The sequence below is a fragment of the Salmo salar genome, unplaced genomic scaffold (assembly GCF_905237065.1).
Source record: "Salmo salar unplaced genomic scaffold, Ssal_v3.1, whole genome shotgun sequence".
In the NCBI taxonomy this organism is placed as follows: Eukaryota; Metazoa; Chordata; class Actinopteri; order Salmoniformes; family Salmonidae; genus Salmo; species Salmo salar.
The window spans coordinates 1-68,919 of record NW_025550060.1 but is presented as its reverse complement, the minus strand read 5'-3'; the positions used below and the strand labels follow the sequence as shown (position 1 = coordinate 68,919).

At 42.2% G+C, this 68,919-nt stretch overlaps 2 protein-coding genes across 2 annotated transcripts; both read right to left on the bottom strand.

The window, feature by feature from the left end:
- Positions 1-45: 45 nt before the first annotated feature.
- Positions 46-5,643, bottom strand: LOC106582501 (guanylate-binding protein 3). The gene is made up of 5 exons (XM_045713643.1): positions 5,504-5,643; positions 4,677-4,871; positions 1,311-1,438; positions 1,021-1,130; positions 46-409 (listed from the first exon to the last, which is right to left on the bottom strand). The coding sequence occupies exons 2-5, from the start codon at positions 4,846-4,848 to the stop codon at positions 166-168; spliced, it is 654 nt and encodes a 217-aa protein (XP_045569599.1). The 5' UTR covers positions 4,849-4,871; positions 5,504-5,643; the 3' UTR covers positions 46-165.
- An 18,505-nt stretch (positions 5,644-24,148) lies between these two features.
- LOC106582502 (guanylate-binding protein 1) lies at positions 24,149-46,088 on the bottom strand. Its single transcript, XM_014165670.2, has 10 exons — positions 45,942-46,088; positions 45,105-45,299; positions 34,921-35,048; positions 34,654-34,763; positions 33,842-34,038; positions 30,215-30,457; positions 29,814-30,094; positions 28,033-28,245; positions 27,764-27,866; positions 24,149-25,848 (listed from the first exon to the last, which is right to left on the bottom strand). The coding sequence occupies exons 2-10, from the start codon at positions 45,274-45,276 to the stop codon at positions 25,406-25,408; spliced, it is 1,890 nt and encodes a 629-aa protein (XP_014021145.1). The 5' UTR covers positions 45,277-45,299; positions 45,942-46,088; the 3' UTR covers positions 24,149-25,405.
- Positions 46,089-68,919: the final 22,831 nt, after the last annotated feature.

Sequence of the window (68,919 nt, the reverse complement as noted above, 5' to 3'; positions counted from 1 at the left end):
GTCAGGCATGATTGTAGATCCTTCAACCGAAGTCGTGAGAGTGCGACTCCTTATAATATGTTGTACTCCTTCAGAGAACAGTAGTTATAGTCATAACGCTACGCTTTGCATCATACCGTGGTATATTGTCTGATATACACACAGCTGGAATGCTGTTTAAGTCAATCAGCAACTAGGTCTCAAACTACCTGGTTTATAATAATCAATATCACCTGTCTTGAGTTGCAGGGAATTCTCCAGATACTGGTCTGGAGTGATTTCTCCGCCGTCGATCTCGAGCTTTAGAGTGAAATCTCTGACGGTCCACACAAAATTAGGAAAGAACTGCATAAACTGTGTGCCCTCTCCTTCCTCCTCATTGTCAGTGGTAGACTTCACCTTGATCCTCTCTGTCAGCTCGTTCACATATCTATAGGACCGGTTGAGGATCGATACAGGAGTTCCCAAAGCTCATGTCAATGTCATGCACAGTTTGCGTACATGGACTTGAATTTCAGGGAAGTTACAAACAAGCAAAAAAACAAACAAAACAAGTAATTTTCAGTTTAGATTTAAATTGACACAGTAACGTCATTTGCTTGAAAGTCACAGACATTGCTTTTAGTCAACACCAGCTCTTCATGTTCACTAAAGCTAAGAATCAATCACGGGAACCGGCATCCTGAGATTTCTCAAGCCCTTTACCGTTTCCAGAGAAGTAAATTACTACGTAGTACTGATAAACACGACATATGCAACTTGCATATAGCATATTTAATTAAATGGAACATATTTAGTTGGTACATTATTAAAATTAAAATTCTCTACCATATCAATGATTAGGTCTAGCCTACAATTAAATAATGTTAAAAATATACATACAAATTCATGAAAATGTCCATCACAATTAGCAAGGCTACCACTAATATGGCTGAGAAGACTGTCAAAAGCCTAACAAACAAACTATCATATCAAATACCACAACAGATTATGTCCACAAGATGCCACAGAATGGAGCCAAATGTTGACCCAAAAGGATACTGAAGCTTCTCCACAGCATCATTGTCGATGGTCCCTCGACTGTTGTAGACCAGAGTACTGCTTAACAGAATGGCCAGGGAGAAGATCCAGGCATCATTCTTAGAATCCCCCTGAAACAAGTATGACGACATGTATTGGATCTCTGACTCAGTAATCATCTCATTTAAATGATGAGTGTGCAGATATGTGTTCACTGTGCTTGGTTAGTAATCTAAGAGGAATATGAATATGGAAGAGGAATATGAATATGAATGTGGATTGTAAAGAGATTGAACTTTGACCCCCCCCACCTTCTCCACGTCCCCCAGCCCCTCTGTATCCAGCAGCACCAGGGTGTGGTCTGTTTTTTCAGGGTGAGGGACACACCACATCCAGATGCCCTTAGTCTTGGACTGGATGGTGGCTCCAAGGGCAAAACCTAAATCAACAGAGATTATTGAGGACATTTACAGTATAAATATTAAACCAGCCTATAACACTGTTACAGAGCTGGACCAGAGCTACTGCAGACCAGAACTAGCTAGCTACTAGCTACGCCTTAGACCAGAGTTAGTTAGTACGGATGAGAACTAGTGCAGGCCAGAACTAGCTAACTACTAGCTACGCCGTGGACCAGAGTTAGTTAGTGCGGACCAGAATACAGTCTCTGCTACGCCCTGGACCAGAGTTAGTTAGTGCAGACCAGAGCTAGTGCAGACCAGCGCTAGCCAGCTACTAGCTACACCCTAGACTAGAGTTAGTTTGTGTGGACCAGAGTTGGTGCGGACCAGAACTAGCTAGCTACTAGCTATGCCCTGGACCAGAGTTAGTTAGTGCGGACCAGAACTAGCTAGCTACTAGCTATGCCCTGCACCAGAGTTAGTTAGTGCGGACCAGAACTAGCTAGCTACTAGCTACGCCCTGGACCAGAGTTAGTTAGTGCGGACCAGAACTAGCTAGCTACTAGCTACGCCCTAGATCAGAGTTAGTTAGTGCGGACCAGAACTAGTGTGGACCAGCGCTAGCTAGCTACTAGCTACGCCCTTGACCAGAGTTATTTAGTGCGGACCAGAACTAGTGTTGACCAGAACTAGCTAGCTACGCCCTAGACCAGAGTTAGTGCGGACCAGCGCTAGCTAGCTCCGAGCTCTTACTAGTGCTGGTCAACAGTATAGCGGGGGGAGGGTGGCGGGTGACTCTTAGCTTTAATTTAAGCGTATTTTCCTCCATATTAGGTGAACTGTTTAGAAATTGTTGCACCTTTTGTACATATTCCTTATTTTAGGGGACCAAAAATACTGGGACAAATTCACTTAGAAATGAATGGTAAATAATGTATTGTCATATTTGAGTCACTTTTGTTGTAAATAAGAATACGCATAGTTACGCAAAGTCCTGAATGAATCGTGAATAATGATGAGTGAGAAAGTTCATACCTCCAAGACATGCTAACCTCTCACCATTACAATAACAGTGGAGATTAGCATTATATATCATACCCCCAAGACATGCTAACCTCTCATCATTACAATAACAGGGGAGGTTAGCATTTTATATCATACCCCCAAGACATGCTAACCTCTCACCATTACAATAACAGTGGAGATTAGCATTTTATATCATACCCCCAAGACATGCTAACCTCTCACCATTAAAATAACAGGGGAGGTTAGCATTTTATATCATACCCCCAAGACATGCTAACCTCTCATCATTACAATAACAGGGGAGGTTAGCATTTTATATCATACCTCCAAGACATGCTAACCTCTCACCGTTACAATAACAGGGGAGGTTAGCATTTTATATCATACCTCTAAAACATGCTAACCTCTCACCATTACAATAACAGTGGAGATTAGCATTTTATATCATACCCCCAAGACATGCTAACCTCTCATCATTACAATAACAGTGGAGATTAGCATTTTATATCATACCCCCAAGACATGCTAACCTCTCACCATTACAATAACAGGGGAGGTGAGCATCTTTCTGTCACTGTACCAATACTTTGTTTGCTCACTGTACATATACTGTATATGAACATATACTGTACATATATTTTTGTAACTCAGTCAGGGTCTTAACTTACTATTGAGAGTCAGAAAAGCAGAATACACAAAGTGCAACTTCAAAATGCGTTGGTGCATCAGCAGTTTCCCTCTTGTTACTGTACGTCATTCACTCAATTAACCCATGTCAGCTTTTACTGTAGATTGCTAGGTAAGGTAGTCCAGACAGTTATCTAACCCTTAGCTTATCATCACCAATACTACTGCAAGCATGGCATGTGCTCAGGGCCCTGACCTCCAGGGGTTTCCCATTATTTGTTTCACTCTCACCTGCTCAATGGAAAGGGAAAGGGGGATACCTAGTCAGTTGTACAACTGAATGTATTCAACTGAAATGTGTCTTCCTTATTTAACCCAACCCCTCTGAATCAGAGAGGTGCAATCAACACCAAATGGACCCCAATTTAAGTTTAATTTAAGAACAATGTAGTTACACAGGATATACTTGTAATTAGCATGTAGCAACTTATTGTAAAATGAAACCCAGTAGTATGGTATTTTAAATTCTATACTAGTTACAATGTAAAATTTGCAGATAATAGGCTAATGAGGTGAAATTAGGAGACAACAGAACATTAAGTATAATATTACCATATATATTATATATAATATATATATATATTATTAGTAGTATTACTTTATAACAATCTTTAACAACCAAGTCTGTAATTACAATGTTGTTACATGGGACACACATGTATTTAAAATGTACTTACTCAGCAGCAAGCTATTTAATGTAAAGTGAGGTGACATTTTTAATTACTATGTAGTTACAATGTAACAACGTTTGCAGACAACAGACTAACTAGGAGAAATTAGAAGACAGGAGAACATTTTTCAGTTTGACTTCTCTTTAAAGGATTTCAAAGATGAGAAAGTAATTTCAGAAGTTAGCATATTTCATTATTTACCAAAAACAGCTGCAAATTCCAACAAAACAACATCATGTTTTTAAGTTCTAGTTCTTGCCTTGTCTAACAGCACTATCATTAATCTAATATGTTTTGTGGTTCAGAGTGCAGTATTTATTTACTTTCATAAGGGAGATGGAGAGGACAGGTTATGATTGTGACCATGGTGATTTCAATACTTTTGTTTAAATCTATCAAAAGTAGAGAACTTTTTAGACCGTGAGTGGTCTTGTTTCACAACATGTAATGAGGACATGAAGAAGGGGTCCTTATGGTAAAGCTGACCCTGCTCATTCCTGATTCATTTAGGATTTTTAGAAAGATCTGAGTTGACCAACATTCTGCACACGTTTTTAAGGAATCACAGTTTTGGGAGAAATATTCCTTGATATCACAGAGGGCTATTGTAAGGAACTACATGAGGTCATTTTTTCAGGTAATATTCATTTTTTACATTTTTGCAACAACTTTTTGGGAGAGTTTGAAATTGTGATCATTTCCTCATGACATTGGCATTTCTGTGCATGGAAATTAATAAAGTAAAAAAAATATTTTATATATATATATATATCTTTCTACGGTCATTACTGTGTAGCTACAGAGTTTTAGGGGAAACTTAATGTACAGTGTTACCAAAAAAGACTGATGATGTCCAAACCTGTTTGTAAAGAAAGATATATTTGTCTCTCACCACTTCTCTTCTGAGCCAGCTTGTTCATGAGGTAGGACTTGCCGGTGCGATACAGCCCGACCACAGACACAACTACGACTTTCTGTTTCAGTCCCATCAGGTAGTCGATGGCCTCTGGTTCTATGCAAAGCTCTCCGTCGGCGTTTTTAACGAGGCACATTGGGGAGTCCATGGTCAAGTGGCTTCACAAGATCGCTTCAAAGTAAATGGTTGATACAAGTTCATCATCATTAATACTTATTTTACCTCTATGATGCTATTCCTTGTCGTGTCAATAGCAAAATACAACACATTTTGTCATCATGAACCATTTTACTTCCAATAATGATCTGTAACAATAATAAATAGTAAATAGTTAGACAGCATCTTAAGGCGAAATTCTAATGCAGGGATCTCCTGCTCCAGTAGTGACTGGTTCTATAGGCTTGTATTGTAATCCAGCACTAACATGCCTGATTCAAAATATCAAGGTCCAGACTGAAGATCATCATTAGTTGATAATTTGACACAGGTTTGTTATTGCTATTTGTGTTTGTCTGCAAGAGTGACAATAAAACATGAGAACAATTCTACAGCCAAATCAGGGTGGAGCAGATGATATAGATAAACTCTGAAAAATATTGATGATGAAGGAACGCCTGGGGTGAGAAATTTTATAAATGTCTCTTCATATTTATACAACGATCAGAGTTTTTCAGTTTGGTAGTTTAGTGCAAACAATACGAAAGTGGTCGCTGAAATCATTTTAAAAGACATCACAGGCCAAGAGTTTGAATACCTATGCGCTTGGAAATCAGAAGAGACAGGAAGTCAGGCTTGATACTCACATATACTCGTAGTTTCGCTGAGAGTCAAGTATCCTCTGCAATGATGGCAAAAGCACTAAGCTGCAGGCTATTTAAAGTCTGCAGACACTGAAAGTGAAAGTAGCATCCTATCTGATGAACACTTTCATGACCTAAGTACGACAAGAATCCATCATAACAGGAACTGCTGTGGGAAAGTACCCCAGATTTCAAGGGCCTTGTAGTAATGGGGGGGTGCAGACATTTTTTTTTACACCGTGCAACAGTACACTATTTTTGTGAGAAAATAAACCGTTTTTTTTTCTCCCAAAATATGAGTTATTTATGAATATATTTTGTTATTTATTTTGACTTTTCAGCACCCTCGGCAACCCTACTTCCCACGGCAATGGTCCTAAGGTACTATGCCTTCTAACAAAAGGGTTTATCAAGAAAAAAGTCCTAAAGGATTCATTCAAGGCAGAAAGGAGATGGAGCACTCAACAAAAAAATGCAGAGATTAATTTCTTATTTGCTCAGTTTTAATCCATTGTTTGTGTCAAGAGAGGAGAGGTGAATAGTCTATAGTGCTAGTAAAACTAGAGTATAGACAGTAGGGGAAAAAGACCTGCGGTTATATCCATGGGGCGCAAACGTTCATTAAATATTGTCCGGTTGTAGGGTGGATGGGTGGCGGTCTGGTTGAATAAAGAGAAAATAACCCAGTAAAAATCCATAAATAAATCATCATTCTTGTGTAATTTATATCGGTTTTCTCTTTCATTATTTTTATCTATCTGGCATTAGTGTTTCAGCCTACATTTTAGGGCCTAATTTTACTCGCACCAAATAGCCTACAAGCCATTCCCCAAATGCTTTTGTGAATGATTGATACGAGTTAATCCTCATTAATTAAATAATATTATATGTTTGAGTATTACATATTAAATGCCCAAAATAAATCGTAACTCTCTATTTCTTGTGCCAATTGCAAAATACAAGGCCTGGTGTTCACTATCAATGTCTTAACTTATTGGAGGCTTTTATTCCAACCAAGCACTAACACACTATTCAAGTATTTATTAAAGGACGACTGCACTTCCTAATTTGGCCTCGTTTTTCACCAATGCTCATTAACAAATGCTAGCGGCCATGACTGAAGCCAAACAAGAGTTGTCTTGGGGTGTGTTATGTTTGCCCATCATACCCAGGCAGGTACTGTTGTATGTCCTTCCTGAGTCACAGTAGCATCATAGCCAGTTCCTCAAAATAGTAACTTCCTCAAAATAATCAGAATGAATCTAAGATCAATCAAAAAATCTGTAATTCATTTATACTTTTTTAGAGCAGAAATCTTAGTTGCGCAATTTTACATCTAGCTAAGGTTTTCGGGGCACTATTTCTCAAGTAAAATTATTTGCATGAAAAACTAGTCAGTGCACTGCATACAGTCTATGGAGTCAGGAAGTCTAGCCGTGCGCTCAGGACTGCTTTATGAGAAAAATAACATGTCTCCATCATAGTTATTAAAGAGGCACATTGGGGAATCCATCGTCAAAATCCATGGTCAGTCAGGAGGCTGAGGAAATTTGGCTTGGCCCCTAAGACCCTCACAAACTTTTACAGATGCACAATTCAGAGCATCCTGTCGGGCTGTATCACCGGCTGGTACTGCAACTGCACCGCCCGCAACCGCCCACCGGGGGCACACTGCCTGCCCTCCAGGACACCTACAGCACTCGATGTCACAGGAAGGCCAAAAAGATCATCAAGGACATCAACCACCCGAGCCACAGCCAGTTCACCCTGTTATCATCCAGAAGCCGAGGTCAGTACAGGTGAGACTGAAAAGCAGCTTCAATCTCAATGCCATCAGACTGTTAAATAGCCATCGCTAGCCGGCTACCACCCGGTTACTCAACCCTGCACCTTAGAGGCTGCTGTCCTATATACATAGACATGGAATCACTGGCTACTTTAATAATGGAACACTAGTCACTTTAATCATGTTTACATACTGCTTTACTCATCTCATACGTTTGTACTGTATTCTATTCTACTGTATTTTAGTAAATGCCACTGAAGGGGGGTCCCAAAGACCCTCTCCATTATGTTTTTCTGCAGGCCTTATAATAAGATACTGTTGCTACGTGTCTAAAGCTCTGCAACTATACGTTGCACAAGATATCTTTATTAGTCTTTGTGGTTAAGCCCTGGTTGTTATGAGAGTGTGCTTGCAGGCTAGGTCTGAGTCAGACTGAAACTAGATATAGAGAAGTACCAACTGTCTTGTTTTGACATTTTGATCTTGTGTGGCAGTTGACAATGCTAATGAATTCAGAGAAGCTACTGTACTAGGTTGCCTTACAAGGTAACCTCAGCTTATTGATACACACATACATTGACGTAGGTGATCATACCAATAGGGAGTGATCACATGTATAAAATCAGCTGTGTCTTAAGGTGGGGTGCAGAACTTACTCTCAAACATGCGTGCTGTGTTTCCGTTGTCAACTTCTGTCTGCAATTGCATTAATAAAGGTTTAATTGATTTACTTAAAGAATATATTGTCTGATTGCACCAATAAGCCAATGATTGACAAGGAACAAGGAACCTACGCCGACACCACTCCGACATTGCTTGTCCTAATATTTATGCATTTCTTAATTATATTTATTGTGCAACCGGGTCCTGGACTTCCCAACGGGCCGCCCCAGGCGGAGAAGGTAGGAAACAACACCTCCGCTTCACTGATCCTCAACACATGCACCCCACAAGGGTGAGTGCTCAGTCCCCTCCTGTACTCCCTGTTCACCCATGATTGCGTGGCCATGCAAGCCTCCAACTCAATCATCAAGTTTGCAGAAAACACAACAGTAGTAGGCCTGATTACCAACATTGACTAGACAGCGTACAGGGAGGAAGTGAGGGCCCTGGCGGAGTGGTGCCAAGAAAATAACCTCTCCCTCAACGTCAAAACACGAAGGAGCTGATAATGGACTTCAGGGAACAGCAGAGGGAGCACGCCCCATTTAGATCGACGGGACCGCAGTGGAGAAGGTGGAAAGCTTCAAGTTCCACTGCGTACACATCACTGACAATCTGAAATGTTCCACCCATACAGACAGTGTGGTGAAGAAGGCACAACAGTGCCTCTTTAACCTCAGGATGCTGAAGAAATTTTGGTTATGGCCCCTAAGACCATCACAAACTTTTACAGATGCACAATTGAGAGCATCCTGACGAGTTGTATCACTGCCTTGTACGGCAACTACACCGCCCGCAGGGTTCTGCAGAGGGTGGTGCAGTCTGCCCAACACATCACCAGAGGCACACTACCTGCCCTCCAGGACACCTACAGCACCCGATGTCACAGGAAGGCCAAAAAGATCATCAAGGACAACAACCACCCGAGCCACTGCCTGTTCACACCACTATCATCCAGAAGGCGAAGTCAGTACAGGTGCATCAAAGATGGGACCGAGAGACTGAAAAACAGCTTCTATCTCAAGGCCATAAGACTGTTAAATAGCCATCACTCTCTCTCTTTTTCTCTCCCTCTCTCTTTCTTTCCCCCTCCACCTTTCACAGAGAAGCTCGTCATATGGATATGACTTTGTTCCTGCCTTCTCTGGGCACTACGCCCTCTACGATGGTGAGTGACTTCAACCTTTAAAACTACCTCAAGCTGCGGACACATTTCTTTAGGTTGTTGGGTTGTAATTTGAAACACCAAAAGTTAATGTTTGTATGTAGGAGGAATGTAAATTATGGGGTCAATGGAGGGTGGATAAGAAGTACGGGCCTGGAAAATGACTAAGTAAGGGAAAAGGCAATCACGTGGTTGATAAGGGTGGATAGCTGTGGATTAGTGAGGAATGTGGGCCGAGATCAGGTCACATGAAGGCAGAAGGAACAGTTTCATTTCACACATCACTTAACTTCCTGCCTACAGTAGCAACAGAAAATGTAATGTTTAGACAAAAGGAGGAGACGCCAGCTAAAGGGGGTAAAAATACTGGTGCTGGTGGGAACATGTTTTTGTCTATGCAGCTTTTGGAGCCATTGAGTGAATAAACTTGGTTTGAGCTAGTTGTCCATTTAGTTTTTCAATCTGCTTGTCAGAACCTAACAAGGTTTTACGTGATGTCACTGTATTTGAGGTGTGTTTAATTTAACACGCATGTATTCTGACCTTCAGTTCAACAGAGATGCATGTATATATATATATATATATATATATATATATTTAGTTTGATTTCATCCCTTTCACCGTCTCTCCTTCCTTCTATCATCTGTAGACAGACTCAGTCCACTAACACATCTCACCAGGTCTTTGCTGAGCTGGAGGCTGTCTGTTATCAGACTAGAGGTAAGGTTTTTCATTCCATTCAGACACAATCACATTTACATTTACATTTAAGTCATTTAGCAGACGCTCTTATCCAGAGCGACTTACAAATTGGTGCATTCACCTTATAATATCCAGTGGAACAACCACTTTACAAAAGTGCATCTAAATCTTTTAAGGGGGGGGGTTAGAAGGATTACTTTATCCTATCCCAGGTATTCCTTGAAGAGGTGGGGTTTCAGGTGTCTCCGGAAGGTGGTGATTGACTCCGCTGTCCTGGCGTCGTGAGGGAGCTTGTTCCACCATTGGGGTGCCAGAGCAGCGAACAGTTTTGACTGGGCTGAGCGGGAACTGTGCTTCCTCAGAGGTAGGGAGGCGAGCAGGCCAGAGGTGGATGAACGGAGTGCCCTTGTTTGGGTGTAGGGCCTGATCAGAGCCTGAAGGTACGGGGGTGCCGTTCCCCTCACAGCTCCGTAGGCAAGCACCATGGTCTTGTAGCGGATGCGAGCTTCGACTGGAAGCCAGTGGAGAGAGCGGAGGAGCGGGGTGACGTGAGAGAACTTGGGAAGGTTGAACACCAGACGGGCTGCGGCGTTCTGGATGAGTTGTAGGGGTTTAATGGCACAGGCAGGGAGCCCAGCCAACAGCGAGTTGCAATAATCCAGACGGGAGATGACAAGTGCCTGGATTAGGACCTGCGCCGCTTCCTGTGTGAGGCAGGGTCGTACTCTGCGAATGTTGTAGAGCATGAACCTACAGGATCGGGTCACCGCCTTGATGTTGGTGGAGAACGACAGGGTGTTGTCCAGGGTCACGCCAAGGCTCTTAGCACTCTGGGAGGAGGACACAAGGGAGTTGTCAACCGTGATGGCGAGATCATGGAACGGGCAGTCCTTCCCCGGGAGGAAGAGCAGCTCCGTCTTGCCGAGGTTCAGCTTGAGGTGGTGATCCGTCATCCACACTGATATGTCTGCCTGACATGCAGAGATACGATTCGCCACCTGGTTGTCAGAAGGGGGAAAGGAGAAGATTCATTGTGTGTCATCTGCATAGCAATGATATGAGAGACCATGTGAGGATATGACAGAGCCAAGTGACTTGGTGTATAGCGAGAATAGGAGTGGGCCAAGAACAGAGCCCTGGGGGACACCAGTGGTGAGAGCACGTGGTGCGGAGACAGATTCTCGCCACGCCACCTGGTAGGAGCGACCTGTCAGGTAGGACGCAATCCAAGCGTGGGTGGCGCCGGAGATGCCCAGCTCGGAGAGGGTGGAGAGGAGGATCTGATGGTTCACGGTATCAAAGGCAGCAGATAGGTCTAGAAGGATGAGAGCAGAGGAGAGAGAGTTAGCTTTAGCAGTGCGGAGAGCCTCCGTGACACAGAGAAGAGCAGTCTCAGTTGAATGCCCAGTCTTGAAACCTGACTGATTAGGATCAAGAAGGTCATTCTGAGAGAGATAGCAAGAGAGCTGGCCAAGGACGGCACGTTCAAGAGTTTTGGAGAGAAAGGAAAGAAGGGATACTGGTCTGTAGTTTGACATCGGAGGTCGATTAGGTTTTTTCAGTCAACTCTCGCTCTCTTGAAGACGGAAGGGACGTAGCCAGCGGTCAAGGATGAGTTGATGAGCGAGGTGAGGTAGGGGAGAAGGTCTCCGGAAATGGTCTGGAGAAGAGAGGAGGGGATAGGGTCAAGTGGGCAGGTTGTTGGGCGGCCGGCCGTCACAAGACGCGAGATTTCATCTGGAGAGAGAGGGGAGAAAGAGGTCAAAGCACAGGGTAGGGCAGTGTGAGCAGGACCAGCAGTGTCGTTTGACTTAGCAAACGAGGATCGGATGTCGTCAACCTTCTTTTCAAAATGGTTGACGAAGTCATCCGCAGAGAGGGAGGAGGGGGGAGGGGGAGGAGGATTCAGGAGGGAGGAGAAGGTAGCAAAGAGCTTCCTAGGGTTAGAGGCAGATGCTTGGAGTTTAGAGTGGTAGAAAGTGGCTTTAGCAGCAGAGACAGAAGAGGAAAATGTAGAGAGGAGGGAGTGAAAGGATGCCAGGTCCGCAGGGAGGCGAATTTTCCTCCATTTCCGCTCGGCTGCCTGGAGCCCTGTTCTGTGAGCTCGCAGTGAGTCGTTGAGCCACGGAGCAGGAGGGGAGGACCGAGCCGGCCTGGAGGATAGGGGACAGAGGAAATCAAAGGATGCAGAGAGGGAGGAGAGGAGGGTTGAGGAGGCAGAATCAGGAGATAGGTTGGAGAAGGTTTGAGCAGAGGGAAGAGATGATAGGATGGAAGAGGAGAGAGTAGCGGGAGAGAGAGAGCGAAGGTTGGGACGGCGCAATACCATCCGAGTAGGGGCAGAGTGAGAAGTGTTGGATGAGAGCGAGAGGGAAAAGGATACAAGGTAGTGGTCGGAGACTTGGAGGGGAGTTGCAATGAGATTAGTGGAAGAACAGCATCTAGTAAAGATGAGGTCAAGCGTATTGCCTGCCTTGTGAGTAGGGGGGAAGGTGAGAGGGTGAGGTCGAAAGAGGAGAGGAGTGGAAAGAAGGAGGCAGAGAGGAATGAGTCGAAGGTAGACGTGGGGAGGTTAAAGTCACCCAGAACTGTGAGAGGTGAGCCATCCTCGGGAAAGGAACTTATCAAGGCGTCAAGCTCATTGATGAACTCTCCAAGGGAACCTGGAGGGCGATAAATGATAAGGATGTTAAGCTTGAAAGGGCTGGTAACTGTGACAGCATGGAATTCAAATGAGGAGATAGACAGATGGGTCAGGGGAGAAAGAGACAATGTCCACTTGGGAGAGATGAGGATTCCAGTGCCACCACCCCGCTGGCTCGATGCTCTAGGGGTATGCGAGAACACGTAGTCAGACGAGGAGAGAGCAGTAGGAGTAGCAGTGTTATCTGTGGTAATCCATGTTTCCGTCAGCGCCAGGAAGTCTAGGGACTGGAGGGTAGCATAGGCTGAGATGAACTCAGCCTTGTTGGCCGCAGACCGGCAGTTCCAGAGGCTGCCGGAGACCTGCAACTCCACGTGGGTCGTGCGCGCTGGGACCACCAGGTTAGAGTGGCAGCGGCCACGCGGTGTGGAGCGTTTGTATGGCCTGTGCAGAGGAGAGAGAGCAGGGATAGACAGACACATAGTAGACAAGCTACAGAAGAGGCTACGCTAATGCAAATCACACACATCAGATAGCACTCTGATATTAACTAATGGATGGATAATTGTCCAGATCTTGGATGCCATGAACCAGGACTATGGGGTTCCTCTAAGCCAGCTACAGGTGGAGAGAGGCATGGGTAGAGACACGTACACACCCACACACACTCAGTAAACTCTAATATGAACTTTGACTCAAATACACACATTTGTATGTCCACTCCCAAGGACACACAGGCACATTGAAGTCACTCTACGCAGGAAAACATGACTGTAAAAGCTGACACACACAGAGTACATTCTGAAAGCAGATACACACAGAGTACATTCTAACATGAACCAACAACCTACTCCTGAGGAAGTGCAGTATTGGATTATCAAGTCATATGTGTTCCTGCACTGGGTTCAGCCATGGCAGCTGGAGTAGCAGAGGGGGCCAGTGTCTGGAGCCTGGCCCTTGGTGACCTCACAACCTTCTCTACTGAGTAATATAACCCCAGATCAACCCAGAGGGTGTGGGAGCAGCATCAGACCTTGATCAGCTCTTTAACCATGAATGTAAAACCTTGTTGTTTTTCCATGAGGATATTAATTCATTAATTTAATTTCAATCCACTTCGTCAATTGACTGATTTGACACCAACCCTGTCTTAGGCATGACCATTAGACGCCTTATCAATATTTACCTCAGACTGCCATCTGGTGGTTAAATGTATACATTACAGAACAATACAGGTGCAACTAATTGCATAGTTTTCATGAGGACAGGATGATCCAATGATCAGTCAGTATGTAACTGTCTCTTTTTCTCCTGTAGAGAGAGAGTTCCGGAACACACGCTGAAAGAAGGCCGTCCAGAGGGCCATGAACCGGGACACCACGGAGCCTATCAGCAATGGGAACGGTGAGTATTGACCAATAAGACCACAGACTAACTTCAGTAGCCATCTCCTTTGTTGTGGTCTATCCTGCACCATTATGTATAGTATACATGGTATAGTCTCACCATGATACCCCGGGTCTCTCTCTATGTCCTGTATAACTGCAGTGTTGGGACTGAGGGTGAATGAAGGTTCCTGGGGTATCCCTCCCACCTCTCTCTCCATGTCAACTGACTTCTAGAGTCTGGTTGACATGTGGTTTATGTTTGTGTGTCTTGAGTGAGATGCTTCTCCACTCTAAAACTACCATAATCAAACCATCAACACATCTTAACTGCATATGTTGATCATTTCCATGACTTAAAGATGATGATTTTAATAAACCGATGTTATTACCATCTCTATGCTGTCATCTAAACCTGTCACCCTCGTCTCCCTCTAATCACACAGGCCACCACTAGTCACTAGGAACTAAGGTAGCATGGTAATGAGTATGGAATTGAAGGCGGAACATACATAATGTAACACCCACCCCTCCACAGGTCCACATAGCACCTAAATCTGATGGTTGTTTGGGCATACTGTATATTGCCTTCTCCCTGAGAGTATTCCTAGTCTCCAGGCTGATGCCAAGTAATGACATGGCCTCCTCTCTGTACGCAGCATTTCTGTACACTACCCCTTCCTCTTAGTCCCATGGACAAAATCCCTACTGTGAACTAATCAGTGAAGAAATGCTATGTAGTGTGATTGGTGGAACTAGATAGACTGTATGACTGAACTGTGATGGAGGACAGGAGACTCATTCTTCATGCCTGGTTTTACTTTGAATGTTTTGAAGGGATAGATCAGCATTTTGATAACTAAGCCCTGGAAGCAATGACTGGAAGTCTACAGGTGCAGCGCCATTTGGCATGCTAGCTGCCATTTAGTATGCTAGCTGCCATTTAGTATGCTAGCTGCCATTTAGCATGCTAGCTTCCATTTAGCATGCTAGCTGCCATTTATCAAATCCAACTTTATTTGTCACATGTGCTGAATACAACAAGTGTAGACCTTACAGTGAAATGCTTACTTACAAGCCCTTAACCAACAGTGCAGTTCAAGAAGAGTTAAGAAAATATTTACCGAATAAACAAAATTAAAAGAATTGTAAAAATTCACACATAACAATAACGAGGCTATAGACAGGGGGTACCGGTACCAAGTCAATGTGCGGGGGTACAGGATAGAGGTAATTTGTACATGTAGGTAGGGGTGAGGTGACTGTGCATAGGTAATAAAAAGTGAGTGGCAGCAGTGTACAAAACAAAGGGGGGTCAATGTAAATAGTCCAGTGGCCATTCGATCAATTGTTCAGCAGTTTCATGGAATGGGCATAGGAGCTGTTAAAAACTTTAGGGATAGCCCCCTTTTTTAAAATGTTCACCTAAATGACATACCCAAATCTAACTGCCTGTAACTCAGGCGCTGAAGAAAGGATATGCATTTTCTTGGTACCATTTGAAAGGAAACACTTTGAAGTTTGTGGAGATGTGAATTGAATGTAGGAGAATATAACACAATAGATCTGGTAGAAGAAAATGCAAAGAAAAAACCAACCGATGTTTTTTTATCACCATTTTTTAAATGCAAGAGAAAGGTCACTGTTACAGCCATCACTCTGGTTGTAATTCCCATAGTGTCCACAATATAGCAGCAGTGTATGTGCAAAGTTTCAGATGGATAACTTGGAGAATGACTGATCCTCAAGACTTTTAGTGTCGCCAGGTACATTTGGGCAAATCGTGAAGGAGACATTTGCATTCTTATTCCATTTTTCTGAAAGAATATTGTGAAATCTGTATACTTGGACTTGGATTTAGCTTTCCAAGTATTAGTAGCCATATAATAAATTCAACACTTGCAAAACAACCAGTTTTCATGCCTTCATAACTCTGAATATCCTTAAAATTTTTGTCCAAAATGAAAAGGCATGCTGTCATACAAGGTTAGGAGCAACATTTTATGACAAATATATGGTTTCCAGATACTCCCGTAAAGCCCAGCTCATTGGCTATCTAGCTAGCTTTGTTTGTTTGACCCTGATTGGTGCTTATTTTATAAAGATACAGTTGTTCAAGTGATGGCCGCCCGCATCATCGGCGTGCCATGAAGACGTCGCTCTCTGACCAAATATGGTGTCCTATAGGATATACTACACCCCAAATGAAATAGTGAAGTCTTGTTACCTTCTAGGATCTCTGAGGAATAGATATAAATGTGATTTGACTCGTGATTTTCACAGATTCCTTTCTTTGCAAATTGAACGAGTGGAAATACAAAATCGATCGTGCGTGCTATATAGACCTTTTTAGGATATGAAAAAGGATTTTATCTAACAAAACGACACTTCATGTTATCTCTGGGACCCTTTGGATAATAAACCAGAGCAAGATTTCAGGATGTAAGTACACATTTCACCTTCAGAGGTGAATTTATCAAACCTATCGCATTGAAAAAGTGTTTTGTTTTTAGGAGCTCTCCTCAAACAATAGTGTGGCATTCTTTCACAGTAATAGCTACTAGAATTTAAGCTTTCAACCGATATGACACTTCTATGTACCGACATTTGTTGTTACTCTAAAATCTGTGATCTTGATATAATGTGCTGCATGATTTATGACTGTCACGTGTCCCGCAATTTTGTGGCTTGGGGGTAAAAGCTGTTCAGGAGCCTTTTGGTTCTAGACTTTGCGCTCCGGTACCGCTTGCCGTGCAATATGAGAGAACATTCTATGATTTGGGTGACTGGAGTTCCTGACAACTTTTTGTGCTTTCCTCTGACACTGCCTATTATATAGGTCCTGGATGGCAGGAAGCTTGGCCTCAGTGATGTCCCAGTGATGTACGCACTACCCTCTATAGCGCCTTACATTCAGATGCTGAGCAGTTGCCATACCAGGTGGTGATACAACCAGTCAGGATGCTCTCGATGGTGCAGCTGTAGAACTTTTTAAGGATCTGGGGACCCATGCCAAATCTTTTCAGTCTCCTGAGGGGGAAAAGTTGTTGTCGTGCCCTCTTCACGACTGTCTTGGACCATGATAGTTCGTTGGTGATGTGGACACCAAGGATCTTGAAACTCTCAACCCGCTCCACTACAGCCCTGTCGATGTTAATGGGGGCCTGTTCGGCCTACCTTTTCCTGTAGTCCACGATCAGCTCCTTTGTCTTGCTTACATTGAGGGAGAGGTTGTTGTTCTGGCACCACACTGCCAGGTCTTTGACTTCCTCCCTATAGGCTGTCTCATCGTTGTCAGTGATCAAGCTTACCACTGTTGTGTTGTCAGCAAACTTAATGATGGTGTTGGAGTCGTGTTTGGCCACGCAGTCGTGTGTGAAAAGGAAGTACAGTAGGGGACTAAGTACACACCCCTGAGGGGCCCCAGTGTTGAGGATCAGCGTGGCAGACGTGTGGTTGCCTAGCCTTACCACCTGGGGGCGGCCCGTCAGGAAGCCCAGGATCAAGTTGCAGAGGGAGGTGTTTATTCCCAGGCTCATTAGCTTAGTGATGAGCTTCGTGAGCATGATGGTTTTGAACGCTGAGCTGTAGTCAAGGAACAGCATTCTCACATAGATGTTCCTTTTGTCCAGGTGGGAAAGGGCAGTGTGGAGTGCGATTGAGATTGTGCCATCTGTGGATCTTTTGGGGTGGTATGCGAATTGGAGTGGGTCTAGGGTATTTGGGAGTATGCTGTTGTTGTGAGCCATGACTAGCATTTCAAAGCACTTCATGGCTACCGACGTGAGTGCTACGGGCGGTAATCATTTAGGCAGGTTACCTTGACTTCCTTGGGCACAGGGACTATCTATTACAGACTTGGTCAGGGAGAGGTTGAAAATGTAAGTGATGATACTTGCCAGTTGGTCCGCTTTGAGTATACGTCCTGGTTATCCTTCTGTTCTCGCGGCTTTGTGATTATTGGCTCAGGTGGTAGAGCATGGTGTTTGCAACACCAGGGTTGTGGGTTCGATTCCCACGGGGGACCAGTACGGGGGGAGAAAAATTATGAAATGTATGCATTCACTACTGTAAGTCACTCTGGATAAGAGCGTTGCTAAATGACTAAAATGTAAAATGTAAAAAAAAATGTTTAAAGGTCTTGTTCACATCGGCTACCGAAAGATATATCACACAGTCGTCCAGAACAGCTGTTGCTCTCATGCATGCTTCAGTGTTGCTTGCTTCGAAGTTATCATAAAAGGCATTTAGCTCGTCTGGTAGGCTCGCGTCTGTGTTTCCCTTTGCAGTCCATAATAGTTTTCAAGCCCTGCCACATCTGACGAGTGTCCGAGCCGGTGTAGTAGGATCCAATCTGGATTAGTGTCCAGCTCCTTGAAAGTGGCAGCTCTAGCCTTTAGCTCGACGCGGATGTTTCCTGTAATCCATTGCTCCTGGTTGGGATATGTACGTACGGTCACTGTGGGGATGACGTCATCGATGCACTTATTGATGAAGCCGATGACTGAGGTGGTGTACTCCTCAATGCCATTCGATGAATCCTGGAACATATTCCAGTCAGTGCTAGCAAAACAGTCCTGAAGCATAGCATCCGCATCATCTGAAATCTTCCGTATTGAGAAAGTCACTGGTACTTCCTGCTTTAGTTTTTGCTGTAAGCAGGAATCGGGAGGATAGAATTATGGTCAGATTTGCCAAATGGAGGGCGAGGGAGAGCTTTGGTCTAGAATTTCTCTCTGTGTGTGGAGTAAAGGTGTTCTAGAGTTTTTTCCCTCTGGTTGCACATGTGACATGCTGATAGAAATGAGGTAAAACGTATTTAAGGTTGCCTGCATTAAAGTCCCCAGTCACTAGGAGCACCACTTCTGGATGAGCCTTTTATTGTTTGCTTATGGCCTTGTAGCTTTGGTTGAGTGCGGTCTTAGTGCCAGCATCGGTCTGTGGTTATAAATAGATGGCTACGATTAATATAGATGAGAACTCTCTTAACCTGTTGGGGCTAGGGGGCAGTATTTTCACGGCCGGATAAAAAACGTACCCGATTTAATCTGGTTATTACTCCTGCCCAGAAACTAGAATATGCATATAATTAGTAGATGTGGATAGAAAACACCCTAAAGTTTCTAAAACTGTTTGAATGGTGTCTGTGAGTATAACAGAACTCATATGGCAGGCCAAAACCTGAGAAGATTCCATACAGGAAGTGCCCTCTTTAACCATTTCTTGTCCTTCTATAGCGTCTTTATGGAAAATAGAGGATCTCTGCTGTAACGTGACATTTTCTAAGGCTCCCATAGGCTCTCAGAAGGCGCCAGAATGGGGAATGATGACTCTGCAGTCCCTGGGCGAAAAACAGTAGGGCTTTTGGAAAGTGGTCGATCTGAGAACAATGACACGGGCGCGCGGGTGCATGTGAAGAGTCCATTTTACATTTTCAGTGATTTTAAACAGCGTTTGACATGCTTCGAAGTACAGTAATGGAATATTTTGACATTTTTTGTCACGATATGCGCAGGCGCGTCACCCTTCGGATAGTGTCTTGAACGCAAGAACAAACGCAGCTATTTGGATATAACTATGGATTATTTGGAACCAAAACAACATTGGGTGTTGAAGTAAAAGTCCTGGGAGTGCATTCTGACGAAGAACAGCAAAGGTAATCCAATTTTTCTTATAGTAAATCTGAGTTTGGTGAGTGCCAAACTTGGTGGGTGTCAAAATAGCTAGCCATGATTGCCGGGCTATCTACTCAGAATATTGCAAAATGTGCTTTCCCCGAAAAGCTATTTTAAAATCGGACACTGCGATTGCATAAAGGAGTTCTGTATCTATAATTCTTAAAATAATTGTTATGTTTTTTGTGAACGTTTATCGTGAGTAATTTAGTAAATTCACCGGAAGTTTTCGGTGGGTATGCTAATTCTGAACGTCATATGCTATTGTAAAAAGCTGGTTTTTGATATAAATATGAACTTGATTGAACAAAACATGCATGTATTGTATAAAAAAATGTCCTAGGAGTGTCATCTGATGAAAATCATCAAAGGTTAGTGCTGCATTTAGCTGTGGTTTTGGTTTTTGTGACATTATATGCTAGCTTGAAAAATGGGTGTGTGATTATTTCTGGCTGGGTACTCTCCTGACATAATCTAATGTTTTGCTTTCGTTGTAAAGCCTTTTTGAAATCAGACAATGTGGTTAGATAAAGGAGAGTCTTGTCTTTAAAATGGTGTAAAATAGTCATATGTTTGAAAAATTGAAATTTTGGGATTTTTGAGGAGTTTGTAATTCGCGCCACGCCCTATCATTGGATATTGGCGAGGCGTTCCGAATGTTTTGTATACTCAGTAGGTCCATTTCAAGGAAAATCTATGAAAAGCATCGCAGGTCCTTACAGCCCTTCAGAATTATTGATTTGTGTCTGAGTGCATGGTATAGGTACCATGCTCTGCTGGTTAATAAAGGGAAATCATGTAATAATGTAATAATGGTAATGCTTTGTGAGGGATTATGATGAAAGGGGATCAATATAAAGGAAAGAGAATATAGCGATACAGGAAACTACACTGAACAAAAATATAAACACAACATGTAAAGTGTTGGTCCCATTGTTTCATGAGCTGAAATGAAAGATCCCAGAAATGTTCCATATGCACAAAAAGCTTATTTCTCCCAAATGTTGAGCGCTAATTTGTTTACATCCCTGTTAGTGAGCATTTCTCCATTGCCAAGATAATCCATCCACCTGACAGGTGTGACATATCAAGAAGCTGATTAAACAGCATGATCATTACACAGGTGCACCTTGTGCTGGGGGAAAATAAAAGGCCACTCTAAAATGTGCAGCTTTGTCACACAACACAAGGCAACAGATGTATTAAGTTTTGAGGGAGCATGCAGTTGGCATGCTGACTGCAGGAATGTCCACCAGAGCTGTTGCCAGAGAATGTAATGTTATTTTCTCTCCATAAGCCGCCTCCAACATTGTTTTAGAGAATTTGGCAGTACTTCCAACCGGCCACATAGCCGCAGAGCACGTGTATGGCATTGTGTGGATGCGCAGTGTGCTGATGTCAATGTTGTGAACAGAGTGCCCCGTGGTGGTGGGTTATGGAATTGGCAGGAATAAGCTACAGACAACAAACACAATTGCATTGTATCGATGGCAATTTAAATGCACAGATATAACGTGTCGAGATCCTGAGGCCCATTGTCTTGACATTCATCCACCGCCATCACTTCATGTTTCAGCATGATAATGCACAGCCCCATGGATCTGTAGACAGTTCATGGAAGCTGAAAATGTCCCAGTTCCTCCATACTCACCAGACATGTCACCCATTGAGAATGTTTGGGATGCTCTGGATCGACATGTACGACAGCATGTTCCATTTCCCCCATATATCCATCAACTTCACACAGCAATTGAAGAGGAGAGGGACAACATCACACAGTCCACAATCAACACCCTGATCAACTCTATGGGAACAAGATGTGTCCCGCTGCATGAGGCAAATTATGGTCAAACCAGATACTGATACTGTGATCTGTTTATTTTTTATTTTACATTTTATTTTACCAACAGTTCTGTCAGGTTAGACAAACTAAACAAAAAATAACTACCCACAAAAAACAAAGGGAAAAACAGGCTGCCTAAGTATGGCTTCCAATCAGAGACAACGACTGAAAGCTGCCTCTGATTGGAAACCATACCCGGCCAAGACATAGAAAAACAAACATAGAATGCCCACCCACCTGTCACACCCCGACCTAACTAAACAGAGAACACAGCTCTCCTAGGTCAGAGCGTGACAAGGGCCTAATGAATTTATTTCAATTTAATGATTTCCTTATATGAACTGTAACTCAGTAAAATCTTTGACATTTTTACATGTTGCGTTTATGTTTTTGTTCAATTGACTGTTCAGTACAATCTGGTCAGTTGCTTATTAATTACTGAGAAATGTCAACCTTTAACATTTAATTCTAAGCTGTTGTAAGAGGAAATTAACCTGTTCAATGTGTTTCATATCCCAGACACTGATACAGATAAGGACCTTGGCATGTATGATTATCATAATAGTGCTTTTGGAAAGTATTCACACCCCTTGACTTTTTCCACATTTTGTTACATTACAGCCTTATTCTAAAATTGATTAAATTCACAAAGCAAAAGGAAAAAAAAAAATGTTTTTTAAAATATTTTTTACTCATTAATAAAAAAAAAAAAAATGATATCACATTTACATAAGTATTCAGACCCATTACTCAGTACTTTGTTGAAGCACTTTTTGGCAGAGCATTGAGTCTTCTTGGGTATGACGCTACAAGCTTGGCACACCTGTATTTGGAGAGTTTCTCCCATTCTTCTCTGCAGATCCTCTCAAGCTCTGTCAGGTTGGATGGTGAGCGTTGCTGCACAGCTATTTTCAGGTCTCTCCAGAGATGTTAGATCGGGTTCAAGTCCGGGCTCTGGTAGGGCCGCTCAAGGACATTCCGAGACTTGTCCCGAAGCCACTCTTGTCTTGGCTGTGTGCTTAGGGTCATTGTCCTGTTAGAAGGTGAATCTTCACCCCAGTCTGAGGTCCTGAGCGCTCTGGAGCAGGTTTTCATTAACGATCTCTCTCTACTTTACAGAGAGAGAGTTGAAAAAAATGTAATCCATTTTAGAATAAGGCTCTAACAAAATGTGGAAAAAGTCAAGGGGTCTGAATACTTTTTGAAGGCACTATACATTTTCTTAAAACAATGTGAATCTAAATATTCCCATTCCTCTGGGAAGACATGACCAGTATTGTTATTATTTTGTTGTACAGTAAATTGTTTAAAACTATACAGAGATAATGTTTGATAGTATTTTTTTGTCTGTCAGATGATTTGATGGAATCTTTGTTTAGTCTTTTCTTGAGAAACGGGTTTGGATGCCTCCATTCTGTTGTGCAAGGATGAATGTGACTTCAACATGGATGTGCTGTATGTGAATGTGACAATGCACATTGCAATAAAGTTTAACTTAAAAAATAGTGTGTCTGGATTTTCCTACACTACTAGGCACTATAATGGATTGATGGACGCTATAATAAACTAACTCTGAAGTAAATTAACTCTTCTGACTTCTTGCTCCAAATTTACTACTTAATCTATGCTGTCTCGCATACAAATGTGTCACACAATGAAAGTAACCTTGAACGCTGGTGAGATGACATGGCCTCTATAGGTACTGTTGGAAAATTCTTCATTAGTCTGGGGAACCCAGAATCAAATCCTGCATGAGTGCTGGCTTCCGATCGACTACGCTTGACAAACCTCCTTCCCAGAGATGCCACCACAGTTTCAAAAGTGGTGTGGGAAAAATGTATTTTCTGTGGCCTGGAGTTTTTCCTGCTCTCATGTCCTGGTCAGGTAAAACTCTGGGTCCTATTCATTGGCTTTGACAGGGTCCAACGTAAAAATAAATTCTCACTGGCCCGACCAGGCCTGTTGGCTAAAAATATACTGTCCCCAACAGAATTTCTACTATCCCGACATTGTGTCGTTTTTAATGCATTGGGGTCATGCAGGGCCTGTTGATTGGCATGGTTTCTCTCTATATTCAGTTATTAATCGGCTATATTTGGTTATTATGATGTGTATTAAAAGGCTATGTAATATAATTTAACAGTGGTGTAGGCAGGGCCGATAGATTGGCATGGTTTCTCCCTATATTCAGCTGTTATAAGGCTACATTATGATATATATTATAAAGGCTGTGTAATATAATTTAACAACGTAAGTCTTGATTCTATTCTTTAGAATTGAATTGTATTAATTACATTCATTTTGTTTCTAAAGTATGTTATTTTGTGAAGATGTTTTTTACATGTCAACATAGGAGGCTGACCAGGTCATAGCACCATCTCTGCTTCTTCTCTGGTTTGAAATTATGCTATTACTTGTATTGATAAGAAGAAACACTGTGCAGCCCTTTTCATTGAAGTGTCTAAGGCTTTTGACACTATGGATTACTCATTCAGAGGCTTTGTAGCTGGTGTTAAAATTATTTAACGGACAGAATGCAATGTGTATTTACTGATGGTGTTAAATCACGTTTTCTGGACACAACAAAGGGTGTTCCACAAGGATCGATTCTTGATCCAGTTATTTTCATTATTTACATGAACAATATTGGTTTATCTAATAAATAATGTACCTGTACTTGTATGCCGATGACACTGTTGTGATTGTTATTTCCCCCACGGATGACCAAGCTGTTTCAGAGTGTTGGGTTCTTATTTTTCAGAGTAAATAAACCACGGACACTAGAGAAGCTTTAACCCAGTTTATTCTTCCCAAAGGTTCTGTACAGCTGAAAACAGACAGCAAAAGACTTCAGACTTCACCGTTTATATGCATCCTATTAAGACACTCCCCTTTCTCTCCAATCCTTACATGTTATGGCTCTACAGGAAGCTAATAAAGAGGGTAACAGGATTCCAAACATTTAGTACTTTCTTAATAGAATCTGTCCTCACCTCCTGACCTCAACCCCTCTTTCATCTAATACACAGATGTCCATCTGTCTCCCCTGTATCAACACACTCTCCTCCATCAAACACATTCCAAAGCCTTCTTCTTTCTTCTTTCTTCTGAGAACCATTAACTTCTAACATAACCCAGTCTCTTTCATTTTCTATCATTCATTAAATATCTCAATGTTCAAAGTTTAGCCAATTCCAACAAGAGCTACAGTCTGCATTTGTTGCTTTCCAGAAAATCTTTGTTGAACTTAAATGGGTACTTAATGCAGATAAAACCAAGTGTACAGTATGTTGTTTTCCAAAACACTTAAAAAAGTCTGATGATTTAGTTATTTGGACCTTGGATGGTGCCCACATTGATCGGGTCCCAGCTTATTAATATCTGGGCATCTGGATAAACAAAAATCATACAGAGATCATAGATCCATGTGAATGGCACCAAGTTCTCCTCTGAGGACACATTTCAGATACTGTAGATACCAAACATGGATATTACTGTAACACACATTTCAATAGTCATTCATCTGGGTACTGTAACAGAGACATTTTGTCCTCTTGACAGAGGAAGGGAGGACTGGCCCCTACAAGAATCTTTGTGTTTTGGGCCATTTGCCATATGGCCCCAGGTGACATAAAGCACACATTTTATTGCAGGGCCTACGACATCTTAAAGTAAGATATAAGGTTCACAAAAGGTCAATCAATCACATTTATTTTATAAAGCCCTTTTTACATCAACAGTTGTCTCAAAGTGATTTACAGATACCCAGCCTAAAACCCCAAAGAGCAAACAATGTAGAGGCAGAAGCACAGTGGCTAGGAAAAACTCCCTAGAAGGCAGGAACCTAGGAAGAAACCTAGAGAGGAACCAGGCTCATGCGGCCATGAACGCCAGATAGATATTCAAGACGTTCAAACTTTCATAGATAACCAGCAGAGAGAGATAAAAAACCGATGGCTGTAGAGGACAAACACTTCAACGCTTCAAGATTCAATATCAGTTGGCTTTTCATAGTCAGGCATTCAAAGTGGAGTGGAGTGGATCACATTACCATACAGCCTCGTTCAACAACATGTACGGGGGCCTGTGATTTATTGTTGAGCGCCACCATTAACGCTTCCATCTTTTTGTTCTGTTCCTCAGCCTGCTGCTTGTAGCCATCCAGCAGAGCCTTCTGATTCTGGGTATTGGCGTCCCTTTCCAGTTGATTATTCTTCTTTATCTCCTCGATCTCTTGCCTCATTAGCTCAGCCTTCTCCTTATGGCCCTTCTCCAGGAGATATTTCTGCTCCTGCATCCTGCGGTCCAGGGTCCTGTTGAACTCCTGCTGCTGTTGCTTCCTCTCTTCCTCCATCTTCTCTTCCATCTCCCTCAAGTACTTCTCCTGGCCCCTGCTAATGTTCTCAATGGTGCGCTCCATCTCTGCCTGTTTCTCCTTGGATGCTTCCTTCTCCTGCTCCAGCTCAGCTGTTTTCATCTTCTCAGCTGGAAGAGCCAAGGAGAGAGATAAATAAGTAGGAAAACTGGATAACTCATTTTCTCATACAGATTCATACACATTAAAACCCTCTAGAGTCTATTGGCGCAACGGTGCTTCAATCTAAGTAACATAATAACAAAAATACCTATTAAAATCTGGCAGTTATAGCTAGAGATATGTATTTTTGCATTGGGCTACGTCTCAATCCACCACAACCACCTATGTCGCCGATCCGCAACAGAAGATGGAAAGGGGCAGAGCTACTGCGCTGTTTGTCAGACATCCCGCAAATCGTTCTTCTCATGCACGCTGACTTCGGTCACCAGTTGTACTGTGTTTTCTCAGACACATTGGTGTGGCTGGCTTCCGGGTTAAGAAAGCAGTGTGTCAAGAAGCAGTGCGGATGTTTCGAAGGACACTTGGCTCTCGACCTTCGCCTCTCCCGAGTCCATATGGGAGTTGCAGCGATGGGACAAGATTGGATATCAATTGGATATCATGAAATTGGTGGGAAAAAGGAAAAACATCTCAATTTGATTTTAAACAAAAAATGCTAAATTATACAAATTGTAAATAGGATAATTTGACATAGTCAGTGTCACCCCAAACAGATTTTTGTGAGACTTGTGGACGTGACTGCATAGCAACGTAAATTAAGGTTGGGTTTGTTTCACGCCTACCCACAGCTGGCAGCAATCAGTTAATCATCAATTCAGAGTGCAGCTGCTTGAGACCCGGTCATAATGTTCAATTTGGGTTGACTTTGGATATCCCTATAGGGACAGTTAGTTGAGCACCAGATTGCTATACAGTACCTTCAGAAAGTATTCATACCCCTTGTTGTTGCTTTGCCACATTTTTTGCAGTATTACTTTAGTGCCTTGTTGCATACAGGATTTATGTTTTGGAATATTTTTATTTTGTTCAGGCTTCCTTCTTTTTACTCTGTAAATTAGGTTAGAATTGTGGAGTAACTACAGTTTTCTCCCATCACAGCCATTAAACTCTGTAACTGTTTTAAAGTCACCTTAAGCCTCATGATGAAATCCCTGACCGGTGTCCTTCCTCTCCGGCAACTGAGTTAGGAAGGACGCCTGTATCGTTGTAAAGACTGGCTGAATTGATACACCATCCAAAGTGTAATTAATAACTTTACCATGGGAATAGGGATATTCCATTTCTGCATTTATTATTTTTATTTTATTTTATTTATTTTATTTTATTTTTATTATTTTATCTACCAATAGGTGCCGTTCTTTGCGAGGCATTGGAAAATCTCCCTGGTCTTTGTGGTTCAATCTGTGTTTGAATTTCACTGCTCGACTGAGGGACCTTACAGATAATTGTATGTGTGGGGTACAGAGATGAGGTAATCGTTCAAAAATTGAGTTAAACACTATTATTTAGGCTTGCCATAACAAAAGGGTTGAATATTTACTGACTCAAGACATTTCAGCTTGTAATGTTTAATTAATTTGTGACCGATGTTAAAACCATAATTCAACTTTGACATTGTGTGTAGGCCAGTGACAAAACATCTGAATATAATCAATTTTAAATTCAGGCTTAAACACAGCAAAATGTGGAAAAAGTCAAGGAGTGTGAATACATTCTGAAGGCTCTGTAAATAAAATCTGATTTGCTTTGATTTTAATTCTTCTTTCAAAATAGTAAATACTAACTAAATGCTTATTTGTCAAATCTGCCATTTATATGTTCTGATGGCAACCAATAATACAATCCAATTTGGATATATTTGGTTATTTTTACTCCATAATATTTAGAAGTTGTCATTTTGGGCGGGGCCTGTCATTATGGCGGGGCCACTGGTCTTATTTGCATCTTCCGAATGTTAGCCTACCACAGTAGATTTTATAATTTTATAATTGGAAGTAAAAAAAAGATTGAGGTGTGGCTTACCTTGGATTTTTTTCTCATTTTCCGTCAGTTTTTTGTCAGCTTGCAGGATGGAGTTGGACTCTGCACTCTTTCCCTTCAGGAACTGCTCCAGAACCTCCTCAGCCTGCAGAAAACATGCCTTTTAGATATTTGCATTGATTTTGATTCAAACCGTAACCAGGTGACTGAGATTAGTTGAAATGTTTAATTGGTCATTACTGACTAATGATGGATGTTTTTGATTCTCTAATACACAACGTTGTTGATGTTGTTTGGATTCTAGCTCTTACTCTGACTCCTTTGTTGGGCTCAGCCCGGTACTGTGCCACTATGTTGTCATGGTGATTGCAGTAAAGCTCATAGCCTCCTGGTGTGGCGTACGTCCCCTCCTTCATCCCCTGATCCATCTGAGCAGACAGATTCTCCAGAAGGGCCTTGCACTTCTTCTCTGAGGCATCCTTGTTTTGTTTGAAAAGGTCGGCGGAGTGGTTACTAATGGCCTCCTAAAAGATTTATTGGGAATTTTCAGAATCAGGTGTGTAGAATAAGATAAAAGATCAGACAATTATAGAAAGACAGTTCTAGAAAAGGTTTATTGCAGCATGCTAACATTGGAGAATACAGTATGCACCAAATGAGAAACACAGCAGCTATAAGTCCACCTCGATACAATAACACATTGCAGATCAGAATGGTCTCTAAGAAGCAACATTTTACAGAGTACAAGGTCAGGTTGACCTTCAGCTGACACCAGCTTCAGACATGTAAACCCAGTTATGAACTGACACTAGCTTCAGACATGTGAACCCCGGTATGAACTGACACTAGCTTCAGACATGTGAACCCCGGTATGAACTGATACTCGCTTCAGACATGTGAACCCTGGTATGAACTGACACTAGCTTCAGACATGTGAACCCCGGTATGAACTGACACTAGCTTCAGACATGTGAACCCCGGTATGAACTGATACTCGCTTCAGACATGTGAACCCTGGTATGAACTGACACTAGCTTCAGACATGTGAACCCCGGTATGAACTGACACTAGCTTCAGACATGTGAACCCCGGTATGAACTGATACTCGCTTCAGACATGTGAACCCTGGTATGAACTGATACTAGCTTCAGACATGTGAACCCTGGTATGAACTGACACTAGCTTCAGACATGTGAACCCCGGTATGAACTGACACTAGCTTCAGACATGTGAACCCCGGTATGAACTGACACTAGCTTCAGACATGTGAAGCCCAGTATGAACTGATACTAGCTTCAGACATGTGAACCCTGGTATGACCTGACACTAGCTTCAGACATGTGAACCCTGGTATGAACTGACACTAGCTTCAGATATGTGGACCCTGGTATGACCTGACACTAGCTTCAGACATGTGAACCCTGGTATGAACTGACACTAGCTTCAGACATGTGGACCCTGGTATGAGCTGACACTAGCTTCAGACATGTGAACCCTGGTATGAACTGACACAAGCTTCAGACATGTGAACCCCGGTATGAACTGACACTAGCTTCAGACATGTGAACCCCGGTATGAACTGACACTAGCTTCAGACATGTGAAGCCCGGTATGAACTGATACTAGCTTCAGACATGTGAACCCTGGTATGACCTGACACTAGCTTCAGACATGTGAACCCTGGTATGAACTGACACTAGCTTCAGATATGTGGACCCTGGTATGAGCTGACACTAGCTTCAGACATGTGAACCCCGGTATGCCAATAGTGATTAAGGGTTACATATTGGCTCCATATCTATTTAAGGCTTTTATTCAATATTGTGTTCTTTTTAATCCAAGATTAAAAATCTAATCTGAGCAGGGATTTTTACAGTAGTGTTATTTTGTCTCCAGAAGTTAATTGATTGAGGAATTGCACTGATTGGTCATATTCCACCTGGTGTCCTTGGATCCTACTGTTGTTACTGTCACTGGTGATTATCATTTTGTTGCATCAGCTAATCAATCATTTGTTCTATTGAATGGCCTTGACGATGTTAAAAATGCATTGTGTTAGAACCAGGCACAGATCTCAAATGATGACTCTTACCACCAGAGCTTTCAAGAACTCCTCATTTTCGTCTTTGAAAGATCGCTTCATGAACGTCTGTGTGGCCTCGGACTCTGAGCGAAGGTGGTTCTCTGACAGCTGATTGATGTCCACCGGGAATAAGGCCTTCACATCCTCCATTCCCTTCTGGTACACCGCCAGGCCCTCATCCACAGCAGCCTGGTTCTCAATTTTAGCCATGGCCAGCACTGCATTCTCCAGACAGGGCACATTGCCTTTGGCTATGGTCTCCACATAGGTGGTGACCAAGTGCCCCAGCACTGCAATCAGACAGGTCGGAGGAAAAATTTGAATGTTTGAATTTAGTGGCACAATACAATTCAGAATCAATATGTGTATCCATTTTCACATATTGTACTGTAGGTAGATGTCTGACTCACTCTCTCCGGTCAATGTGTGTCCCCCTATAACAGTCTTCATACGGCTTTCCTGGTAAATGAAGCTGCAGAAAGTATCTACGACCTCTCTGAAACTTTCAGAAAGCTCAGCCTCGTCCATGGAGTCCAGTCGGTGCATGTTATCAGGAGTTGTAGGGGAGGGGAACACAAAACACTTGCGTGAGGGGAAGAAGTTCCGGATGCACTCTCGCGGAACGTTGTAGTCATTGATCTTTTTACCATAACCTGAAAGATAACATTGGCATTACTGGATTTTATAGTACAAGCAGATCTTGGGTACGTCCAAATAATATCTCCTTTCTCCTCCAACCTATCAAGAGCTCTTACAGCATGAACTGGCATGTTGTCAACCGAATCAAAGGATCAGAGAATTAATCTAGTACTGAAAGCATAAGCTACAGCTAGCTAGCGCTGCAGTGCATGAAGTGTGGTTAGTAATTGACTCAAAGAGAAAGACAACAGTTAACAAATTAATCTCTTTAAAAATGAAGGAGAAGCGAAAGAGTGTATATTTTGTTGTATTTTTTCCACTTTCACTTAGCTAGTGCATGCAGCTAGTTAGTTTAGCCTACTCAAACAGCCGGCTAAAACAAAGAGGGATGCTATGGTACCTAGCTGAATGTCTATCCAACACTGGAACTCTTCCAAGGTAAGATTTTGGTTTTACTAATTTATTGCCACTGGGGCCCGCCGGTTTAACTGCTAAACTGCTTGCTGACTGTTAACTGTAACGTTCCTGTAGGAATGTAGCTATGTTGACTATGACGTTAGCTAATATGGTGACAATGATGTAGACTGTGTGTAGTAGTTAGCAGTTATGATATGAAGGTTTGGCTTGGATTTTTTTTTGTCTGGTCACAGACAGCTGATGTGTTGTGCACTGAAGTCTACAAGTGAAGGGAAAAGGTGAGAGGAGGAGAGAGTGTAGACGTGAGAAGGAATTATATATATATATGAGCAAAATGATCATGCTGTTTGTATGTGGCTGCGATGAAAGTGAACTGTGTTTGCGTGTGATCAGGGGTGTATTAATTCCGCCGATTCTGTTGAAAAACATTTCTTAAGCTTTCTGCCAATATGAGATATGTCTCCTGGGAAATGTTCTTGTTACTTACAACCTCATGCTAATCGTATTAGCCTATGTTAGCTCAACCGTCCCATGGAAGGGACACCGATCCTGAAGAAGTAATTAAACTGGGTGAATGGAATATGAATGACAGTCATCCAATATGCTGTAATAGAAATAAGGCCATGTTCATGAAAAAAAAGAATCATCCTCCCTCATCTTAAACGTCACCGACCACCGCTGTTTCATTCATCTGCTTGCTCTTATATGTAACCTCACATTGAAGTGTTTTACCATGCTCTTTTCAGGACAACCATGTCTACATGTAGAACAACAATTTGACATAAAGTGTTGCATTTGTGAGTTTTATTGCAAATGTAAAAAAATAAAAAACACGGTCCGCCTTAAGAGAAACCTGACTAAAAATGAATTTATAAAAATGCTGTAAGTCCAGAAATTGTTTGCTTAGTGGGAAATGAATATCCAACTACCCAGTAATAACTGTGTGGAGTTTGGAGTTTGTGACAGCAACTATGTGATCTTATTACAGTATTATAGACACTATGTCCTGGGTTTTACTATGATCTTCTATGTAGAAGAACCCCTTACAGTATTATAGACACTATGTCCTGGGATTTCCTATGATCATCTATGTAGAAGAACCCCTAGCAGTATTATAGACACTATGACCTGTGATTTCCTATGATCTTCTATGTAGAAGAACCCCATACAGTATTATAGACACTATGTCCAGGGATTTCCTATGATCATCTATGTAGAAGAACCCTTTAGCTTCTAACGACTCTTGTGTAGCTTACATGTGTGTATTTGTGAGTGTCTCAGCTTTTCATATTGGGGTCATAATAGTCTGTAGCTCAAACTGTTCAGACATTACAGACGTTTTTTGTGAGAACTGTTTTCGGGATCCGCCCTTGTCACACAAACTCCACTCTATCTCAGCCCCCACACAGGTTAATGGTTGGTATCTGCGGATACAGAAGGAATAGACGAATCCGATGCAAAAAAATACGTATGTAGCTCAACACACAATGTTTAAAAGGGGTTGAAGGTAATAAATCACGCCGGTGTGATTGTGGGACTCAAAGGGAGTCCCTACCCGCGCCCCCACCCGGCTCCTGTGTCGCCAGTTAGGGTGAGGCTACTTGAAGAGAGAGGGCGGCCAGATTTTGTGGGTACCCCCTGCTGCCTGTGTCTGCCTCGGTCAAGCACCGTTTGCCTCTATTCCCAGACATGTTGATGAACGGTCCGGTCCCACCCCAGTAAACCGTTTCCTACTTGGACTTTCGAGACTGGGCTAGCTAAACAAGCACTGCATATAACTATCTATTCCTACCTGCCCACGGTGGAGTTGCTGGGGTAGCTCTCTTGTTAAGAATACGTAGCGTAAAGTCGCTTGGTTATTCTAAATAGATACTTCGGTCAAAGATGCTAGCTAGCCTACCTTGTCAAAGCCCTTTTTGCTTCACGCAGGTTATACAGTTTCATAGAAGCACTACGTATGTTGGAAGCTTGTCTATGTTTAATGTTCCCCCCTTTGTTACCCCACGTTCCACGGTGTCAATGGGGTTCAGGGGCTAAATCAATCTCTCCAGGGTGAGAGTGAGAAGTTGGGTATTTGTCCACAAAGGGGTGCCCCTCCCCCATAGGTGGCTCATTACTGAGATTCATTGCTGATCCCTGCCTGGAGCTCACTGGCCTCTGGTGTCTAGTGATACATGTTATGGTCTCTATAGGTGATTAGTTGTTGGTAGCGGAGTTGAGGGAACGAGCAGGGTTGGACACTATTATCCCACACAAAGTTTCTGTGGTTCATATGAGCCCACAAATGAGCTGTCTGTCTCCAGCTCAACACTTTGCATTCCTGGGAATTAGATTAAATTACAATTCGCCCGGTCTGTTACAACAGCTGTCTGTCCCATTCCCAGCTATGTTACAAGGTATTTTGTCATCAGTACCTATGACTGGTCAGTAGGGTAACCTCCATGATAAGGCTTTTTCCCTAGGTCTGTTTGTAAAGCCTGCGTTCCAGCGCTGGGTGCCAGCCGGTTGCCAGAACGCATCTTACCACCTAAACCGAGTGAGGCTCGTCACTGATCTCCGGAGCCTGTGTACCCAGAGAGGACCAGGCTTTAGGCAAACTTTGGCACATGAACACAGGTTTTTCAACTGGTTCCACAGTGTTCACGGGTGTAAAAAGTGTTGTGTCTCCCAAATATGAGTTAGATGAAGTGTCCCATCTCCACGTTCAGACACACAGTTGTTAAGAGTGGTGGAAGAATCTCTCCCAGTCCCAGAATTTCATTGGCCTTGTCAGGCGTGATTGTAGATCCTTCAACCAAAGTCGCGAGTGTGTGACTCCCCATAGTATGTTGTACTCCTTCAGGGAACAGTAGTTATACTCATAATGCTACGCTTTGCATCATACCGTGGTATATTGTCTGATATACACACAGCTGGAATGCTGTTTGAGCCAATCAGCATCTAGGTCTCAAACTACCTGGTTTTATAATAATCAATATCACCTTTCTTGAGTTGCAGGGAATTCTCCAGGTACTGGTCTGGAGTGATTTCTCCACCGTCGATCTCGAGCTGTAGAGTGAAATCTCTGACGGTCCACACAAAATTAGGAAAGAACTGCATAAACTGGGTGCCCTCTCCTTCCTCCTCATTGTCAGTGGTAGACTTCACCTTGATCCTCTCTGTCAGCTCGTTCACATATCTATAGGACCGGTTGAGGATTGATACAGGAGTTCCCAAAGCTCATGTCAATGTCATGCACAGTTTGCGTACAGGGGCTTGAATTTCAGGGAAGTTACAAACAAGCAAAAAAACAAACAAAACAAGTAATTTTCAGTTTAGATTTAAATTGACACAGTAACGTCATTTGCTTGAAAGTCACAGACATTGCTTTTAGTCAACACCAGCTCTTCATGTTCACCAAAGCTAAGAATCAATCACGGGAACCGGCATCCTGAGATTTCTCAAGCCCTTTACAGTTTCCAGAGAAAAAAAATTCTGCGTAGTACTGATAAACACGACATATGCAACTTGCATATAGCATATTTAATTAAATGGAACATATTTAGTTGGCGAATTATGAACATTTAAATTCTCTACCATATCAATGATTAGGTCTAGCCTACAATTAAATAATGTTAAAAATATACATACAAATTCATGAAAATGTCCATCACAATTAGCTAGGCTACCACTAATATAGCTGAGATGACTGTCAAAAGCCTAACAAACAAGCAAACTATCATATCAAATACCACAACAGATTATGTCCACAAGATGCCACAGAATGGAGCCAAATGTTGACCCAAAAGGATACTGAAGCTTCTCCACAGCATCATTATCGATGGTCCCTCGACTGTTGTAGACCAGAGTACTGCTTAACAGAATGGCCAGGGAGAAGATCCAGGCATCATTCTTAGAATCCCCCTGAAATAAGTATGACAACTTGTATTGGATCTCTAACTATGTAATCATCTCATTTAAAATATGAGCGTGCAGATATGTGATCACTGTGCTTTGTTGGTAAATGAAGGAATGTGAACATTTAATGTGGATTGTAAAGAGATTGAACTTTGACCCCCACCTTCTCCACGTCCCCCAGCCCCTCTGTATCCAGCAGCACCAGGGTGTGGTCTGTTTTTTCAGGATGAGGGACACACCACATCCAGATGCCCTTAGTCTTGGACTGGATGGTGGCTCCAAGGGCAAAACCTAAATGAACACAGATTATTGAGGACATTTACAGTACAAATATTAAACCAGCCTATAAGACTGTTACAGAGCTGGACCAGAGCTACCGCAGACCAGAACTAGCTAGCTACTAGCTACGCCCTAGACCAGTTAGTTGGTGTGGACCAGAACTAGCTAGCTACTAGCTACGCCCTAGACCAGAGTTAGTTAGTGCGGACCAGAACTAGCTAGCTACTAGCTACGCCCTAGACCAGAGTTAGTTAGTGCGGACCAGAACTACTGCAGACCAGAGTTAGGGGGGAGGGGAAGATAGATGCCCCATTTTATGGGACAAAAAGTATTGGGACAAATTCACTTCGAAGTAAATGCTAATTAAAGTATTGTGTCATATTTGAGTCACTTTTGTTGTAAATAAGAATAGTATATGTTTGTAAACACTTTTACATTAATGTGGATGCTACCGTGGTTGCACATAGTCCTGAATGAATCGTGAATAAGGATGAGTGAGGAAGTTCATACCCCCAAGACATGCTAACCTCTAACCATTACAATAACAGGGGAGGTTAGCATTTCATATCATACCTCCAAGACATGCTAACTTCTCACCATTACAATAGAGTGGAGGTTAGCATTTCATATCATACCTCCAAGACATGCTAACTTCTCACCATTACAATAGAGTGGAGGTTAGCATTTTTGGGGGGGTAGGATATTTGCAATCATCATTATTCACGATTTATTCAGGACTATCTGTAATCATGGTAGCATCCACATTAAGGTAGATGTGTGTAGAAACATATTATTTTCTTATTTACAATAAAAGTAACTCAAAAAAATAATCACTATGCATTATTTACCATTACTTTCCATTAAGCACAAAATAATCTGAAATGCAACCTAGTCAGTTGTACAACTGAATGCATTTAACTGAGATGTGTCTTCCTTATTTAATAATCCAACCCTTTACATTTTTAATTACAACCTTTGCAGACAACAGACTAACCAGGAGAAATAAAGGAGACAGGAGAACGTTTTTCAGTTTGACTTCTCTTTAAAAAGGGTTTCAAAGTTGATAAAGTAACTTTGGAAGCTAGCAGATTTCATTATTTACCAACAACAGCTGCAAATTCCAATAAAACAATATGTTTTAAATTCACGTTCCTATCATGAATCTAGTAAATACATTTTGGGGTTGAGTGCAGCATTTATTTCGTTAATTAAGGGAGATGGAGATGACAGGTTATGATGGTGACCATGGTGATTTTTATTATTATTGTTATTTTTCTTTCTCAAAGGAAAGAGAAAGATAATTTTAGATCTGTAAGGAAATTATTTTCATGACATATATATATGTACACACACACACTATACTTTATATAGCTAATATACTTTATATAGCTTATTTTATTTGATTTATTTCACCTTTATTTAACCAGGTAGGCAAGTTGAGAACAAGTTCTCATTTACAATTGCGACCTGGCCAAGATAAAGCAAAGCAGTTCGACACATATAACAACACAGAGTTACACATGGAGTAAAACAAACATACAGTCAATAATACAGTAGAAAAATAATTCTATATACAATGTGAGAAAATGAGGTGAGATAAGGGAGGTAAAGACAAAAAAGGCCATGGTGGCAAAGTAAATACAATATAGCAAGTAAAACACTGGAATGGTAGATTTGTAGTGGAAGAAAGTGCAAAGTAGAAATAGAAATAATGGGGTGCAAAGGAGCAAAAATAAAGAAAGAAATAAATACAGTAGGGGAAGAGGTAGTTGTTTGGGCTACATTATAGATGGGCTATGTACAAGTGCAGTGATCTGTGAGCTGCTAGTGAGGGAGATAAGTGTTTCCAGTTTCAGAGATTTTTGTAGTTCGTTCCAGTCATTGGCAGCAGAGAATTGGAAGGAAAGACAGCCAAAGGAGGAATTGGCTTTGGGGGTGACCAGAGAGATATACCTGCTGGAGCGCGTGCTACGGGTGGGTGCTGCTACAGTGACCAGTGAGCGGAGATAAGGGGGGACTTTACCTTGCAGGGTCTTGTAGATGACCTGGAGCCAGTGGGTTTGGCGACGAGTATGAAGAGAGGGCCAGCCAACGAGAGCATACAGGTCGCAGTGGCGTGTAGTATATGGGGCTTTGGTGACAAAACGGATGGCACTGTGATAGACTGCATCCAGTTTGTTGAGTAGAGTGTTGGAGGCTATTTTATAAATGACAAGGATCGGTAGGATAGTCAGTTTTAAGAGGGTATGTTTGGCAGCATGAGTGAAGGATGCTTTGTTGCGAAATAGGAAGCCGATTCTAGATTTCATTTTGGATTGGAGATGATTAATGTGAGTCTGGAAGGAGAGTTTACAGTCTAACCGGACACCTAGGTATTTGTAATTGTCCACATATTCTAAGTCAAAACTTTCCAGAGTAGTAATGCTGGACGGGTGGGAAGGTGCAGTTTGCGATTGGTTGAAGAGCATGCATTTAGTTTTACTTGTATTTAAGAGCAGTTGGAGGCCACGGAATGAGAGTTGTATGGCATTGAAGATCAAACTGGAGGTTAGTTAACACAGTGTCCAAAGAAGGGCCAAAAGTATACAGAATGGTGTCATCTGCGTAGAGGTGGATCAGAGAATCCCTAGCAGCAAGAGTGACATCATTGATGTATACAGAGAAAAGAGTCGGCCCGAGAATTGAACCCTGTGGCACCCCCATAGAGACTGCCAGAGGTCCAGACAACAGGCCATCCGATTTGACACACTGAACTCTGTCTGAGAAGTAGTTGGTGAACCAGGCGAGGCAGTCAATTCAGAAACCAAGGCTGTTGAGTCTGCCGATAAGAATGTGGTTATTGACAGAGTCGAAAGCCTTGGCTAGGTCGATGAATTACGGCTGCAGAGTATTGTCTTTTATCGATGGCGGTTTTGATATCGTTTAGGACCTTGACCGTGGCTGAGGTGCACCCATGACCAGCTCAGAAACCAGATTGCATTGCTGAGAAGGTGTGGTGGGATTCAACATGGTCGGTGATCTGTTTGTTAACTTGGCTTTCGAAGACTCTAGAAAGGCAGGGTAGGATAGATATAGTTCTGTAGCAGTTTGGGTCAAGAGTGTCCCCTCCTTTGAAGAGGGGGATGACAGCAGCTGCTTTCCAATCTTTGGGAATCTCAGACGACACAAAAGAGAGGTTGAACAGGCTAGTAATAGGGGTTGAACAGGCTAGTAATAGAAAGAAAGGGTCGAGATTGTCTAGCCCGGCTGATTTGTAGGGGGTCTAGATTTTGCAGCTCTTTCAGAACATCAGCTGACTGGATTTGGGAGAAGGAGAAATGGAGAAGGCTTGGGCGAGTAGCTGTGGGGGGTGCAGTGCTGTTGACCGCGGCCAGCCGTAGAAAAATGCTTATTGAAATGTTCAATTATCCTGTTGGGGCTAGGGGCCAGTATTTGCATGGCCGGATAAAAAACGTACCCGATTTAAACTGGTTACTACTCTTGCCCAGAAACGAGAATATGCATATAATTAGTAGATTTGGATAGAAAACACTCTTAACGTTTCTAAAACTGCTTGAATGGTGTCTGTCAGTATAACAGAACTCATATGGCAGGCCAAAACCTGAGAAGATTCCATACAAGAAGTGCCTTGTCTGACAATTTGTTCTCCTTCTGTGGCATCTCTATCAAAAATACAGCATCTCTGCTGTAACGTGACATTTTCTAAGGCTTCCATTGGCTCTCAGAAGGCGCCAGAAAGTGGAATGACGTCTCTCCAGTCTCTGGCCGAAAAACAGCAGGAGATTTTGTGAGTGGTCAGGCTGACAACAGTGACACTGGAGATGCACGTTCATGTGAATTCTAAAAAAATTTCTTTCAGCCTTTGAATGAATATAACGTCGCCCGGATGGAATATTATCGCTATTTTACGAGAAAAATAGCATACAAATTGATTTTAAACAGCGTTTGACATGCTTCGAAGTACGGTAATGGAATATTTTGAAATTTTTTGTCACGAAATGCGCTCGCGCGTCACCCTTCGGATACTGACCTGAACGCACGAACAAAACGGAGCTATTTGAATATAACTATGGATTATTTGGAACCAAAACAACATTTGTTGTTGAAGTAGAAGTCCTGGGAGTGCATTCTGACGAAGAACAGCAAAGGTAATCCAATTTTTCTTATAGTAAATCTGAGTTTGGTGAGGTCCAAACTTGGTGGGTGTCAAATTAGCTAGCCGTGATGGCCGGGCTATGTACTTGGAATATTGCAAAATGTGCTTTCGCCGAAAAGCTATTTTAAAATCTGACACCGCGATTGCATAATGGAGTTCTGTATCTATAATTCTTAAAATAATTGTTATGTATTTTGTGAACGTTAATCGTGAGTAATTTAGTAAATTCACCGGAAGTTTGCGGTGGGTATGCTAGTTCTGAACATCACATGCTAATGTAAAAAGCTGGTTTTTGATATAAATATGAACTTGATTGAACAAAACATGTATGTATTGTATAACATAATGTCCTAGGAGTGTCATCTGATGAAGATCATCATAGGTTAGTGCTGCATTTAGCTGTGGTTTTGGTTTTTGTGACATATATGCTTGCTTTGACAATGGCTGTGTGGTTATTTTTGGCAGGGTACTCTCCTGACACAATCTAATGTTTTGCTTTCGTTGTAAAGCCTTTTTGAAATCGGACAATGTGGTTGGATTAACGAGAAGATTATCTTTAAAATGGGATATAATAGTTGTATGTTTGAGAAATTTGAATTATGAGATTTTTGTTGTTTTGAATTTGCCGCCCTGCTATTTCACTGGCTGTTGAATAGTGTGTACCGCGGGTGTGAGCGCCTGGGGAATAGGAGTGGAGCTAGGCACTGCAGGGCCTGGATTCAGTTCTACGTCACCAGAGGAACAGAGGAGGAGTAGGATAAGGGTACGGCTAAAAGCTATGAGAATCGGTCATCTATGACGTCCGGAATAGAGAGTAAAAGGAGCAGGTTTCTGGGGGCGATAAAATAGCTTCAAGGTATAATGTACAGACAAAGGTATGGTAGGATGTGAATACAGTGGAGGTAAACCTAGGCATTGAGTGATGATGACAGAGATATTGTCTCTAGAAACATAATTGAAACCAGAAGATGTCATAGCATGTGTGGGTGGTTGAATTGAAAGGTTGGATAAGGTATAATGAGCAGGGCTAGAGGCTCTACAGTGAAATAAGCCAATAAACACTAACCAGAACAGCAATGGACAAGGCATATTGACATTAAGGAGAGGCATGCTTAGCCGAGTGATCATAAGGGTCCAGTGAGATTCAGACAGCTAGTCGAGCCATAGGTAGCAAGCTGGCAGAAGATGGAGGCAGGTCTGTTTTTAGCCACCTCGTGCGTTTCCGTCTGTAGATTAGTGGGGTTCCGTGTGGTAGGGGGGACCAGTCCAATTGGCAAAATAGTTGTAGTTATAGTGGCCCAAGGAAATTGTCCGAATAGACCTATTCTGTCACGTCCTGACCATAGTAAAATATTATTAGAGTAGGTCAGGGTGTGACGGGACGTTTTGTGTTTTTCTATGTTTCCTATTTCTATGTTTTAGTTCTAGTTTTTCGATTTCTATGGTTTTTTTGGGGATGATCTCCAATTAGAGGCAGCTGGTCCTCATTGTCTCATATTGGAGATCATACTTAAGTAGGGTTTTTTTCCATCTGTGTTTGTGGGTAGTTATTTTCTGTTTAAGTCTATGTACCTGACAGAACTGTGTGCTTTCGTTTTTTCTCTTTGTTATTTTGCTTCAGTTTTTTGAGTTATAATAAAATAAAATAATGAGCAATCAACACGCTGCGCTTTGGTCCCCTCTCTACGACAGCCGTTACATATTCAGATAGCAGCCGATAAGACAGCTAAAGATTAGCGGGCCGCATATGGGCGTTCAGGTTACGTCGCGATGGAGGGGCCAGTTGGATAACTCCCTCGGGCAGATAACGTCGGTAGTCCAGTCATGAAGGCCCGATGGGGCTCCGCATCGGCAGTAAAACGGGTCCGGATAGGTGATTGTAGCCCAGGAGTGGCTGATGGAACTCTTCAGCTGGCTAGCTCTGAAATAATTGATGTTAGCTCCGGGACCGACGTTAGCCAATAGTCGCTAGCTGCAAGCTCCAGTTGTAAATGTCCAGAGCCTGCGGTAGAAATCCGGGAATATGGAGAGAAAATAGGTCCGGTATGTTCTGGTCTGAGTCGCACTGTAGAAAACTGGCGATAGCTGATGACCGCCAACCGTGGCTAGCTGAACTCCAACTTTAGCCAGTGAACTGGCCAACCTCTGGCCAGCTTCTGTTGTGGATTTCAGATTTGAGGTAAATAATACATTTTTTTTTTATTGTTGAGGCGGGTTGCAGGAGACTGTTTTGAGGTTGAGTTTTAGAAAAAAATATATAAAAAAATATGCGAAGAAAAGATGTAAATATATATATATACACACGGGACACGACAAGACGAGGACATCTGACTGCTATGCCATCTTGGAATGATGAAGTAATTTACTAAATGTATTTTGTTTTCGGTAAATTGTCTGCTTTTTGTGCTTTGGATTTAGTTTACATAAGCCTATTTAACAAGAAATGTCAATATTATACAATTCCAAAGTAGTTGTCTTTTGTTTCATATTAGTTCACTGTTTACTGTTCTAAGTGTCATCCTCGTTACTTTGCAGAGGCCACTAAACTGTCACGGCCATTGGAGAGGCCACTAAACTGTCACGGCCATTGGAGAGGCCACTAAACTGTCACGGCCATTGGAGAGGCCACTAAACTGTCACGGCCATTGGAGAGGCCACTAAACTGTCACGGCCATTGGAGAGGCCACTAAACTGTCACGGCCATTGGAGAGGCCACTAAACTGTCACGGCCATTGGAGAGGCCACTAAACTGTCACGGCCATTGGAGAGGCCACTAAACTGTCACGGCCATTGGAGAGGCCACTAAACTGTCACGGCCATTGGGGAGGCCACTAAACTCTCATGGCCATTGGAGAGGCCACTAAACTGTCACGGCCATTGGAGAGGCCACTAAACTGTCACAGCCATTGGAGAGGCCACTAAACTGTCACGGCCATTGGAGAGGCCACTAAACTGTCACGGCCATTGGAGAGGCCACTAAACTGTCACGGCCATTGGGGAGGCCACTAAACTGTCACGGCCATTGGGGAGGCCACTAAACTCTCATGGCCATTGGAGAGGCCACTAAACTGTCACGGCCATTGGAAAGGCCACTAAACTGTCACGGCCATTGGAGAGGCCACTAAACTGTCACAGCCATTGGAGAGGCCACTAAACTGTCACGGCCATTGGAGAGGCCACTAAATTGTCACGGCCATTGGGGAGGCCACTAAACTGTCACGGCCATTGGAGAGGCCACTAAACTGTCACGGCCATTGGAGAGGCCACTAAACTGTCACGGCCATTGGGGAGGCCACTAAACTCTCATGGCCATTGGAGAGGCCACTAAACTGTCACGGCCATTGGAAAGGCCACTAAACTGTCACGGCCATTGGGGAGGCCACTAAACTGTCACAGCCATTGGAGAGGCCACTAAACTGTCACGGCCATTGAAGAGGCCACTAAACTGTCACGGCCATTGGAGAGGCCACTAAACTCTCATGGACATTGGGGAGGCCACTAAACTCTCATGGACATTGCTTATTTGTTTGCATTGTGTGTGTGCTTCACACCTACTATGTGAGTCACTGTACAGATGAAGTCCAGGCTTGGTGTTTTTACTTTACAGTGATGTTGTTTTGTAAACTTAGTCAACTGTAATTCTGTGTGTCTTACAACAATATATCCCTTTATTTGATTCACTATAGAGTGGAGGATGCAGAGGATTTGGATGATGACATTTGGGAGCCACCCCTCCCCAACAAGCTGCTTTCTGTGAAATGGAATGACATTAGGGAAGTAACCATGCTCACCACACAGCATAAGGCATTCAATAACTACCATGCTTCAAGGAGGGTGAAAAAGGAAGAATGTCCCCATTCCTGTTTCTGTGAAGGACTGCAATGCCAGCATGGGGGTGTGTCAACCTATCTGATGCTCTGATAGGCTACTACCAGGTCCTCCATAAGACCAGGAAGTGGTATAAGACTTTTTTTTTTACCACTTTGTGGACATTGCTACAGTAAATACTTTCATTCTCCACAAGCATATGGCCAAAACAAAAAGTCAAACCCCTCTCTCCCAGTTGGCCTTCCGAGAGCAGCTGGTGTGGGAAATGGCTGAATTGGGGTCCCAAAGCAACCTCACAACCATCACAAGACCCCCCACTCAAGGTGAGTGCCACTATCCAACACACATGCCAAAAGACAAAAAGAAAGAACTGCAAGCATTTCACTAAACACAGACAGGAAAAAAGGGTGCAATGCCAGATCTTCTGTCCGAAATGCCAGTTCTCTTTTTGTTTCCTGTCAGAGAGAGAGACTGTTTCAAAGACTAACACAACATGCACAAGCTACAATGAAAGTGAAATCTAATCATCTACACCTGGGATGTAAAACAAACACGAACGCCATTTTGTAAATAGTTTAGCTTATGTCTATTTTTGCACTTTTTTTAGTGAAGGACACATGTGTAACCAATTTTGTGTTTCATAAGACATGTTGATATATTTGTTTATGTATATCTGTTGCTTTTATATTGTTTTTGTGAACAGTTCATTTGTATGGGGAGCCAATACATTGGATAGGCCTAGGCTAAACGTTCAGGCACTTTGGAAAGGTTGAAAAACCATTTGGATATCCCTTGTACGTCCTCTGACACCAGCACAACGTTTGAGAGAGGTTGGTGTTGTAGAAATGTAGTTTTTATACTGAACAATAACTTTTGGGCACATCCAGTGTGCAAAAACAGTGCAATTACCACATTCAGACAATTTTGAAAGGTTTAAAGGGCACATGAATGTACCCTGGATAACCCATAATACCACCACAGTTTGAGTGAGGTTCTGCCCCTGAACAAGGCAGTTAACTCACTGTTCTCTGGTCGGCCGTCGTTGTAAATAGGAATTTGTTCTTAATGTAACTGTATTGCTTCCGTTCCTCTCCTCGCCCCTACTTGGGCTCGAACCAGGGACCCTCTGCACACATAGACAACCGCCTCCCACGAAGCATCGTTACCCATCGCTCCACAAAAGCCATGGCCCTTGCAGACCAAGGGGAACAACTACTTCAAGGTCTCAGAGCGAGTGACGTCACCGATTGAAACGCAATTAGCGCGCACCCCGCTAACTAGCTAGCCATTTCACATCGGTAACATTAACTGACTTGCCTAGTTAAATAAAGGTTAAATAAACATTTTAAATATGGTAGAAATATGGTAGAAATTTGGTTTTTATACTGAACAAATAGCATTTAGAGATTACAGATATGTAATAGCACTGGAATTTTCACATTTACAGACATATGCCCCTTTGGAGAGGTTTAGGGACACTTGGAAACGTCCCGTGACCACACCTGACACCACTTACTAAAACATCTGCCCATTTCTAGTTGTTGGGTCTATCAATCCCATTTTGTTTCTGATATTGTTCACATGATGTGGACGCCTTCTGATGTGTTTCCAGCTCTGGGAATCAATAATTCACTTATAGCTTGTCAATGAAAGATGACTTTCAAAATAAAAAATAAACGGTTATTTTGTGTGTGCTTGATCTTGTGTATTCTGAACTATGTAACTCCTATCTATCTTATGATAATTTCCCCATAATCTCCCAGATCTATTCTTTCCAAATATACCAACTTTTGGCATGTCAGAATCATCTAATTACACATGAAAAGCAGTTACTTTTGGGTATGTCTATTTTGGCGGAAATCAAACATTTGCCATTACATCTAAGAGGTTAAGCACAGATAATGTTTTTCTGCCATACAAAGATTGTATGAGTTTCAAGAATCCCTGTCCTACTATGTTTCTACAGTTATTACTGTGTAGTTACAAAGTAGTAGGGGAAACAATGTACAGTGTTACTAAAAAAGACTTAGAGGCACAGATGATGTCAAAACCTGTTTGTAAAGAAAGATATATTTGTCTCTCACCACTTCTCTTCTGAGCCAGCTGGTTCATGAGGTAGGACTTGCCGGTGCGATACAGCCCAACCACAGACACAACAACGACTTTCTGTTTCAGTCCCTTCAGGTAGTCGATGGCCTCTGCTTCAACGCAAAGCTCTCCGTCGGCGTTTTTAACGAGGCACATTGGGGAGTCCATGGTCAAGTGGATTCACAAGATCGCTTAAAAGTAAATGGTTGATACACGTTCATCATCATTAATGCTTATTTGACCTCTATGATGCTATTCCTTGTCGTGTCAATAGCAAGTACAACACATTTTAACATCATAAACTATTTTACTTCCAATAATGATATGTAACAATAATAAATAGTAAATAGTTTGACAGCAACTAAAGCCAAACTTCTAATGCAGGGATCTCTTGCTCCAGTCCAGTAGTGACTGGTTCTTTAGGCTTGTATATTAATCCAGCACTAACATGCCTGATTCAAAATATCAAGGTACAGGTTTGATACAGGTTTGTTAGTGCTTTTGGTGTGTGTCATGAGAACATGAGAACAATACTACAGACAAATCAGGGTCGGGAATGCAGCTGATAGAGAAACTCTGAAGAATACAGATCACGAAGGAACGCCTGGGGCAAAAAAATTTTATTAACGTCTTCATAAATCTACAACAGAGTTGTTCAGTTTGGTATATTTAGTTCAAGCAATAGGAAAGTGGTCGCTGAGATCATTTGTAAAGACACCACTGGCCAAGTACTTAAGGAGACAATTTGTCAGGATTAGGTCAACCAGCGAAGAGTTTGAATATCTGTGGGTTTGGAAATCAGAACTCAGGTTAAAGTCAGGCTTGATACTCACATATACTCGTAGTTTCACTGAGAGTCAAGGATCCTCTGCAAACCAATTTGGCAAAATAACCAAGCAGCAGGCTATTTAAAGGCTGCAGACACTGAAAGTGAAAGTGACCTCCTGTCTGGTGAAACTCATTCATTACCTAAGTACTACAAGAATGCAGTTTAACAGGACCTACCTCCGATTCCCAGTTGCTTTTATTCATGAGTGCCAATGGAACTGTACAATGTACTAAAGTACAATGCCTTCTAACAACAAGGGCTTATCAAGAAAAACCTTGATAAGCCCTTGGATAAGGACTAATTCGAGGCAAAAAGGAGTTGGAGCACTAAACAACAAAGACCGAGATTAATTTCTTATTTGCTCAGTTTGAATCCATTGTTAGTGTCAAGAGAGGAGAGGTGAATAGTCTATATGTCACGACCGTGGAGAGACGGACCAAGGCGCAGCGTGATTGGAGTTCCACATCTTTATTAAGTGAAACTTAAAACAAACCAAGACACAAACAACGACCGTGCAGCACTGAGGTGCTACATGCACTCTCTCAAAAACAATATCCCACAAAGCAGGTGGGAACAGGGAACCCTTAAGTATGATCCCCAATTAGAGACAACGAACATCAGCTGCCTTTAATTGAGAACCATACCAAGATCACCAACATAGAAATATATAACTTAGAACACCCCCTAGTCACGCCCTGACCTACTACACCATAGAGAACCAAGTGCTCTCTATGGTCAGGGCATGACACTATAGGGCGAGTAAGACTAGAATATAGACAGTAAAGAAAAATACCTTCTGTGGTTATATCCACGGGGCGGGACGATTTAGGGTCATGAAATGTGGTCTAGTTGTAGGGCGGATGGGTGGCAGTCTGTTTGAATAAATAGAAAATAATCCATAAAAAATCCATAAATGAATCATCATTGTTGTGTAATTTATATCTATAGATTTTATCCTTCATTATTTTTTATCTATCTGGCATTAGTGTTTAAGCCTAAACTTTAGGGCCTAATTTTACGCACACCAAATGGCCTACACGAAAATCCTTTTGTGAATGATTGATACAAGTTAATCCTCATTAATACTTAAATATTTGTCACGTCCTGACCAGTAAAGGGGTTATTTGTTATTATAGTTTGGTCAGGATGTGGCAGGAGGTATTTGTTTTATATGGTTTTGAATGTGTGTTTATGTAGAGGGGCGTTTGATTTATGTTTCCGGGGTTTTTGGTTTAGTTCTATATTGTATGGTTCTATGTCTGTTTCTAGGGTGTTTATTTCTATGTTTAGTAAATGAGATTGGGGCCTTCAATTGGAAGCAGCTGGTTATCGTTGCCTCTGATTGAAGGTCCTATAATTAGGAGTATGTTTGTTTTGGGTATTGTGGGTAGTTGTTCTTAGCATAGCTGTGTGTTGCCTGCAAGACTGTTTGTCGACCGGTTTCTTGGTTTTTTGGGGGGGTGAATAAAAATGAGCATTCACCTACCCGCTGCGCCTTGGTCCAATTCATACGACGGCCGTGACAATATTAAATATTTGAGAACTAAATATTAAATCCCCCAAATAAACCCTCACACATCTTTCTTGTGCCCATTGCAAAATACAAGGCCTGGTGTTCACTATCAAGGCCTGGTGTTCACTATCGATGTCTGGTGTCCACTATCAAGGTTTGGTGTTCACTATCGAGGCCTGGTGTTCACTATCGAGGCCTGGTGTTCACTATCAAGGCCTGGTGTTCACTATCAAGGCCTGGTGTTCACTATCAAGGTCTGGTGTTCACTATCAAGGCCTGGTGTTCACTATCAAGGTCTGGTGTTCACTATCAAGGTCTTATCCTATTGGAGGCTTTCATTCCAACCAAGCACTAACACACTATTCAAATATTTAACGGACGACTGAACTTCCTGATTTGGCCTCGTTTTTCACCAATGCTCATTAACAAATACTAGCGACCATGACTGAATACCCTGGCAGGTTCTGTTGTTTGTCCCTCCTGAGTCACCGTAGCATCATAGCCACTTCCTCAAAATAGTGACTTCCTCAAAATAATCTGAATAATTCTAAGACACATTAAGAAATCTGTAATTAATTTATACTTTTTTGCCGCCGAAATCTTAGTTGCACAATTTTACATCTAGCTAAGATGTTGGGTGCAGTATTTCTCAAGTAAAAACATTTGCATGGAAAACTAGTCAGTGCACTGCAAACAGTCTATGGAGTCAGGAAAGTCTGGCAGCACGCTCAGGACTGCTTTCTGAGAACAATAACATGCAATTGTTTTTAAAGAGGCACATTGGGAAATCCATGATCAAATGATCACTTCAAAGCAGCTAATGGTTGATACCAATTAATCATCATTGATTCTTGAATTAAATTCTCATGATAATGCATTCCACTCTCTTGTGCCTAGAGACAAAATGTATGAACATATTTTATTCTAACCCAGCATTGACACGATATTAAAATATTTAAGGTCCAGACTTAAGACCATTATTAATGGATTATTTGAAACAGGCGTGTTAGTGCAGATGTGGAACAAAGACTTGGAGATACCTAGGAAAAATAGGGCAGAATTCATACTTGAGATGCATACGCACAGCAATTGTTATTGATGGGAGTTTGCCATGATAGATTGAATTGAAATAAGTTTAGCCTGCAGATCTAAAGTTAGGATTCAGCCCATTGGTTCCCTGAAATGCTGTGTGGATCCCAGATACTCACGTAGACGTGTATTTTGTTTGCCAGATAAAGCCAAGGATCCCCTGCAAATCAATCTCTAAATGGCAAACACTACACAGCAGGCTACTGAAAGTGAAAGTAGCCTCCAAGACCATGTTGTCATAAGCTCAAATGTTATTTGTCACATGCTTTGTAGACAACGCTGGGTCAACTGTGTGCAGCCCTATGGGGCTCCCAATCACGGCCAGTTGTGATACAGCTTGGAATCAAACCAGGGTCTGTAGTGACACCTTTAGCACAGAGATGCATTGCCTTAGACCGCTGCGCCACTTGGGAGCCCTGTGTGTGATTGCTCTGAAGAGTGAAACCATTTAAATCCCCATTATCCTGTCCTCTAAAATCATTGACAGGTGGCATCAGTATGTACTGTATCTTAAAATAAAAATTACTTTGGAAAAATATCAAATAATTTGCTTACAAGTGTCACCTTCCTGGTCCCATCCCTCAAGTCCGTCAGTCAACACAGGAAGGAGTAATGGATGGATAATTATTTTATTTCCAAAGCTGTGATCATGGGACACACTTGATGAATGATGAGTATTAGACGGGATATAACAGCACTCCAAAAGAAGATGCATTCTTGAGTTAGCTACCAACTTCAAAGAGGGAACTTTAGCTAGCATAAAACCCGCATGGCAAAATGAGCTTCGGCAAATAACATGGTGGCTTATTTGACGCCAAACCAACAACATTAGATACTGATAACATAAATTGCTAATGTACGGTGTAAAATGTGGATTTTATGATATAATGTAAACTTTATACATTTCTATCCCGGGACCATTCAATTTTCAACTCACCCACAGCAATTCTCCATAAATCTGCTGTGGATTACCCTGAATCCCATACTTTTATCACTGAGCGTATTAGACAATGTAAACACACTAATCCACCAGGAGGTGGCATAATACCCATTTTATGCAGGAATTTAACAACTTAATTACACCGTTACATACATCCCCCTTAAATGATGCTAAATTGGGGAAGCACATCACTAAATCCTTAGACCATAGAGAGAATAGAAGAAAAGAACTCAATGTGTATCTCATAGAGCACTACTGTACATGACAATTGTAAAATTCTCCTCTTGGAAGTGCTTGATAATGGGGAGGTACCAGGCCCCAAACCTAACGGAGATGAAAGAGATGCCTTATCTTCTATGGGCTAGGTGGGATGCTTGCGTCCCACCCTAGTCAACAGCCAGTGGAATCGCGTGGCGCGAAATACAAATACCTCAAAGGTGCTATAACTTCAATTTCTCAAACATATGACTATTTTACACCATTTTAAAGACAAGACTCTCGTTAACCTGTTAGGGCTAGGGGGCAGTATTTACACGGCCGGATAAAAAACGTACCCGATTTAATCTGGTTATTACTACTGCCCAGAAACTAGAATATGCATATAATCATTGGCTTTGGATGGAAAACACCCTAACGTTTCTAAAACTGTTTGAATGGTGTCTGTGAGTATAACAGAACTCATATGGCATGCAAAAACCTGAGAAGATTCTGTACAGGAAGTGCCCTCTCTGACCATTCCTTGGGCTTCTTGGCTCTCTTTATTGAAAACTGAGGATCTTTGCGTAACGTGACAATTCCTACGGCTCCCATAGGCTCTCAGAACCCGGGAAAAAGCTGAATGATGTAATTCCAGCCCCTGGCTGAAAAACATTAGCGCCTTTGGTAAGTGGTCTATCAGAGGACAATGAGACTGAGGCGCGTGCACGAGGCAACCCCATGTTTTTATTTTCTCTCTCTTTGAACTAAAACACAGATTCCCGGTCGGAATATTATCGCTTTTTTACGAGAAATATGGCATAAAAATTGATTTTAAACGGCGGTTGACATGCTTCGAAGTACGGTAATGGAATATTTAGATTTTTTTTGTCACGAAACGCGTCGGGCGCGTCACCCTTCTTTACACTTCGGATAGTGTCTTGAACGCACAAACAAAACAGAGGATATTTGAACATAACTATGGATTATTTTGAACCAAACCAACATTTGTTATTGAAGTAGAAGTCCTGGGAGCGCATTCTGACGAAGAACAGCAAAGGTAATAGCATTTTTCTTATAGTAAATCTGACTTTGGTGAGGGCTAAACTTGGTGGGTGTCTAAATAGCTAGCCCTGTGATGCCGGGCTATCTACTTAGAATATTGCAAAATGTGCTTTCACCGAAAAGCTATTTTAAAATCGGACATAGCGAGTGCATAGATGAGTTCTGTATCTATAATTCTTATAATAATTGTTATGCTTTTTGTGAACGTTTATCGTGAGTAATTTAGTAAATTCACCGGAAGTTTGCGGGGGGTATGCTAGTTCTGAACGTCACATGCTAATGTAAAAAGCTGTTTTTTGATATAAATATGAACTTGATTGAACAAAACATGCATGTATTGTATAACATAATGTCCTAGGATTGTCATCTGATGAAGATCATCAAAAGTTGGTCTTGGTCTTGGCTGAACATGTCTCTATGAAGTGTCCGTAGTAGAGAACCATTCTCAGGAACGAGCGGATTTTCTTTTGACACGGTGCCATTCCATCAGAGTCCATTAGGTCAGCTTTCTGGACGTTGTTGATGGCGTCAACTTTCTCTGGATCTGTTTGCACACCATTTTCACAGATGATGTGACCAAGGAATCTGACAGATCTTCTTAAGAAGTAGCACCTCTTGGGAGCCAGCTTCAAGTTGTGTTTTGACAGACGAGAAAACACCATCTGGAGGCGTTCAAGTGCTAACTGCTCAGTAGGTGCAAAGACCATTATGTCATCAAGACAGCACAGTAGGCTTGTGAAGTTCTCATCACCAAATATAGACATCATCATAAGCATGAACGTTGAACTGTTCGATAGGCCCTGTGGTAACCTATTGTATTCATGGAGTCCAAACGGTTGTGAAAACGCAATATACTTCTTGTCCTCTTCGTGTAAAGGAACGTTATAGAAGGCTGACGTGAGATCCATTGTTGAGAAAAATGCATTTCCTCCGAGTGCAGCTAGGGCGTCGGCCTGGTGGGGCAAGGGATGGGCATCTTTTATTGTTCTGGCAGTGAGCCACCGGAAATCAGTGCAAATTCTGAGATCGTCATTTTTCCTCAACACCAGAACAAGCGCAGATGCATATTCTCTCATAGACTTGCGAATGATGCCTCTTTCTTCCATCTCATCCAGGGCAGTTCTCAGCTTCTCATAGTGGCTTGGAGATATCGGTAAGGCAGATGGAACGGCTTGTCATCGACAAGATTCATTCTGTGGACAAAGTCCTTTGCCTCACCACAATCCATTTTGTGCCTAGAAAAGGTTGACTCATGATTTTCAATGAGGTGCAGCATTCCAATGAGACTTCACAGGACTCCAAGTCTATATCCTGCAATCCAAGATCTCTCAGAACACTTGCCATCTCTTCTTTTGTTCTTGATGGGATGTCAGAGCTCTGTGCGCATTAGACTGGATACTGTCAACCCCCGGCAAGTCCTCTACTGTAATGCAAGGAGACACCTCAGCAATTTTTGTATTTCTCTTCAGAATTGATTATTTTGTTTGTAGGATTGGCTACTTTAAGTGGGATAGAATCATCTTCCCATAATGGAGTGATAACTCTCTGTCATGACGTTGGCCTGTGGGTAAGGTTTATGACCCCCCCATAAATAACTTGTTCCCTTCCCCTCTCTTTCTGACCCTACTGAAGGACTGTTGAATAGCCTTTGTTAAATATAGAGAGTCTGGGAACATCAAACAAATGGAGAAAAGGAACCATATTTTGGTAATAAAACCAGTTGGAAATATGCTTTGGAACTTAATGAGTATGGATGTCAGTTCGGTTGTCATCTGAGACATTATGACTGATGACAGGACGACATAAACTGTACCTGGGAAAGTATACACCCGCTAGTTATCAGAGTCACGTGGAATTGTTATGCAATTGAAATGTTTGATATTGAAATTGTTTGTTAGGAGATTAAATGTAATTTTAGCTTCCAATTGAGAGAATTGGGTTTTCATAAGGAAAGTGCCCTGCTTTATCAGTGGCCCGCCCCTGTGAAGAGACAGGGGTTATAAACGATGACACACCCTTCTCCCCTCGCCACTATATAAGACAATTACACAATGTAACCGGGTTCCACTACGTGAGGTCTGCAGCCTCTGCGTTACAAGGACACACATGTCAAGTACAGAACTAAGCCAACCTCGGCGGGAGCTTTGGTTGTGAATGGTATGAACTTTGAACTTTTTCACTACAGAAGTGATACTTCCTAGGCGTTGAGTTAGCAGCGGCCGGTGTAGACGTGGGCTAGGAAAGGACGGACGACGGATCCAGTCTACCACAGACGAAGATACTACAATGTATCCACTTTACCACCATTGACATTCTTCCGAGGACCGGAAGATCTGTTGGCCAACCCGACCAGCATCTACGACCAATCTACCGAAGCGCAGCTCAGAGTAAATATTTATTGCATTTTCCTTTTCCAAATGGGCGGTAATTTAGAATGAATAATATTCTGTATTTACGATAGCATAGCTGCTGTTTCTTTGTTCCTAAGTCTTCCCGCTCTTTCATTCAAGCCCAACCCCCTTTCTTTGTGTAACAAGCCGCCATGTCGGCTCCATCCACCATGGGCGTTTTCTGTATGACATCATTTGTATTCTGTGTATATGTAATTCTGTGTGATTAGTTAGGTATTTAGTAAATAAATAATTAAACCCAATTTTGTTTTGCTGATTCAACTTATTAGCCAGGGTTCGTGAAAATAACCAATAATTTACAACTTTCATTGTGAGACTGAAAATAAAATGAGGATTAATATTGACGGCTATCGATGTAAAATATTAAAGTCTTTAAGAGTTTATTCGGAAGATAACAGCTCTATAAACACTCTTCCGTGGTGTCCCGACTTTCTAGTTAATTACATTTACATGATTAGCGAATCAGGTGATATTAATTACAGAGAAAGGATTTTGTAGAATAGCATGTCATATCACTTAATCCGGCATAGCCAAAGACACAACATCTCCCTATCAGTATGTGTTTTGGTCTGGTCTTGGATTCAGTGGGTTCAACAATCACTGTACTACCTACTGATATGACTGCAGACACAGGTAACTTGTCCCAAACATGATGTTCACTCTGTGGCGGTAATGTCACCCTTTACTTGAGCTTGACCATACCTACCCTGTCTGGCACAGTTTGGCCTCCACTTCTTTCCAATTCAGAAAGATGTAATATAAACGGACAGTGTTCATCACTTTGATTGCTATCGGGCATAGACATGAGTCTCGGATTCTTTCAGTAGCTTTATCAGCTTCTTGATGGCATTGCTGCCCAGTATCATCTCATCAACTTGGCCTGGCACGACATCCGTAAACTGCGACGTCAAGATCATACATTGCTTTAGGGGTAACCTGATGACTGCCACAGCAAACAATAACAACATCATCATCTGAAAAGAAAATGCATGGTATTTTCAAATGGCAGGCATGTTACTAATCAGTAAATTGCTACATTGCTACATTGGCTGGACATACTATAGAGCAAGTTAAAGTGTACAAATATTTGGGTGTGTGGGTTGATGATAAGCTGAGCTTCACTGTGCATGTAGAGAACTTGATAAGGAAGCTCAAGCTGAGAATAGGTTTTATTATCGGCATAAGGCTAGTTATTCTTTGGAGGCCAGGAAGGAGCTGGTACGATGTACATTACTGGCGGTTTTAGATTTTAGTGATGTTATATATATGCAGGCCTCAACCACTACCCTGAGAGCACTTGATTCAGTGTATCATGCAGCCGTCAGGTTCATTACAAATCAGAAACGTCATCATTGTGATCTCTACAGCGCTATTGGCTGGTCGTCATTGACCTTGCGTAGGCTTAAACACTGGTATTCACTGATTTATAAGGCCATATTGGGTAAAATGCCATTTTATCTCTGTTCTTTTTTTTAGTCAGGTCGGTAAATAAATAAATATAAATTACGGTCCCATTCTCATTTCCTTCTAACAGTACCAAAAATTAGAACAGGTCATGGTAAAAATAGTTTTAGTTACTTAGCGGTCTGTTCAAGCCCTAAATGACTTTGACCACACCTTATTCTCTCCTATTTATATCAGTGTTATTTTTCTTTCTCTGATTATTGTACTCGGACTATTGGTTATTGCCCCTGTTTCTAGGTTTTTATAATTGTTCTCTTTTTGAGTATATTCTTACATGCCTTCATGTACATATCTACCTCATTGTGAAAAACTGAGTTTAAATGTATTTGGCTAAGGTGTATGTAAACTTCTGACTTCAACTGTATCTACCTCAAATACCTTATTATTATTATCTATCCTGATGCCTAGTCACTTTACCCTGCCTTCATGTACAAGGGATCTTGTATATGAAACAGTAATTTTCGGGGTAGTTATGCTGAGTATATGTAAGAGCTGTTACACTACGAGCGACAAGAAACCTCAAGAGAGAGAAAGTACAGAAAACATGTCTCCTAGACCAATTCTAGGTATATTGTGATTCACCTTCAATGAATGAAATCCCTGTCTCTGTCTCTCTCCCCCTTGGGGTATGTGTGAGGCCTAGTTGCATGGGTGGTGACAGGTTACTCTCACGCCCTGACCTGAGAGAGACGTTTTTCTCTGTTTAGTTAGGTCGGGGTGGGATATGGGGTGGGCATTCTCTGTATTTTATGTCTATGTTTTGGCCAGGTATGGTTTCCAATCAGAGGCAGCTGTCTATCGTTGTCTCTGATTCGGAACCATACTTAGGCAGCCTTTTCCCACCTGTGTTTTGTGGGTAGTTATTTTCGGTTTTGTATTTCTGTTTAGTCTATGTACCTGATAGAACTGTGCGCTGTCCTTTTTTCTCTTTGTTATTTTGTCTTTAGTGTTTTTGAGTTATAATACATTTCATCATGAACACTCAACACGCTGCGTTTTGGTCCCCTCTCTACGACAGCCGTAACAGTTACAAGCTGTGGGGTTACAAGCAGAGAGAACCCTTCCCGAGGCCTTCTTTTCTAAGACATTAAAACATCTGTCTTTCCAGCAATTAAAAGTATTTATACATTTTAAATATATATTATGTAGTAATGTGTGATAATAACACGTATGAGATATATATATATATATGTATATATGGTTTAGTAAAAAACAGAGGTATATTTTAATATTTCATAGGAAAGTTTTTATAATAGTAATATGTTTAAATGTTGGTAGTAATATTGTTGAAAAAATAAAGGGTTTTAAAATGTAATTTACCTTTAATGAAATATCTCTGTCTATGTGTCTGTGTGTCTGTGGCGGTGTGAGCATGGGAGGGCGTTAGGTTACAAGCAGAGAAACTTAACTGAAGAAAAAATTTTTCTAAGACAAATGCATTTAAAAACAGTATTTCCTACAATAAAATAATTATACATGTAAACATTTAATGGATATTAAAGTGTAGTATGATAAAAAATATGTTTGATTTATATAAATGTTTAGTATAAAAATAAGGTATAGTTTCATAATGCATAGTGCACTTTTTAATATAAATATAGTAATATGTAGACATTTATGTATTAACATTTTAGAAAGAAAAAATTAAAGTTTTTCAAGAAGGTAAATACACTTTTCTTTAATGAATGACAGCTCTTTCTTGGGACATATGTCTCTGTGGGTGTGTCCAGGCTCCAGGAGGGAAGGTGTCAAGGTCTGTGGGTTTACACACACAGAGAATCCTGATCAAGGAGCAAAAGGCCTTGTTTTATATAAATACAGTTCCGCGTCCGAGGATCTCATGACCTGTCACCCAAAAATATATGAAAAAATGTATCACTAGTCACTTTAAATAACACCACTTTAATAATGTCTACATTTCCTACATTACACACCTCATATGTATATACTGTTCTATAACATCTACTGCATCTTGCCTCAGCCACACGGCCATCGCTTATCCATATATTTATATGTACATATTCTTATTCATCCCTTTACATTTGTGTGTATTAGGTAGTTAGGGAATTGTTAGATATTACTGCACTGTCAGAACTAGAAGCACAAGCATTTCGCTACACTCACATTAACATCTACTAACCATGTGTGTGTGACCAATACATTTGTTTTGCATAGCAGAATGTAGCCTCATATGTTTATTTTACCATAATGTAGAACTCCTAAATGCCTTTCTGCTTCTAGAAATAGAACACTGTGCCTTGCGTGAAAGCCTGTTTTTCCAGATGACTGTGTGATCTCGCTCTCCATGGCCGATGTGAGCAAAACATTTAAACAGTTTACAATCACAAGGCCGCCGGGCCAGATGGAAATACCAAGGTGCGTTCTCAAAACATGCTCAAACCAGTTTGCAAGTGTCTTCACAGACATTTTCAATCTCTTCTTGTCCCAGTCTGTAATCCCAACATGTTTCAAGCTGACCACCACTGTCCCTGTTCCCAAGAGCTCCATGTTAACCTGCCTAAATGACTATCGTCCTGTAGCACTCACATCTGTAATGATGAAGTGCTTTGAAAGGGTGGTCATGACACACATCAACATCATCATCCCAGACAATCCTAGACCCACTCCAATTCACATACCACCCCAACAGATCCACAGATGATGCAATCTGAAATGCACTTCACACTGCCCGCTCCCACCTGGACAAGAAAAAAATGGAAAATGCTGTTCATAGACTACAGCTCAGCCTTCAACACGATAGTCCACTCCAAGCTCATCACCAAGCAACGAACCCTGGGACTGAACCTCTCTCTCCGCAACTGGATCCTGAACTTCCTGATGGGCCGGCTTCCAGGTGGTGAGGGTAGGCAACAACATCTCTCCTACGCTAACCCTCAACACCCTCAGGGGTGTGTGCTTAGTCCCCTCCTGTACTCCCCGTTCACCCACGACTACGTGGCCACGCATGAATCCAACACTATCATCAAGATTGCTGATGACAGTGGTGGTTGGCCTGATCACCGAAGGAGGCTGAAAAGATTTGGTATGGGCCCTCAGATCCTCAAAACATTCTACAGCTGCACCTTCGAGAGCATCTTGACTGACTTCATCACCGCTTGGTATGGCAAATGCATTGCCCTTGACCGCAAAGTGCTACAGAGTGTGCTGGCGGACAGACCAGTACATCACTGAGGCCGAACTCCCTGCCATCCAGGACCTCTATATCAGGCGGTGTCAGAGGAAGACCAGAGAAATTGCCAAAAACTCCAGCCAACCGTGTCATAGACTGTTCACTCTGCTACCGTCTGGCAAATGGTACCGGAGCAATGACTCTCTTGCACTGACCCTACACAGTCACTCACACACACTACATTGTCAATCCCACACACATTCACTAAATACGCACACTCAAACCGAAACAACATAAACATACACTTTACACACACAAAACCTTTACACTCATTTGCTGCTGCTACTCTATTCTTTATTTTACTCTTATCTATCCTGATGCCTAGTCACTTTACCCTGCCTTCATGTACATATCTACCTCTAATACCTTATTATTATCTATCCTGATGCCTAGTCACTTTACCCTGCCTTCATGTACATCTCTACCTCTAATACCTTATTATTATCTATCCTGATGCCTAGTCACTTTACCCTGCCTTCATATACATATCTACCTCTAATACCTTATTATTATCTATCCTGATACCTAGTCACTTTACCCTGCCTTCATGTACATATCTACCTCTAATACCTTATTATTATATATCCTGATGCCTAGTCACTTTACCCTGCCTTCATGTAGATATCTACCTCTAATACCTTATTATTATCTATCCTGATGCCTAGTCACTTTACCCTGCCTTCATGTACATATCTACCTCTAATACCTTATTATTATCTATCCTGATACCTAGTCACTTTACCCTGCCTTCATGTACATATCTACCTCTAATACCTTATTATTATCTATCCTGATACCTAGTCACTTTACCCTGCCTTCATGTACATATCTACCTCTAATACCTTATTATTATCTATCCTGATGCCTAGTCACTTTACCCTGCCTTCATGTAGATATCTACCTCAAATTCCTCGTACCCCTGCTCATTGATCTGATACTGGTAATCCCTGTATATTGCTCCACATTAGTAATTGATATGTTGGATACATGTCTCCATTTCAACCAAGAACCAACATTAAAGTGTAGGACTAAATCAAATACATTTGTAGACAGACTAAGTCAGCGGAACAAATGGAACTATCCAATATGAAGACATAGTACATCTCCTTCAAATGTTGATAGTTGGTTGAGTTGAAAACCAAACACAATTCAATGTCCAGTTTGTCTACAAATGAATAATTGATATGTTGGTCTACATCTCAACCCCCCCAGAAATCTTACTTTAATAATATACCTTAATCTAATCTTAAATGCATTTTAAATAAAGTCTGATTTGATTTAGTCCTATTCTTACATTTTTGGTTGAAATGGAGAAGTGAATTCAACATATTCATGATTAACTTGAAGATTACATTTGGAATCAACCAACGCTTGAATCGCTAAACTTATATATTGTCTATTTTTAGTTGAACCCTGGATTGAATTGAAATAAATAATGTAGCTGTTGATGACTTGGCAAATGCCTTCAGAAATAATGTACAGCCCTTTACTTGTTCCACATTTTGTTGTGTTACAGCCTGAATAAACAATGGATTAAATTGAGATGTTTTTTCACTGACTTACACACAATACTCCATAATGTGAAAGTGGAATAATGTTTTTCAAAATGTTAAAATTAAAAATTAAATGCTGAAATGTCTTGAGTTAATAAGTATTCAACCCCTTTGTTTTTGCAAGCCTAAATAAGTTCAGGAGTAAACATTTCCTTAATTTAGCCTAGGCGTCCTGGAGGACGCGCATTCAAATGAATTATCATTAAAATTATGGATATTAAACATTTAGGTACATACATATGTCTTATATCAGTTGAAAGCTTAGATTATTGTTAATCTAACTGCACTGTCCAATTTACAGTAGCTATTACAGCGAAAGCATGCCATGCGATTGTTTGAGGACGACGCGCCACATCAAAATATTTTTCCACCGGCACAGGTTTCATAAATTCACAAATAGCAAATAACTATTCACTTTTTGAAAATCTTTCTCTGATTTGTGATCCAAAGGGTCCCAGCTACAACATGTAGTGTTGTTTTGTTAGATAAAATCCTTCTTTATATCCCAAAAAGTTGTTTAGTTGGCGCCATCGATTTCAGTAATCCACTCGTTCATGCAAAGAAAGGAATCGAAACATCTACCCCTAAACTTTGTTTCAACAAGTCAAAATACATTTCTATTTATTCCTCAGATACCCTAAAATGTAATCAAACTATAAGATTTTTTACAGAAAGAAGTATGTTCAATAGGAAACCGATTTTAGCAGGTGCGTCTTGTCTTCTAAGACTGTGTCCCTGTACTAAAACGTATTTCTTACTAGTTTTTCAAGTTACAAGCCTGAAACCTTGAACAGAGACTGCTGTCACCCAGTGCAAACCATAGGAATTGCATCATGGGATCTGGAATTGAGTATGCCCTTATACTGGCCATTGGAAGAGCATGGTCTCGCAAAATAAATTCTGGTTGGTTTTTCTTTGGATTTTCTCCTACCATATCTATTGTGTTATATTCTCCTACATATTTTAACATTTCTACAAACTTCAAAGTGTTTTCTTTCCAATGGTACCAATTATATGCATATCCTGGCTTCAGGGCCTGAGTAACAGGCAGTTTACTTTGAGCACGTCATTCAGACAGGAAGTGGAGAAAAAAGGGGCCTAGTCTTCAAGTGGCATAATAAATTGCATGGACCAAAAAAAGCAAGGGTCTCTCAGTCGAACAGTGAATTTAAAACACAGATTCAACCACAAAGACTAGGGAAGTTTCCCAATGCCGCGCAAAGAAGGGCACGTATTGGTAATGAGTAAAAAAAAAAAAGACATTGAATATCCCTTTGAGCATGGTGAAGTTATTACACTTTGGATGGTGTATCAATAGACCTATTCATTACAAAGACAATGAATAGGTCTATAATGAATAGGTCAGATGCTGGAGAGAAAGGAAACCGTTCAGGGATTTCAACATGAGGCCAATGGTGTCTTTTAAACTGTTACAGAGTTTAATGGCTGTGATAGGAGAAAACTGAGGATGGATCAACAACACTGTAGTTACAGAGTGAAAAGAAGGAAGCCTGTACAGAATAAAAATATTCCAAAACATGCATCCTGTTTGCAAAAAGACACTAAAGTAGTAGTGCAAAAAAATATGGCAAATCAATTCAATTTTTGTCCTGGGGCAAATCCAATACAACACATTACTACTCCCCATATTTAAGCATAAACTGGTGAGGGCCCAAAATGGTGACACTTTGTTTTGCACTGAAACATGCTAAATAAAATCCTGCTAGGGGGAAATACAGGTTTTAACTAATTAAACAACAAAGAATATGATCTACATGATCAGTCTCTGTGTGTAAAATAAAACGTGGTAAATGTGTAAAAGAGGTAATACAGTAGATGGCATGTGTCCGAAAGTGATTGATGACCTATTTTATGTGTCATGTGGTTATGCCAATTTATGTACATGCTTATGTAACCTGATAGTGTAGCTGTGCAGGGTTTGCTATAAAGCTGTCCTGGTGATTGATGTGTAGTGACCTTGTTTAACTGTGTTATGTGTTTGAACATTTGAAAGAGTTGGGACATGTTGTAGTGAACTTATGGCTCTGCTGTTTAGGGATCTTGTATATGAAACAGTAATTTCCGGGGTAGGTATGCCTGAGTATAAGATCAGAATTGAGTTTTTTTCTTCACATGATCTTAACTACCTAATACATATACAACTTTTTGCATTCACCCCTTGGCTATTTAAACCACACTCTAGCTTTCATTTGTGTTATAATATTATGTAATTGTTGATTCGATTCTTTTCCATTATTTAGCCATTAACTATTGACTTTTTCATTTGTAAATCACTATTATAACACAAATGAAAGCTAGAGTGTGGTGTCTACACTAAAGAATATAAATTTGGTCATAAAAATACTTTTTGACAAGTTTTATGCATGAAAATAAAGATGCTTAAAACATTTGACAATTTGGAGAGATTTTTGGACGCTACAAGGGCCTCCTAGGCCTTGTTAAGGACAAACGTCTGTAAAGATAAACTCAGCAAAAAAGAAATGTCCTTTCACTGTTGTAACGGCTGTCTGGAAGAGGGAACCATGGTGCAGCAGAGGATGTGTTCATCATTAGAATTTGAATTCAAATATACAAGAGAACACTACAAAATGAACAAAAACGACAGCAAACAGTCCTGTTAGGAAAATACTCAAACAGAAACAATTACCCACAAAACCCAAAGGAAAAACATGCTCCTTATGTGTGACTCCCAATCAGCACCAACGAGCTTCAGCTGTGCCTGATTGGGAGCCACACACACGGCCCAAAACAAAGAAATACCAAAACATAGAAAAAGGAACATAGAACGCCCACCCAATGTAACACCCTGGCCTAACCAAAATAAAGAACAAAAAAAAACCTCTCTATGGCCAGGGCGTTACAGTACCCCCCCAAAGGTGCGGACTCCGGCCGCCAAAACCTGACTCTGAAGGGGAGGGTCCGGGTGGGCCTTCTTACGGCAGCGGCTCAGGTGAAGGACGTGGCCTCTGCTCCACCCTTGGCGTCGCCCTCTTAGGTGGCGCACCTGGCCGCGCCGAAGGTCTGGTGGGCGACGCTGACTGCGCCCGGCTGGCGGGCGGCGATGGTTGCGCCCGGCTGGCAGGCGACCCTGGTTGCGCCCGGCTGGCGGCCGGCGATGGTTGCGCCCGGCAATGGTTGCGCCCGGCTGGCGGGCGGCGAAGGCTGCGCCTGGCTGGCGGGCGTGTCTGGCCACTCTGGCAGTTCAGGGCAGTCTGGCCACTCTGGCAGTTCAGGGCAGTCTGGCCACTCTGGCAGTTCAGGGCAGTCTGGCCACTCTGGCAGTTCAGGGCAGTCTGGCCACTCTGGCAGTTCAGGGCAGTCTGGCCACTCTGGCGACTGTTGACTGGCGGGGAGCTCTGACGACTGTTGACTGGCGGGCAGCTCTGACGACTGTTGACTGGCGGGCAGCTCTGACGACTGTTGACTGGCGGGCAGCTCTGGCGACTGTTGACTGGTGAGACCCACTGGAGGCCTAGTCCTGGGAGGTGGCACAGGATGGACCAGGATGGGGAGACCCACTGAAGGCCTGGTCCTGGGAGGTGGCACAGGATGGACCAGGATGGGGAGACCCACTGGAGGCCTGGTCCTGGGAGGTGGCACAGGATGGACCAGGATGGGGAGACCCACTGGAGGCCTGGTCCTGGGAGGTGGCACAGGATGGACCAGGATGGGGAGACCCACTGAAGGCCTGGTCCTGGGAGGTGGCACAGGATGGACCAGGATGGGGAGACCCACCGGAGGCCTGGTCCGAGGAGGAGGCACAGGATAAACCGGGCTGTGGGGGAGCACTGGAGTTCTGGTACGGACACTCTTTACCCACACTCCAGGCTGAATGCCCACTTTGGCCCGGCACGGGCGGAGAGCAGGCATTGGGCGAACTGGACCCTCCCAGCGCTCTGGAGACACAGTGCGCAACGCTGGCGCAGGATAACCTGGACCGAGGAGGCGCACTGGAGACCAGACGCGCTGAGCTGGCACCATCCGCCCTGGCTCGATGCCTGCACTCGCATGGCACTTGTGGGGGGCTGGTATGTAGCGCACCGGGCTTTGAACGCGCACTGGGGACACCGTGCGCTCCACAGCATAACACGGTGTCTTACCAGTACCACGCTGCTTCCGGTAAGCACGGGGAGTTGGCTTAGGTCTACCACCTGACTCCGCCAATCTCCCTGTGTGCCCCCCCCCAAAAAAATTGTGGGGCTGCCTCCCGTGTCCGTTGCGCTCCCTCTCCTCATACCAGCGCCTCTCAACTCTCGCCGCCTCGATCTCCCACTGTGGGCGGCGATAATCCCCAGCTTGAGTCCATGGTCCTTTCCCGTCCAGGATTTCCTCCCAAGTCCATGACTCCAGATAGCTTTTCTCCTGGTGCCTCTCCTTGTGCTGCTCCTTCCTCTGCTGCTTGGTCCGTTGTTGGTGGGTAATTCTGTAACGGCTGTCTGGAAGAGGGAACCAAGGTGCAGCAGAGGATGTGTTCATCATTAGAATTTTAATTCAAATAAACAAGAGAACACTACAAAATGAACAAAAACGACAGCAAACAGTCCTGTTAGGAAAATACTCAAACAGAAACAATTACCCACAAAACCCAAAGGCAAAACATGCTCCTTATGTGTGACTCCCAATCAGCACCAACGAGCTTCAGCTGTGCCTGATTGGGAGCCACACACACGGCCCAAAACAAAGAAATACCGGAACATAGAACGCCCACCCAATGTAACACCCTGGCCTAACCAAAATAAAGAACAAAAAAAACCCTCTCTATGGCCAGGGCGTTACAACTGTCAACTGCATTTATTTTCAGCAAACTTAACATGTGTAAATATTTGAATGAACATAACAAGATTCAACAACTGAGACATAAACTGAACAAGTTCCACAGACATGTGACTAACAGAAATGGAATAATGTGTCCCTGAACAAAGGTGGGTTCAAAATCAAAAGTAGCCACCAGCTGCATTAAGTACTGCAGTGCATCTCCTCCTCATGGACTGCACCAGATTGGCCAGTTTTTGCTGTGAGATGTTACCGTACTCTTCCACTAAGGCACCTGCAAGATCCCAGAATTTTTTGGGGGGAATGGCCCTAGCCCTCACCCTCCGATCCAAAAGATCCCAGACTTGCTCAATGGGATTGAGATCCGGGCTCTTCGCTGGCCATGGCAGAACACTGACATTCCTGTCTTGCAGGAAATCACGCACAGAATGAGCAGTATGGCTGATGGCATTGTCATGCTGGAGGGTCATGTCAGGATGAGACTGCAGGAAGAGTACCACATGAAGGAGGAGGATGTCTTCCCTGTAACGCACAGCGTTGAGATTGCCTGCATTGACAACAAGCTGGACCCTCTACCTCCAAATCGATCCTGCTCCAGAGTACAGGCCTCGGTGTAATGCTCATTCCTTCGATGATAAATGCAAATCCGACCATCGCCCCTGGTGAGACAAAACCACAACTCATCAGTGAAGAGCACTTTTTGCCAGTCCTGTCTGGTCCAGCGACGGTGGGTTTGTGCCCATAAGCGACGTTGTTGCCAGTGATGTCTGGTGAGGACCTGCCTTACAACAGGCCAACAAGCCCGCAGTTCAACCTCTCTCAGCCTATTGCGGACAGTCTGAGCACTGATGGAGGGATTGTGCATTCCTGGTGTAACTCGGGCAGTTGTTGTTGCCATCCTGTACCTGTCCCGTGTCGTGTCTTTGGGGTACCATTAAACTTAAGATATGTTTATCAATTAGCTCCCTGTAATTATTATCACGTGATTAAACTGATTAATCGTTTAATTGTAATTAACTAGGAGATCGGGGCACCAAGAAGAATATTCAGATTACAAAGCTATAATTTTCCTAATATAACTTTCCTGTACTATAATATTATATTCTATTATAGTATAGGCCGATTATCTTCTGGTTTAAATGGTGTATTTTACCTCTAGTCCAGTCTCATTCCAAACGTCGTAAATTGTTGTATCTGCACGAACCCAGTCTTTACTAAAATCATCCATACGTCAATTGTCTTAAAATCATTTATTTACTACACTAAGTAATTAACAGAAAAACATACAAACAGTAATTATCGTCACAAAGGATTGGTAGAGGAATGTGCCCTTGTGGGCTAAACAGGCATGTCGGCCTGTTGAACAATGGGTCATAAACGGTCAGCTGAGAAGTTGCACGGAGTTCATTAATATTAACAATTGACAATTGAAGGCTCACTCATTCGGGAACAATTGCAATCAATATATATTTACGCTCAGTGTGTCGTCGTGATCCTTGTTCGAGAGTTCTGTTCTGTTGGGGAGTTTTGTCCGCGTTCTCTCTCTCTCTCTCTCTCTCTCGGTTTGAATGGATCTTTCAGAGCGACATTCATTAATGTCGTCATAGAATGGTTGTTTCGTTGGTCTTCGCGTTCGATGATATAATTTACTTAGCTGCAGACTAATAATTAATATCAAAGACTTGTTCTTATTCTGTCGGTCTCGATAGTCTAAAAGTTAACCACGTGGTATAGTTCACTTTCAGTAGAGTACTTGGATGGTCAAACCTCTGGCCATAGAGTGTAGGCCTGGTCTGAAGAAATGTAAATCAGGGGGTGTTTTATAGTGCCCATCGAACAGGCTTGTCAAATGACGCCTGGTCCTGTATGGGTCCCTGGGGGCCTGCCTATGACTGAGTTAGATTTGGTTACAGAAATACAATTATATCACATTACATCAGTACATAGCATCTCAATGTCTTACAAAAGCTTTATCCTTATTAATACATTCTATACAACCATTATGATGCTATTATATAAACAGTTTTATGGTAATATGGCTATATTGTCTCTTCTGAGTATCACAAAATTGTACCAAGCGGATCAGTTCGTAGCTGGATTCTTCACCAATCTTCCATACCTTCTCCAGAACACAAAATGTCGCTTGGCTCTCCAATTCTATGAGTTGGAAGAATTTCCTGTGTCTCTCTATGGGCCATGTGGCCAGAGACTCTCCTGGAATTTTAGAGTTTTTACAACCCTTTACACACAGGGTGGATTGGAGGGGAGTCAACTGTCCTCCCTGTACCAAAAGAGGCCAACGTCATGACATACCCCCCCTGGTGGTTTGGATCTTGTTTATCCTGCAAGTTACAAATCAACATAAAATCATGACCACGTGATGTCCCATTGGTAGATCATCGTTGCAGTCCTCTCTGGTGGTTGAACTTGGTAGGCTCTCTGAAAGCGGAGCCGTCCACCACAAGGATGGGCAGTTGATGTCCGGTTGGTGATCGCCGTTGCGGTCCCCCCCCTCTGGTGGTTTACCTTGGTAGGTTCCCTGGAAGCTGTAAAGTACCCCAGGAAGGGCCAGGGGGATGTCCTGGTTGGTGATCGCCGTTGCGGTCCCCCCCTCCTGTGGTTTACCTTGGTAGTCTCTCTGACAGCGGGCATGCCGCCACAAGGATAGGCTGTGGGTGTCCGGATTTGGGGTCGCCGTTCCGGACCCGTCGTCCAGACTGGAAGATCTGGGCAGTAACTTAGGCAGATGTTAACAACGCACACACACTCATGAAATATATATAATTACATTCATTCCCCAATGAGCGGCGTTGTGGCACTAAGTGATGGTTGTATGGGGACTTTGTTTATGGCTCTATCACTTCCTAAGTGTCAAAGGAACTGAACCGAAAAGGAATGAAAGCATAAACAAAACAAAAATATACAAAATATAGTTCACACAAAAAAATAATCTAATTGGACTGTATTCTATATACGTCCAATGTTCTGGCAAAATGATTATCATGGCATTGTCTCTAATGCCATATCTAGGGTTTTTCCTACTTGGTGTGTTGCTTAGGCGCTATCCTAAGTTGATAACTATATGATAAGTCTACAGCTGTAATGCACCAGTTTTGGGCAGTCTACAGGTATGACCTTCGGACTTCTGGGAAGAAAACTGGTGAGTGCTGTAGAGTCAAAGGCCTAGAAGTAAATGTTCAACTTTACTAAGGCTGGTATATTGCTTGGGCCCTTAAGTGGTCCTAGCATAAATCCTAATTGGATGTTCCGTTGTGCATGTGCGCTTATGCTTACACAAGCGCGCATGTCAAGGGAAGAAAACCAAGTATCCGGGCAGATTACAACTTGTTCAGAATGAGTCTGACGTAGTTAGGTAATTTTCAGGTCAATGCCTGGAGGTCAGTCAGAATTGGTGTCAAGGGAGTCTGTAGTAGTTTTTTCTACAAGTCACTGTCTTCCACTATTGTAGTGGCGATAGGTATGAAGTCTATTTCATAGCTATGTTATCCACGGAGGAGCTAACCTCACGACGGAAGTACTCTTTAAGTATTGGACCAGTCATACGTGGTGTGATCATGGTTCATGACTTCTAATAATTTTACTCCTGAATGGAGGGTCCTATTTATTAGTGACATGTGTGTTAACCATTGGAAGAGTGCACTGGAGATTCCCCTCCACGTGTTGCACTCTGAGTGACTCCTATGTCGCTGTTGTCAATGGTAATTTGATTGGTTAAGTCTCTAACCTTCTTACTGATTGTAGCTGGACTGACTGTTGCTAGTATTGGTACTGGTACTCAAGGGGACCAGTTATCCTACCGATTTATTCTGAAATATTATCTACCGGAACACATGATTGGAGCATTTTACTAGTTGTATTGTAGTTGAACCTACGCATGGCAAAGAATGATTATTGTTGCTATTTGTTTTGGAGGTGGACAAGTCCACTGGACTTCCTTTACGACCAGTGTGGTACACCTCAGTACTATCTTAGATGTCTTCTAAGATAATCCCCGTCTAGGGGCCTGTCTGCTCCTCACTGTTCTCATAGGAGAGTTTACAACTAGATTTGATGTATGCTCTGGCGGCCTCGTACGGTGTTGTCCGTAGTCTTGACCCCCCCCCCACCGGCCTCGATGAGGCTCATCATGGGTCTGGGCTACTATTCCCCCCTTTGTGCCTCGGGACCCCCCCACCAGTCCATAACTATGTGTGTGAGGTGTACACTTTTGTTTCACAGTAATGCTTAAGACTACCAAGAAACACTCTGTGTGCTCCTGATTTAGCCCTCTGCAGTAATAGGTTATAAATGGGGGGTAAAAGGGATCTGTTTAAGTCATAAGTAAAGGGTCCATCTTAAAGAGTACAATTACCCTTTCAAAAAGAGGATGGTGTGATTGACTGAGACAGCCACCCCCACGACAACACATAACTGTTTTCAAACATTTGTTATCTGGTCTCCTGAGGTGTAAGGCTTGTAAACATTTGTTGACCCTTCATATGGATATGCCGAGAAGTATTTTGGAAGGTCAGAGGTTCGACAGGTTTAACAAATGCTGGTACAAGCACACATACAGAGACACACATTCATCAAGTTTCTCTGCTTGTAACCTAACGCCCTGCAACACACACACACCCGTATGCTCACGCACACACACAGACAGAGATATTTCATTAAAGGTAAATTACATTTCAAAACCCTTTATTTCTTCAAAAATTTTACTTCCAACATTTAACATATCACTATTATTAAAAGTGCACTATATTAA

Coding starts and splice junctions, on each gene's coding strand:
- LOC106582502 (XM_014165670.2), bottom strand. CDS start 45,276: ATGGACTCCCCAATGTGCCTCGTTAAAAACGCCGACGGAGAGCTTTGC. Junction 34,764..34,920: donor GGCTGGGGGACGTGGAGAAG/GTGGGGGTCAAA, acceptor TACTTATTTCAG/GGGGATTCTAAGAATGATGC. Junction 28,246..29,813: donor AGTTCTTGAAAGCTCTGGTG/GTAAGAGTCATC, acceptor TAAATCTTTTAG/GAGGCCATTAGTAACCACTC.
- LOC106582501 (XM_045713643.1), bottom strand. CDS start 4,848: ATGGACTCCCCAATGTGCCTCGTTAAAAACGCCGACGGAGAGCTTTGC. Junction 1,439..4,676: donor GCTGGCTCAGAAGAGAAGTG/GTGAGAGACAAA, acceptor CTGTTGATTTAG/GTTTTGCCCTTGGAGCCACC. Junction 410..1,020: donor GATGCTGTGGAGAAGCTTCA/GTATCCTTTTGG, acceptor CCGGTCCTATAG/ATATGTGAACGAGCTGACAG.